Source organism: Macrotis lagotis, chromosome 5 (assembly GCF_037893015.1).
Source record: "Macrotis lagotis isolate mMagLag1 chromosome 5, bilby.v1.9.chrom.fasta, whole genome shotgun sequence".
Classification (NCBI taxonomy): Eukaryota; Metazoa; Chordata; class Mammalia; order Peramelemorphia; family Peramelidae; genus Macrotis; species Macrotis lagotis.
In genome coordinates, this window is record NC_133662.1 from 6,901,510 (window position 1) to 6,965,902 (window position 64,393).

Genomic DNA, 64,393 nt, shown 5'->3' on the forward strand with positions numbered 1-64,393 from the left:
ACTTACCTTTTGAAAGTAATATGACTTTAGGTAAAAGTCACAGACTTTCTCTTTCTCTTTCTCTTTTTCTTTTAATTAACTTTTCTTCCAGTTGCTCTTGCTTGTAAATGACCTCCTGAGAACAATGGTATTAAATTTAACAGGATTCTGAAGTACTTCTTTCCAATTTTTTAATTTGTTGTAAAATTGCTCTTAGGAAAAAAACTCTGTTGAAAAAGCATTTCTGGCACAGTACCCTACCTCCCCCTACTAGTGAGAGTCAGGGTCTTGGTATATTTGGTTAGACAATGGAGTTACATATGTTACAAGATTAGGCATAGGGTGAACAGTCACTTTAATCTCATTCCATTCACATCAGAATTTTTCTCCAAAAAATGTTGTCTGCTAATGGGCACATAGTTTCTCGGAGATAAAGAATATCTCCAGTACGTTTTGCAGGCTTACTGGGCAGACACTTCTTCTCACAAGGATGGAATGCTTGCAGCTGTATTAGCTTCAGATATCAGAATGGTATAAATCATAGGTGTCAAATATATTGTTTTGGGTAATACTTCTGTGTGCTACCCAGATTCAAATGAAATTGGGAAATATTTAACAAAATAAAAATAAAATAGATCAAGAAATTAATATGTAATTTTCTAAGTTAATATGCAGTTACATGGATCCTTATGTAAACATATGTTTCTGTCTGAGTTTGACACCATGGGTGTAAATGATCAATTCAACATAACCTAAGGGGTTAGAGTAATTTTATTTGGCTTGTAAGAATAAAATTCTGAAACACAGGGCAGGGATACATGAGAGTTCTGGTTCAATTGAAGTCAAAGGAATTGAGTTTTCCCTTGTGTTCTTTATTTCCTACCAAGACAATTCTTGGTTTGTAGCAAAATGTGGTCAGCATGAAGTAGGGTATCTACCAGGTTGGAGAAGATAGGATCTGCTGTGGTGGAGGATTTTTATTGTCAGTTGTATGACAAAACCCTTGTCACTAGTATAAAACTTTCTAATATTCATGAAACAAAGAAATCTTTTAACTTTAGCTGCAAACATATTTGACAGGAGCTACTGATTATTAGCAAACTGACACTTATCTCCATACCCACACTGCGTTCTCAGTGACTTGTAATCTCTTCTCTGTGGACTAGGGACTTTCCCACTGATTTTATCCAAACTTGAACATAAAGATTTATCTGCTTCCCAGAATCTTCTTCACGCTTTGGAATAAGTCTAGACCTGACCGTAACTTACCTCAGATTCCAACTCACTTGATTTAACTTTTTTTTTTTAGTTTTTGTAAGGCAATGGGGTTAAGTGGCTTGCCCAAGGCCACACAGCTAGGTAATTATTAAGTGTCTGGGGCTGAATTTGAACTCAGGTACTCCTGACTCTAGGGCCTGTGCTCTATCAAACTTTAGCTCTATGCACTCCCAGCCTGAAGCACAGAATTACTAATAATATCCTAAATCTTAATCTTTTCCCCAATATCTTCTCTCTCCCCTGCTGACCTTCCTAATCTTCAGCTCCACTTATTTTATCTTTTTCTCTACCTTGGCAGAGTTGAAAATGAATACTTCTATAGAGAATTGATAGTATCTGTTGAATGAAAGAATCCATAGACTAATTTTGAAAAAAAATGTGTTGCTACTTCCATTTAATGATATGTATCTTAGGCAAATTATGTGACCGTTCCAAGTGCAGTAATGGGTAGAAAATCAGACAAAGGCCCTCCAAATGAACAGAAAATCAGGGTCCAGTCACAGAAATTTGAATATAGAATAGAACACTTTGTCATAGGGTACAAAGCAAGAGCTTAATTACTACAATGAGATGGGTCAAGTAATTACTAAAATGTTGGGGTAGAGGAGGGATTATTAGTTCAAAATGTGTTTGATTCTGAACTGCCTGAAATATGAAGATAATAGCTATTCTTTCAGAAACTCATGAAAGAACATTTTCTTCACATCTCACCATAATATGAAACAAACTCCAAATTTTGAGAGAGAAATATCTAAAGTTAATGTTTATCTTATAGATTTGGAAATTGAGACTCAATAATGTTAGAGGACTTCTCCAAAATCATGCAAATAGTAAGGAGCAAAAATTAAGATTTGAACTAAGATCCTGTCATTCCAATTTCAGTCTTCTTTACACAATGCCATTACTGGTTGGATACACAGTCTTGAATAAGAAGCATCCTCTGGCAGAGGCTACATTCAAATTATGTTGAAGTCAGTGCTGCTTGGACAGGACATAGGCAATGCAAGCATCAAATAATTCAGTCTTATTTTCTACTATCAGACCATTCAGACTTAGCCCTATCCCATCTTTGGTCTTAGATTTCAATGGTACATGTATTTCAATGGTAGAAAATCTACTTCTTTGCAACATTCACTCACCAGTCCTAGGTGTGAACTCTAAGACTCACATCTAATTCTCTTTCTAAATAACAATATGGCAATACTTGTCAATAATCTAGATGTCTTCTTCTATTCCAATTCAGTACCCTCAATTGCTTCAGCCAGTCCTCTGTGGAGTGTTCTCTAGGCCCCTCACCAACCCAGTGCCAGTCTTCTGGACAGACTTGAACTTGTCCATGCATTCTCTATAATGTTTTCCTTCATGCTGGACATAATACTCTAGAAGTGGCCATTTCACCACTATGAGGTCAGGAAGTCTTGCTAAGGATTAGGTCTTAATAGAGTGTAATGGGCTGTGAGCTAAGAGTTTTTCCTTTCTAAGAGGTCCTCCAGTAGAGGATCTAGACTAGATGACCACATAGGTGAAATGTAGAAAGAATTGACATTTAGATATGATTTGGGCTAGGTTCTTAAAGTGCTTTCCAGAATTTAGTATCTGTTTTTGAATTATCAGTTCCAAGCAACCACATTCATATCTGCAAGTTAAAATGCCATTTTCCCTCCTCATTCATTCAAATGTGAGAGGGAAAGAGAAAGAGAAAATTTTCCAAAGCAAACATATTTCTCTTGCTTAATAAGAGTTGTAATTCAGGTTTAGTTTGCAGGTTTAAGAGTCAGAGATTCAGTGACCTTAGCTCTGTTAAGTGGAGGAATACACAGAACCAATTTGAGGCACTATGGACTCTGGGCCATCTGCAAACCCAAGAACTGCACTACTCAAAAGAAAAGATGAAGAAGCTGAGTACAGCTAAGAGATAGCCAGAGTGTACTTTCCTGGAGTGAGGAGCTGGAAAACAACTGGAAGAAAGTCTGAGATATTCACTGGTTTGGTTCACTAAAAAGAAGAAGAAAAACTGCAGGGATCAGAATAAAAATTGAACCTTTAGAAGCATCCGGAGATCCATTGAGTATATCAAGTATTGACAACAGATTGAATTTTAGCAGGAATGGCTATTCTCTGGAGCCCCTTCAAGGATTAGAAGAGTAATGAACAATGTTCATGAGTGTTATGAATAGGCTGTCTCAAAAAGAAAATGAGAGCATGTTGTGGAGCTGTAAGTAAATAGTCACATCGAGACACTATTGGAGTACTGTCATTTTGGAAAGCAGTTTGCAATTATGCCTTAAAAGTTATTAGTTTTCGTATTAATACCCAATAGTACCACTTCTAGGCTCATACCCAAATAAATCAAAGAAAAAGGAAAAGGTCAATAAATATATTTCAAAATTGAAGCCCTTTTTGTAGCAGCAAAGAATTGGAAACTCTTTAAGAGAGTATCTGTCCAGCATTTTAAGTTAAACAAATATTGGTATTTGGGTGATAAATGAAAGAAATGATTTCAGAGAAACCTTGAATGAATCAATGCAGAGCAAAATAAGAGAAAACATGAGAACAATTTATCCATAACAGCACTTAATAAACAATCGATTTTGAAATTCTTATGAACTCTGAGCAGCATAAGCATTGGATATGTTTCCAGAGGACTGATGATGGAGAATGCTATCCATGTCCTGAAAAAGAGATTGTGGATAAAATAAGTATAATAAGACACTTTTGGGGAACATAGCCAACATGGGATTTTGTTTTGCTTGATTATTCCTATTTCTTATTAGGGTTTGATTTTCTTTTGGTTTTTAGGAGGAGAAGAAGGGTGAGGGCAGGTGAGAGGACAAAAAATAAAATGTTTAATAACTGATGAAATTAAGACAGGTTATCACTAATTCAGAAAAAAAGTTTTCAGAGTGGTGCAATTTAACCTTTTGAGTCTCAGCAGTCTCTAAATATATAAAAGAGAAGCTCTGTGAAACACTGAATGGGTGAATGGGATTGATTTATGGAACTATCTATAAAGATACTTAAGAAGTATTAATAATCCAGGTTAATTTTTAAAAGTGTGTATAGGCATTTCTCCCCACAGAGATACCAGTTGTTGAACAATTACCAGCATACCCCAATTATAAGGCACAGGAATAGCTATTTAGTTCAGTTAAAATTCCAAAAGAAATCACCATTTCTTTTCTTTTCCTCAAATTCCAAAAATTTCTTCATCAATTTTCAGTGTGTTTCAAAAAATTTCTGACGTTTTGATTGTTGCTACTGTTTTAATTCCTCCTCCTCTATTTCTTTTTCTTTTCTTTAAAGATATATGAGACAGCTTTTTCCACACTGCCCAGAAGAGGGGTCCATACGGCGTTGTTCACGGTTTCCGTCGTAACTTTCAAGGGAAACTTTCACAATGTCCAGAGCCCTGGATGTCTTGCAGATGAAGGAGGAGAATGTCCTTAAATTCCTCGCTGCAGGCACCCATTTGGGTGGCACCAATTTGGACTTCCAGATGGAACAGTATATCTACAAAAGGAAGAGTGACGGCATCTATATCATTAATTTGAAGAGAACTTGGGAAAAGCTTCTGCTGGCAGCTCGTGCCATTGTTGCCATTGAAAATCCAGCTGATGTTAATGTCATCTCATCCAGGAACACTGGCCAGAGAGCTGTTCTGAAATTTGCTGCTGCCACTGGCGCCACACCTATTGCTGGATGCTTCACTCCGGGCACCTTCACTAACTAGATCCAGGCAACTTTCAGGGAGCCTCGCCTCTTGGTGGTCACTGATCCTTGTGCAGATCATCAGCCTTTGACTGAAGCATCATATGTTAACCTTCCAACCATTGTACTGTGCAACACAGACTCCCCACTTCGCTATGTGGACATTGCCATTCCATGTAACAACAAGGGAGCTCACTCAGTGGGTCTGACGTGGTGGATGCTGACCCAAGAAGTCCTGCAGATGTGTGGTACCATCTCCTGTGAGCACCCATGGGAGGTCATGCCTGATCTTTACTTCTACAGAGATCCAGAGGAGATTGAAAAGGAAGAGCAGGCTGCAGCTGAGAAAGCAGTGACAAAGGAGGAATTTCAGGGTGAATGGACTGCACCTGCTCCAGAATTCACTGCTGCTCAGCCAGAGGTGGCTGATTGGTCTGAGGGCGTCCAGGTGCCATCTGTGCCCATTCAGCAGTTCCCTACTGAAGATTGGAGTGCTCAGCCGGCTACTGAGGACTGGTCTGCAGCTCCTACTGCTCAGGCCACTGACTGGGTAGGAACTACCACAGAGTGGTCCTAAGTTTTACCCAGATGCTCTAATAGTGTTGGAAAAATGCAGATGGAAAATAAACATTGGTTTCTTAACAAAAAAAAAGATATATGAGACACATACTAAGATTTGTGGGAAGCAACGTAAGTAGTACCTAAGGGGAAAATATATATATAAACATGAACATCATTAAATAATAAACAAGTTGGGCATGTAGCTAAAAAATACCAGAAAAGCATCAAATTTAAAGCAATTAACGCAAAAATTGAATTTCTGAAAAAAATTGTGGAAAGATGAATCAAATCAAAAGGGAAAAAATAGAGCTAGTATCTAAAATAAAAAGTTGGGGTTATGAAAAAAGACAAACCTTATTGGCTAATTTGATTAAAAAATAAAGAAGAAAATCAAATTATCAGTATTAGATGATGATGATGATGATGATGATGATGATGATGTTTTTCTTTGGTTCTGGAAGAAGACCCTAACCTTAGGGGAGGTGATACCATGACAAGCACATGAACTGAAACTGAGTGAGGGGTTGCTATGCTAAGTCACCAGTTTCACTTTCTGCTCCAGAGCAATCTGAGTCCAGTGATCAGATATAGAGCAGGATGACTAGAGATAGCCCTGGATGAGAGACAATCAGGTTTAAGTGAGTTGTCCAAGTCACACAGTTAGTAAGTGTTAAATTCTGAGGTTGAATTCGAACTTCTGTCTTCCTGACTCGAAGACATGTGTTCTATTCACTGTGTCATCTAACTGCCTCACCAGTCAGCTGGGAGAATTCAAGTCAGTGGTCCCTGGTTGGCTGTAAGGATAGCTCTCACTCCTCTATCTTTCCTGATCCCTCCAGTATCAGATATGAAAAGAGTGGATATACTGCTAATGAAGGTGAAATAAAAATAATTATCAGAAACTATTTTCCCCAACTATTTGCTAAGAAAATTGACAATTTAAAAGGAATGGATAAATATTTTCACAAATATGAATTATCCAGATTAGCTGAAAAGGAAATAGAAGATTTAAATAACCCTATCTTAGAAAGAAATTGAAGATATAAATGCTTATCCCCAAACCACAGGACCAGATAGATGTTGTAACAATTCTACCAAATATTTTACAAAAATTTAATTCTAATATTATATGAATTTTTCAAAAAGTTAGACAAGGGAATCCTACCAGATTCCTTTGATGACACAAATATGACTTCAGTAACCAAAGCTGGGAGAGAGAAAAACAGAATAAAAACCTGTTGACTTATTCTTTATTTTTAAATTTAATACTTCCATGAAAATTTTAAAAAATCAAAAAGATCATACATTATGACCAGATTAGATTTATGCCAGGAATGCTAGATTTATTCAATATTAAGAAAACTAAGAATAATAGAACATTTTAACAAAGGCAACAAAATCATATAGGTATATCAATAGATTCCAAAAAAACTATGATAAAATACAATACCAGTCCTACTAAAAGTATTAGAAAACATAAGAATTAAATGAATCTTTTCTTAAAATGATAAGTAACATATATCTAAAACCAAGAGTAAATATTAACTGTAATGGGAATAAACTATAAACCTTTCCAATAAGATCAGGGGGAATTAAGGATGTCAGTTATCTCCATTATTATTTAAAAATGCACAAGAAATATTAGCTAAGGCAGTAAGACAAGCAAAAGAATCAAGGAATAAACATAGGTAATAAGGAAACAAAACTCACTTTTTGCAAAGAATATGATTGTTTAGAGAATTCTAGAAAGTTAATAAGAATCAAAAACTAGTTGAAATGATTAACAATTTCAACAAAGGTTTGGGTAAATATAAAAAAAGAGAAATTCCATTTAAACTACAGATAGTTTAACATACTTGATAGTCTACCCGTCAACAACCACACTTGAAAGATTTGAACACGATTATAAAACATTGTGCACAAAATTAAAGATACATCTAAATAATTGGAAATATATTAATTGTTCTTGAGTTGTTGAACCAAAACTTGTTTTTTTAAAAGAGAATTCTAGCCTTCTTTATTTTTAAAAGTAAATTGGGGACAGCCAGGTGGTACTGTGTTCCTGGAGTCAGGAGGACCTGAGTTCAATTCTGAATGTAACAAAAAAAAGTTCTATTTCTTCCAATTATATTGTTAAAGAATTCTAAGTGTGTCTAGGTGGGGCAGTGGACACTGGAGTCAGGAGTACCTGAGTTCAAATTTGACCTCAGACACTTAATTACCTAGCTGTGTGGCCTTGGGCAAGTCAAATGGGGTTCATTTGCCTTGCAAAAATAAAACCTAAAAACAAAAAGGATTTTAAACTTTTTTTGTTTTGAGTTCCAAATTCTATACTGCCCTTCTCTATACCTACCCTCACCATAGTAAGCAATCAGATATAGGTTATACGTGTGTGATTATGTAAAACATTTCCATATTAGTAATTTTGTGAAAAGAGTTTTCTGAAATCATCCTGCTTGTCATTTCTTATCTCACAATAACATTCAATTACTCTCAGCTTCTTTAACTATTTTCCAATTGTTAGGCATTCTTTTGACTTTCAATTCTTAACCATCACACAAGAACTGCTATAAATATTTTTGCACAAATAGTCCTTATCCTTTCTTTATGTCTTTGGTCTACCTAATATTGCTGGATCAAAGGATATGCACAGCTGTAAAGTCCTTTAGGTATAGTTTCAAATTGCTCCCCAGAATGGTTGAACCAGTTCCCAACTTCACCAAGAGTACATTAAGTGCCTAGTTTTCCCATATGGCCTCCAACATTTGTCATTCTCCTTTTTAGTCATACTCAGAATTGTTTTACAGTATATTTCTCTAGGAAATAGTGATTTACATCATTTTCCCCCCAAAGAACCACAGATAGCTTTGGTTTCCTCCCCTGCAAACTGTTCATACCTTTTTACCATTTGTTAATTGAGAAATGATTTGTCTTTTTATAAATTTGATTCACTTCTCTAAATAGTTGAGAAATGAGGCCTTTATCAGATAAACTTGTTGCAAAAATTTCCCCTGGTTTTTTGCTTTTTGTCTAATTTTGATTACATTTGTTTTGTTTGTGAAAAATCTTTTAAATTTTATATAACCAAAATTATCTACCTTATTTTTTGGAAAGTTCTATTTTTTAAATTCTAAATTCTTCCCTTTTCTATAGATCAACAGATAATTCCATGCTCTCCTAATTTGCTGATGAAATCACCCTTTATGTCTAAATCATTTACTCCTTTTGACTTTACCTTTGGTATACTGTGGGAAACACAGGTCTATATCTCCTTTCTGCCATACTCTTCTCTGGTTTCCCCAGAAATTTTGTCAAATAAGGAATCTTTGTTTATTCTATACTATAGAATAATGAGGGAGGGTTTTCTGAGGGGCTTAGAATTTACTATAATATAATTTGTGCCTCTCCTATTTCACTCATTCAGCACTTCATTTCTTAGTACCAAATTGTTTTGATAATTACTGCTTTATTATATATAGCATGAGATCTGATACAGCTAAGACCAATTTTCTTCATATATTTTCATTGATTCCCTTCATATCCTTGACATTTGATCTTCCAGATGAATTTTGCTATTATTTTTTCTAGCTCTATAAAATATTTTTTCATAGTTTGATTGGTATAGTTCTGAATAAAAAGATAAATTTAGATAGAATTGTCATTTTATTATACTGGACTTTGGCTTTTAAAATGATGTATTACTATCTAATTTTATTTACTTATTCATGCCATACCAGTTATTACTATTTATGTCAATATAATGCAAGACCAATTATATTATTATAGTACTATTAAAGAATTATATCGTAGAGCTAAAAATAATAACAAAGTTCATTTGGATGTATATAAAGTTCAAGAATATCAAAGTAATCACTTAAAAAAAAATTTGAAGAATGGGAACCTAGCCATCTCAGATCTCAAACTCTAGGAAAAAGATGTAATCATCAAAATAATTTGACACTGGATAAGAAATGGAGCGATTTATCAATGTATGTTTATCAATTTTGCAGTATACAATGTACAGAAAGAAACTAATATAGTAGCCTATATTGGATTGATATAGTGATTGATAAATCTAAAGATCCCAGCAACTATATCATTATTTGAGAAAAATTGATAGAAAAACTGGAAAGTAATCTAACAAAAACTAGGCACAGTTTCTCATACCATAGACCAACTTAAGCTCAAAATGGTTAAATAAATTAAATGGAAATGGTTATATTAATTTTAAAAATACCTTAATTGTTTTCAATTACATGTAAAGACCAATATTTTTAAAGAAAGATTTTATTTATTTTGAGTTTTACAATTTTTTCCCCATTCTTGTTTCCCTCCCCGCCATCCCCCACAGAAGGCATCCTGTTAAGTAAAGACAAATTTTAATATTCTTTTGTCATATAAAATTTGGGGTTCCAAATTTTCTCCCTCCTTTTATTTCCTTCCCTTTCCCTAAGACAGCAAAGAATTTGATATAGATAATATATGGGCAATTATGTACCACTATTTCCATATTAGTCATATTGTGAATAAAGAAACAAAAAACCAGGAAAAAATAAAGTGAAAATATTATGTTTCAATCTGCATTCAGACTCCATTAGTTCTTTTTCTGGATGTGGATAGCATTTTCCACCATGAGTCTTTTGGACTTGTCTTGCATCATTGTATTGCTGATCATAGTTGATCATTGCACAATGTTACTGTTACTGTTTACAGTGTTCTCCTGGTTCTACTCACTTACAACAACTTTAGTAAGGAGAATTCAATCCAGCGTCCCGTGACCCTTAGAGACCAGGAGAAGTGAGGCTAAAGTCAAGTTGTCAGAGTCATATTAGGGCACAGGTTTGAAAATAGGCGGGACTTCTAGTTTTCGAGAAGGAACCCGGAAGAGGTACAGCTCAGATCCTGGAAGCATGAAGAGAGAGTCTCCCCAACTGCTACTCAAGTGTCAAAGCGTCTCATAGGCAAGTCCTTGCAGGGGAACCGTGAAGCACCTCCTGGGGAGGTAACCTTGAACTTTTCTGATCCGAAGGCGCTAAATCCTTCTAAGCAGCTGGGGGTAGGTAGAGCAACGCGTTGTTGGAAGAAAAGTACAGAACGAGAGGAGTGGCAATCGGAGATTTTTAGAGAAAAGGTCCTGCCTCTCATTTTCTTTAGCGCCTTTTCATTCCCTCCATCACAAAATAAGGGATTTCTCTGCCTCTTTGTTTCCCCTATAAGAGTAAAAGTGAGAACAACCTGAAAGAAATAACTCCCAATCCTGAGTCTTAAGGGAAAGGCAGGGTGGGGAAATGGAAAGATTTCTGGACCTGGGAGGGGGGGGAGTGTCACTCTCAACTCCTGCCCTGATATTGGCTAAGTGGTTTGATTTTTCTGAGCCTCAATTTCCAAATGTGTGGAAAGAGGGCCCTTGTACCCCCTAACAGCTCTAATGCTTATGAGCTCATTCAAGTTATTCCTGGCTACTTGTGGAGCAAGCTGGGGGTGGGGATTGGGAGGGTCCTCTCATAGGGAGGGAGGTATCCAGAGATGGAGTGAATGTGGGGCTTGGTTGAAGGTGCTGCGTCTCAAAATTTCTCCTTATTCACAGGTTCCAAAATGCACTTCCTTGACTTGAGACCCTGGATTTCCCTCCTCCTGACTGATCTGACATTGCTGCATTTGTTGAAAGAACTGGAAGGAGTCATATTTCTTTCAGGGCTCTCTGGGCTCTGGTTGGAAGGCATTTTCCGGATGGGGTTACTGTGGGGAGTTCTGAGTATATTGGGAAGACTTGGGAAGGTAGGGATACTATTGCCTTCCTTGTGTCTGAACACCCCTCTTTTCTTGTCCTGGAAGGCCCTGATTTCAGGGTCTTGGAGTGCTCCCCCTGTGCTCCTAGCCTCAGCCCCAAGGATCTGGATTCTGGTGGCATATGGAGGGGTGGGAATGGGCTGGGCAGTGTGGAAGGTGCTAAGCCCCCCAGAAACCCCTCCCTCAGCACAGGAGAAAGAGCAAGGTCAAGATTACAAAGCCATGATGTGGAGGCTGCTGAGACTGTGTTGGCCTGATTTTCCCCTCCTTGTTGGTGCTTTCTTCTTCTTGGCTGCTGCAGTCATAGGTAAATGGACAAGGTAGGAGTTGGGGGTAGTGATAGAAAGTTCAAGTCTAGGTGAATATGGGAAAGGGTCCTCATCCCACATTGTTCATGTCCCCACCCCAGGTGAAATGTTCATTCCCCACTACACTGGTCATGTGATTGACATCCTGGGCCAAGACTTTGACCTAGATGCCTTTGTCACTGCTATCTGCTTCATGTGCCTTTACTCACTTGGAAGGTCAGTGATTTGGTGTTGGTGTTGATATTGGTGGGGAGATAAGGAAATCATATCCATATCCCTAGGTCTCTGTTACTCATCATCTGTATGACCCTGAGACAATCATTTTATATCACTGGGACTCAGTTTTTTTTTCCAGAAATGAGAGGAGTTGATAAAGATTCTAATATTTATTGATACTTTGAGGATGCTTCTCATAACCCAAACCCTTTATAATACTCGTTGACCTACTGCCTCCAAATTCAGAGTACTGCTCTCACCAAGGATAGAGAACTCTTGTCTCCTATAAGATATATGATATAGAAATAGAAGTTTGGTGAGATTTGAGATATGACACCAGCCTCAGGAAGAAACCAATCTCATTGAGAAATAGGGAATAGAGTTACCATCATTGGAGTGCCTTCATTTATTAAATAATTCATTTTTAATTACTTCCTGTTGCACAGCATAAATTCAGAAGCATGCAAGTGCAAATGAAGCTCCAACACATAAAGAATATTAATTTTAAAGGACACATTTCTTCTTCATCATGATGCCCTTTCAGCTTACTCTTCTTAGGAACCCTTTAAATTATCTTCTTCAAGAGTTTCCTTTGCTATTCCCTACTGCCCATTGCCTTACATATGCAAGCTTGTGCCCAAAATGCCAATTAATTTAAATTTAACTCCAGCTAAATACCTTTAACATAACTGTTCCTTTTCCCATTCCTTCCAGACTTCTGAAAGGACCTTCCTTTAAGATTATGGTCTCCTTCAGCATCTTTCATTTCTCCCTTTTACCTGGGTTTTTCCTCTTCTATCATTCTCTTTTATTTTTCCCTTTTTAAATTGAAATAACATTTCATTGATACTTTCTATCTTTATATTATAGTCATTTCAACTCTACTCCCCCCAACTCCAGGCTGAACCCTCTCTAAAACAGTCAATTAAAACAAACATCAGATTATACCTGTTGATGTAGACAAAGTTCTATCCCAGTACTTCCCAACTTTTCCCCATGATGAGAGAGGTATATTTTTGATTATTTGTTCTCAGGATCTTCAATTCTTTTATGGTTTCCTAGTATTTTCTTTTCTTTCAATTTAAATTACCATGGTTTTTTCCCTATGTATTGTTCTCTTAGCTCAGCTTATTCTACATCAGTTGTACTTATCTTCTCAGGTTTTTAGTTTCTCATATTTGATGTTTCTTGTTGCACAATGTTCTTTCACTTTCATGTATCTTACTTTAGACATTTCTCACTGTTTTCTCTCTCTCTCTCTCTCTCTCTCTCTCTCTCTGTCTCTCTTGCTATGAAAGAGTACTGTTTTAGATATTTTAGCATCTATTTAACTTTTGTTTCTATATCTAACTTCTTTGAGATATATGTTCAGTAGTGACATTTCTGGGTCAAAGGATATGAACTGTTGAGTCACTTTTCCTAAGTAATCCAGAGTGTCAGTCAATTCATAGCTCTATCAAAAATCAAGGTATTTGTTTGTACATCTTCCTGTAGCCCTTTCAACATCGACCTTTTTTGTTTTTGTCATTTTTTGATTATGATATTACACAAGTCCAGGTCTCATTTGAAAATAAAGTCTCCCCCCCTTCTATTGCCCCTTCTAGTTACTAACCTTTAATTCCAATATGTTAAAGATTTTTTATTTTTGTCTTTTTATACCTAGCACAGTTCCAGAAATGTAGTAGATGCTTAATAATTCTTGTTGACTTATTGAATTCTGGAATGATTCACTGACATTGCCTCCATTCTTCATTTTCCTTAACCTCTTTTCCATCTCTTGACGTAATAAATCTACTGAAAGATTATTCTCAAAGACTTCAGGGACTTCTTTGTTGCCAAATCTAAGGACACCTCTCTAAACTCTGTTACTCACCTTTATATTGCTTTTAATGTTGAATATCTCTTCCATGATGTTCTCTTCATTCTTAGTTTCTGTAACTGCAATACCCCCATGTCCTTCTTATCTTTCTGATTACTCTTCTATGCTTACGCATTTGTTATCCAACCAATCCTTGAGGCCCAATCTAGTCTAGAAACTTTCACTTTTCCCCAGTCTCTTCTTTCTGGAGCTGACTCATGGTCATCTCCTTTTTGATGATTCTTAAAATTATGTTTCTAATCCTGATATTGGTACCTGAGTTCCAGTGTTATTATCTTTAACTATCAGCTGGACATATCTTTATTGCATAACCTATTGTCTTTCATCAATTGAACTCATGTCACATCAGATTTATCACATGTCTTTCTAGGTCCTCTATAATGAACATCACTTCCACTCAGACTTGGTTTCCTGAATTAAGCCTAACTCTTATCTCTTCCTTCTGTTTTTTGACATTACTATACCCATAGTCATTCAGTCTCAGAACCTCAGGTCATCTTTGAACACTTTCTCTCCTCCCCTTCTTTCTATCAACCACTATGTTTTCTCAATACTTTCTTTAAAATGGCTCTCATTTCACCCAAAGGGCAACAAAAATGTGCATATCCTTTGATCCAGCAATGTAATTACTGGGTCTATACCCTGAAGAGATTATGTACAAAAATATTCATAGCAGCCTTATTTGTGGTGGCAGAGAATTGGAAATTAAGTGAATTGGGGAATGGCTTAACAAACTGGTATATGTATGTCATGAAACACTTTGTTCTATTAGAAACTAGGAGGGATGGGAATTCAGGGAATCACGGAAGGATTTGCATGAACTGATATTGAGTGAGATGAGCAGGACCAGAAAGACATTGTACACCCTGATAGCAACATAGGGAATGACAATCAACTTTGATAGACTTGCTCATTCAATCAGTGCAACAATCAGGGACAATTTGGGGCTATCTGTGATGGAGTATACCATCGGTATCCAGAGAAAGGAATGTGGAGTTTGAACAAAGACTATTACCTTCAATTTCAGAAAAAAAACCCATTATCTCATTATGTAATTTTTCTATTTCTTATACTTTACTTTTCTTCCTTAAGGACATGATTTCTCTCTCATCAAATTCAACTTAGATCAATGTAATAGCATGGAAAAAATGCAAAGACTAACAGACTACCTTCTGTGGGAGGTGGGGGGAGGGAAGCAAAGATGGGGAAAAATTGTGAAACTCAAAATAAAATCTTTCCAAAAATTGACTCTCATTTCCATATTTTCTTGCTTTCTTTATTACCAATGTTCTACTACAGTTCTTCACCATCTTATTCCTGAATTACTTTGTCTCCTATTTTTTAAATGTTAGTAACAATCTTCTTTTACAGATCTTACATACCATATACAGATTCACCTTTCCCATATCATTTTTATCATATCATGGTCAATAGTGGTCCCTATGATCCACAGGGTTAAAGGACATTCCAAAGTGTGATTCCATTCAACATATGCCTTCTAATTTCCCATTTCTACCCAATGTGAACTCCTTGTTCCATTTAGGTCAGTTTCTTTAAGATTTCCTAAATATTTTATGTTTCTTGTTCATCAGTCCCTCCATACTTTACTACATTTATCTTGGATGTCTTTTCTCATTTTCTCAGCCCATCCAATTGATTACTTTAGCCATTGGTTACCTTAGAGAACAGTGATGCTTCTTTTTTCAGAATTCCTGGCCCATATATTATATGTTCTGTTAATTTTCCTGATTTGCATTTTTCCTTTATGAATACCTCAGTACATTAAAAGTTCTTTAAAAGTTGATACAAACTCTTCCTTGTGAAAGAATAGTCACAATTACTTTTCAGAAGAAAGATGGAAGACCCTGTTTTGGTTGAGTATCATTTTTGAGAGTTGCCCATGATTATATGTAACTTACATATAGATTTCATGTGTACTATCATTTCTAAACTGGAGTGGGAGTTAACCCTCAGCCAAAATATAGTCTAATACCCTGATTGTTCCCATTAGTAAGACTGGGATTTTTCTACTATGTGAAAAAGGGGACTTTAGGATTGAGTTTTCATTAAAAAAATATTGAAATACTATAGTGGAGTGTCCTATTTGTGATATCATATGACCAATTTATTGCCAGAATTGAATAAGGACTGGTACAAAGAAGCTTCACTTCACAATACTCATTTATTTCCGTGTTTTTTTATAAAATAAAATTTTGTTTTTAATGAACAGAAATCTTCTCTTTCTTCCTTCTCCCATTGTAAAAAACAAAAAAAACCAAAATTATGTCATATCTGATATTTTTTAAGAAAGATTTTATTTATTTTGTTTTACAATTTTCCCCCTATTCTTGCTTCCTTCACCCCACCCCCTTCAGAAGACAGTCTGTTAGTCTTTACCTTGTTTCCATGGTATACATTGATCTCAGTTGAATGTGATGAGAGAAAAATCATATCCTTAAGGAAGAAAAATAAAGTATAAGAGATAGTAAAATTACATAATAAGATAATGGTTTTTTTTTCCTAAATTGAAGAAAATAGTCTTTGGTTTTTGTTCAAACTCCACAATTCTTTCCCTGGATACAGATGGTATTCTCCATTGTAGATAGCTTCAAATTGTCCATGATTGTTGCACTGATGGAATGAGCAAGTCCATCAAGGTTGATATCTAATATTTCTAATATTCTATTTACCCACTTAGTTTCTTTCTTATTTATTTCTTGATTGAATTTATTGAGCTTTGAATGGAGACACTTGAAGTCCCCCACTAGTGTAAAATTGCTGTCTATTGCTTGATGTAATGGACACTTAACATCTTTCAGAATTTGGATGCTAAACCACTTGATGCATATATGTTTAATACTGATATTGTTTCATTCTACTAATATTTTAAAGATAATTTTTCTATCTTTTGCTATTGAACTTTGTTCATAATATATAGAAGAGCAGATAATTTATTTTATGTCCTGCAACTATGTTACTAAATTTCAGCTTTTTAGCTTATTCCTTATGTTTTTTAAGAAAACTATCATATTGTCTGCAAAAAATGATAGTTTTAGTTTCTCATTGCTTATTCTAATTCCTAATTTCTTCTCTTATTGCTATAGCTAACATTTCTAATATCATAATCATAAAATGAGTATTGTTGCTTTACTCTTAACTTAGATAAGGATGTCTTCTAGCCCATCCTTATTGCAAATAATGTTTACTGAGAATTTTAGTTAGGTACTACTTATTCCATTTATTCCTCTACAAAGTATTTTTAATAAGAATATATATTTGGGTTTTTTCAAAATTTTTTTCCTAAGATATCTGTTAAGATAAACATGATTTCTGTTGGTTTTGTTTTGATGTGGTCATCATAATTTGTGGTCAATATGATTTGTTTAATATAATTTGTTATATATAAACTCCTTATCTTCTTGGAATTTATCTTGGCAAAAAATGCATGGTATAGTTTTTCCCTCATCCTGTTGTCCAACTTTCCCATCAGTTTGAAAGTTAACAAATAAAATACAAGTTCTTTGCTCAGTAGTGGGTCTTTGCATTTATTGAGCATTAGATTACTAGATTAATATACCTCATCTGTTTCATTGATCAATCTCTTTAATTTTTAACTAATATCAAATTTTTTAAGAATTATTACTTTGTATTATTTGAGATCAATCCCTTTTGGTTTTCATTTTTTTTCTTGATTCATACTCATGAGATTCTTAGCTTTTAAAAAATCTCTTTATGATTTTTTTTTTTAGATTTTTTGCAAGGCAAATGGGGTTAAGTGGCTTGCCCAAGGCCACACAGCTAGGTAATTATTAAGTGTCTGAGACCGGATTTGAACCCAGGTACCCTTGACTCCAGGGACAGTGCTTTATCCACTGCACCACCTAGCCGACCCTCTTTATGAATTTTGTAATTATTTTTCTTGTTCCATAATATAGTCCTTTAGAAGTTTGATTAGTGTGGCACTGAATAAGTACATTAATTTAAGTTACTTTAATTAAATTGATTCATCTTACTTATGAGCAATTGATAATTTACCAATTATTTTGGTCAGTATTTTTTAAAAAAAGTTGTATATTATTTCCTTCATGTTGTTCTTGTGTGAATATTGGTAAATAAATTTTCTTAGATTTTATTGATTCTTCAATTATTTTAAATGGAATTATTCTTTCTCTTACTGCTGAGTTTTATTGATATTATATAAAAATGATGATTTATAAAGTGACTGTTTTCCTGGTGGCATTTCCTCTGTTTCCCTCTCCAGTGTACTCTTCCTGTTTTTCCCTCACCTTTATCCATTTTCTATCATTGATTTCCTCCTCTTCATCATCCATTTTCCCCATGAGTCCTCATTCTATCTCTTTCCCATTTGTATTCTTCCTCATGGTTCTATCCTTAATTCCTACAGCTTGTTTTCTGCAGGCTGTAGAGGAGGACTCTTCACCATCATCCTCTCTCGAATCAACCTTCGCATTAGGCAGCTGCTCTTTTCATCCCTGTTGTGCAAGGATCTTAGCTTCTTCCAGAAAACCAAAGCAGGTGAGTAAAACACCTAGAGCTTTCATTCCTTTGGACCTTTCTAACCTCTCAGGATCCCTTTCTGGTTTATCTCCTTTTTTCTTCTGTAGCTATATAGTTATGTCAGAGTGTATTATGGAGATAGAAGATAGAGGAGGCAGGGGCATGAGGACAGATCTGAATTTTTTCAAGATCTTGATGATTAATTGCCTCAGCCCAAGCCAAGATACATAATTCTTTCTCTCCTTCTTCCCAGGGGAGTTAAACTCATGCCTGAATTCGGACACTATCCTGATGAGCCGCTGGCTTCCTGGAAATGCCAATGTGTTAATTCAAAACTTGATTAAGGTCACAGGGCTATACCACTTCATGTTCAAGCTCTCACCTTGGCTTACCCTCCTTTCCCTGCTTGAAATACCCCTCTTGTTGGCTACTGAGAAAGTCTACAATGTCCGACATCAGGTATATGTGGTTATGAACAGGGTTTAGGGAAGAATCATGGACTGGTGCTGGTGGATAAACTCAAGGAGTATCTTTGGGGGGAAAGATGGAAGCAGAATTGTGTGTGTGTGTGTGTGTGTGTGTGTGTGTGTGTGTGTGTGTGTGAGAGAGAGAGAGAGAGAGAGAGAGAGAGAGAGAGAGAGAGGGAGAGAGAGAGCCTGAGAGCGATTGACTTGAGGTAGAAATTATAGCTCCAAGTAGGAAATGGAATATTAGATTTCTCTTAATTTCCTTCCTCATTTACCTTCCCTCTGATACCTTATCCTCAGATGGTGCTATGTAGGATACAAGATGCAGTGGCAAGGGCTAGACAAGTGGTACAGGAGGCAGTGGGAAACTTGAGAACTGTGAGGAGTTTTGGAGCAGAAGAGGCTGAGGCCCAGCGCTATGAAGAGGCTCTGAAGCATAGACGGAAACTGCAGTGGCACCAAGACAGGGAATATGGAGTGTATCTGCTCTTCAAACGGGTGAGCCTGGAATAGGTTATGGCCAAGGGGACACAATAAGAGTGAATTCCTTCCGAGGAATTGTTGCTTTCAAACTCTGATCTCTTATGACATTCTCCCTTCTAGACCCAATACTTGCGTACCCATCTTTGGTCTCACAGTCACCACAGAAAATCAGTTTTGCTTGCAATCAGAAGGGCGGGAATAAAGTTTGGAGATAGGCCCTTTGGTAAGGTGACAAATCCTTTCTTTGTACTGCTTCCTCTTTCTGCTTTAGGGACTTCAGCTAGGGATGCAAATATTAATATTGAACTGTGGACTAAGGAAGATTTTGGCTGGAGAGCTCACTGAGGGGGGCCTCCTCTCCTTTCTGCTTTATCAGGAGAATGTTGGGAGATGTGTGAAGGTAAAGGAATATTATCATTGCTCTTGTTTATCTTTTACTCTATTTCAGTCTTTATTTCTAGTTGTTCAGATCTAATATAGTGAAGGCTACAGTGTAAGTGAGGCACAGTACTAGATGTTGGAAGCTTCATTTTATAGAAATCTGATTTCACATTTGTGGAGAAGAAAGAATAGTTAATATCTGTCCTGGTGAGTATTTAGGGCCCTTGGCTCTGGTATCTTGATTTTTTTCTCTTCATATTTTTTCAGACTTTGGTGTATGTTTGTGGAGACATGGTGAGCAAAGTTGGAGCTGCAAAGAAGGTGTTCCAATACTTGGACCATGAGCCACAGATAAACCCATCTGGAATGCTTGCTCCTTCTACTTTGAAGGGCCTTGTAGAATTCCAAGATGTTTCTTTTGCTTATCCTACCAACCCCCAAAATTTTGTTCTCAAGGTATCTGAAATCGGGATCTTTGCCTATGGGAACTTAAGCATTGAGTCCCATAGACTTCAACTTTATTTCATCTAAGAGGGGGTGGTAAGGCTAAACCTCTGACTTTTGTCATGCTTTTAACTAAACAGTAGGGGTGTTAAAGATATCTTGAAGAGAGGGGGAAGAAAAGAAAGAAGGAAAGTAATATATTGCTCTCACATTGACTCTTTCCCCTTCTTTCCCCCAACACACTGTATTCTTTCAGGGAGTAACATTTACCCTGCACCCTGGGAAGGTCACAGCCCTCGTAGGCCCCAATGGAGCTGGGAAGAGCTCAGTGGCTGCACTGCTGCAGAATCTATACCAGCCCACAGGGGGCAGACTGCTCCTGGATGGAGAACCCCTACCTCAGTATCAGCATCAGTATCTGCATTCACAGGTAACAAAAAGGAGAGTGACATGAAGTTGAGGAGAAAAGCACTGGGAAAAGGCAAGTAGGTATGGAGTCTATCTGGAGAAGAGAGAAATTTTTTCTCCCTGAAGAAATATGGAGAAGGGTATCCCTGTACCAGATTATCTCACTCAACTTCCTCTCCCCATATAGGTATCTATGGTTGGACAGGAACCTGTACTATTCTCAGGGTCTGTAAGAGACAATATTACCTATGGGTTAGAGAACTGTGGGGATGATGAAGTGAGGACTGCTGTCCAGGCAGCCCATGCTGATGGCTTCATTTCCAGTATGGAACATGGGCTGGACACAGGTACCTCATCAAGTTAATGAGTTTCAACATAATATTCAAAAGAGAACTGGTCCATTTCCTGATGTAGTCAACAGGACTCCATTGGATACATTAATGCTAAGTCTAGCATTTTCCCCTGCCTTTCTTTCTACCTTAGAGCTCATCATCAATATTAAAGAATATTTTGGACTTATTCCCTCAGCCTTTTAAAATAGGACACTGTTATTTGTGTGAAATGTAGGAGCGAAGTCACTTCTCCCTGGTTAGCATCCATTCACAAGACCCTTAATCTGATTGGAGGGAAAATGATAGAGGGTAAGATTGGAGGCAGAGTAGTTTCCTATACATGAAAAATTCACAGGGCTATCTCTCTGATGAAAGATATATTTTCTATTTCTTTAGCCATTGGGGAGAAGGGGAGTCTGTTGTCTGCCGGACAGAAACAGTGTCTGGCCATTGCTCGGGCTTTGGTGCGGAATCCCCGTGTGCTTATTCTGGATGAGGCCACCAGTACCTTGGACAAGGAGTGTGAGCAGGAGGTAAGGAAAAGGTGCCATGAAAGAGAAAGAACTCTACAGACATATGAGAATGATCCTTAGTCATATATAGCAGTACTGATAGAGATAAACATAGCTGACAGAGTCTGTGTGGGCCAAGGGAAATTGTGGGAAAACTTGCCTAGGATTTGGAATGAGCATGAACTCTGGGGATGGAAGAGATAGTGGGGAAATGATGTACTATTCTACTGCCTAGTTTATGGGACAGGGGAGTTTTCTAAATGGTGCTGGAGGTAGTCAATATCCCATGGAGATGTTCATATACCATCCTAGTCCACATTTCCCTCATTACATTATGTACACTAAGCAAAGATGATGTAGGCATGAAGGTTTCCATGTTTAAATCTCTAACACCATTTACCTTCCCCCACTCCAGCTTCAGAAGTGTTTGCTGCAGGGAGATCAGACAGTATTGGTGATTGCACACCGCCTGAAGACTGTACAGACTGCTGATCACATCCTAGTATTGGAACAGGGGAAACTGGTGGAACAGGGGACTCATGCTCAGCTCTTGTCCCAGAGAGGCCTTTATCACCACTTGGTGCATCAGTAGCTTGAAAACTCAATCCATGGAGGAAGGGGTACTGTTTTATATGAGTTTTGGTTTTGGTTAATGGTCTTGAGAATTCAGGGAAAACCTTGCTCTGAGTCCCCCCCTCTCCCAATCCCAAGACTGGGATTCTGTTGCTATATCTGCAGAGATGGGATTTTGTACAAGAGGTATCTACAAGAGTATCCTTTCATAGAGATTGCTTTTTCCCTATTTCTGTCCAGAATTCACAGCTGTGTGTGTGTGTGTGTGTGTGTGGTGTGTGTTGGCATGCCAGCCAATAAATCATTTTTTCTAAAGATGATCATGATTCTGTGAGTTCACTACAATGACAAATGACAGAAAAGTATATGGGGGTAAATTTCACATGATTGGAGCCTAATTCTGAGGTATGACCCTTTGATTCGGGCCAGTCAAGCACAGAACACAGTAGACCACTTTGAAACTCCAAAGTTTCAAAATACTTGTGGAAGGAAGAGAGAAGCTGAAGGAGAAGAAAGGAGATAGTGGTAATCAAAAGTAATGGTGTACTATGCTGTTTATCTTTCCTCTTCTTCCTCCTTCCTACATTTTCCTGAGTGTTTTTTAAAATTTATTTAACTTATGGAATAACTAATGAAATTTAGAGTATAATGAATTTCATCACTTCACAGTTTTTTCAAGATGCAGAATCAAATAGAACAAATATAAAAACAGTAGCTCATGAATTTAAGAAATGCCCTGGTCTAATCCTCATAATCATATGCTAATAATCTCCATATAAGGCCACAGCCAGAATCAGTTGGGGGGGGGTATAACCAGCATCTGTAGTTTGAAATGGTTGCAACAGAATTCTATTCTCTTTTTCTTTATTAATATAAATATTTTGCTTTCCAATTATATACAATAATAGTTTCTACCTATCATTTTTGTAATGTTTTGAATTTTACAATTTTCCCTTCTCTCCCCCACCCCCCACAAAAGGCAGTCTGATAGTCTTTACATTGTTTACATGTTATTCATTGATCAGAATTGAATGTGTTGAGAGAAAAATCCTATCCTTGAGGAAAAAATAAAAGAGATAGCAAAATTACATAGTACATAAGACAACTTTGTTTTTTAAATTGAAGGTAATAGTCTTTGGTCTTTGTTTAAACCCCATAATTCTTTCTTTGGATACAGATGGTATTTTCCATCTCAGATACCCTAAAATTGTCCCTGATTATTGCACTGATGAAATGAACAAGTCCAATAAAGTTGATCATCACCTTCTTGTTGTTATGGTGTATAATGATCTTCTGGTTCTGTTCATCTTGCTCAGCATCAGTTCATGCACATCTTTCCAGGCTTCTCTGAATCCCCATCTCTTCTGGTTTCTAATAGAACAACAGTGTTCTATAATGTACATATACCACACAATTTCCCAACTGGTGAACATTCACTTGATTTCCAATTCTTTGCTACCACGAACAGAGCTGCTACAAATATTTTGTTACAAGTGATGTTTTTACCCTTTTTCATGATTTCTTCAGGATACAGACTCAGTTGTGATATTGCTGGATCAAAGAGTATTCACATTTTTATTGCCCTTTGGGCATAATTCAAAATTGCTCTCCAGAAAGGGTGGATTAGCTCACAGCTCCAGCAACAATGTATTAGTGTCTCAGATTTCCCACATCCCTTCAGAATTCTATTCTCAATAAGAATTACATTCAAGAAAATCCAGAAGCAGAGAAAAAGGAATGACTTTGCTTATTTAGGAAGTTCCTGGGTTAGAATCCAAATGAATGCATGTGACATTCTAGTATCTGTGGAAATGGGAAGCAAAAGAAAGGCTCATTCTCATGTCTTTAGTCCCAGGAGGAACTGAAGGCAGCACAATTATAGATAAAGAAACTGATGAAGTCTGTAGTTGGAATGGGACAAAAGAAAGGGATTACCAAACAGCATTAAAACTGATAATACCCTTTGACCCCACAATATCAATTGGCCTATACCCATAAGAGATCATAAAAAAGGGGAAAGTCCAAAATATTCACTCTTTTTGTAGTGGCAAAGAATTAGAAATTGAGGGGATACTGATCAATTGGGGAATGGCTGAACAAGTTATGATATATGAATGTTAGAGAATACTATTGTTCTATAGGAAAACATGAATGGTTGGATTCTAGAGAAGTATGGAAAGAATTATAGGAAATGCTGCTGAACCATTAACAACATTTGTGTTGATCAACTTTGTTGGATACAGCTCATCTCAGCAATTCAGAGAACTAAAATAACCCTGAGAGACTTGTTATGGACAACATCATTCACATATAGATGAAGCAAAACAAAACAAAGCAACAAAAAGTACAGAATCTCAATGAACACTACGTTCACTTTTTAAAAATTTTTCTTTTCCTTTCTATCCCGTGCTTTCTTCACATGTGTCTCAAAATTATGTGGATATAAGTGTTCCTTTGTTTGACTGAAGAAGGAACAAATAATTATATTTGTGTTATGAATGTGTTAATATAGTTTTAGTAATTAATAAGAGCTTAGAATATAATTTTGAGAAAGGAACATAAAGATTATTGTATTCTAGCTCATTTACTCATCAGAGAACTACAGTCCAGTGAGGTATATATATATCTTTTTTCAAGGATATGTAGTGAGTTAATGACATGTCTATGACTAGATCAAGTTCAGTGCCCTTTATATTATCTTGACACTAAACCAGGATAAATGGAACTGAGACTGTGAAGTATGTGGAAGTGAACCATGTGCATGGTGTGTAAACTTTGGCCATTATACTAGGAAGATAATAATTGAATGAAAATGTGAAAATAGAAAAGAAGTTATTTAGAGAAATGAAGGACTTTGGGAAGAAAATCTGGCTTTGAGACACATATTACATATTAGTCAAATCATTTCTTTCTTTTTTTCCCCCCTGGAACTGAATTTCTTCCTCTCTGTGCAGTAGAGTTTATCCCATGAAGCAGACATTGGTGTATGCTCTCATCTCTTCCATAAGATCACATTTCAAGTCAAATCAAGTCCCTAAACTCTTTTTTAAAAAAAAATTTAGATTTTTTACAAGGTCACACAACTAGGTAATTATTAACTGTCTGAGGCCGGATTTGAACTCAGGTTCTCCTGATTCCAAGGCCTGTGCTCTATCCACTACACCACCTAGCTGCCCCCACTGTGCTACTTAGCCAACCCAAGTCCCTAAACTCTTAAAAAGCACTTATTATATGCCAGACATTGAGCTAAGTGATGAGATACAAAGAAAAGTTAAAAAAAAAAACCCCAACACAAAAACCCCCAACAATCTCAGTCCCTGCTTTCAAGACTACCACAGTTTAATAGGGGAGATAAAATATAAAAAAAACTATGTACAATAACATTATATAAAGGATCATTTGGGAAGGGATCTCAGAAGGAAGTAATCTATGATTATGGAGGATTGGGAAAGTCTTCATGTAGAGGGTGGGACTTTAACTGAGATTTGAAGGAAGCCAGAAGGCACAGATAAAGGAGAGTTGCTGGCATGGGGGATAGCCTGAAAAAATGCCTGGAGTGGAGAGATGGCATGTTTCTTTTGAGGAACAGCAAGGATTAGCATCATGGGATTATAGAATATGTGGAGGGGAGTAAGATAACAGAAGACTGAAAAGGAAGGTTATGACAGTTTAAAAAAATAAATAGAGGATTTTATACTTGATTTTGGAGCTATGAGGGAGTAGGATAAAGATTAGAAATGACATGTACCCAATGACATTCCATTAAAGATGAAAGATGAGAGAAGAATAAACTGATATGGAGGTAGGGAAAGTAACTAGAAGTTCATTGAAATAGTTTAGCCATGAAGTGATGAGTGCTACTAAAGTAGTAGCAATGTCAGAGGGATGAAGGAGGCATATATGAGAGATGTTACAAAGGTAGAAACATCAAAACTTGACAACTGATTGGTGATGAAAAATTAAGGGAGGAGTTGAGAATGACATCTAAGTAGTGAGCCTAGGTGGTGACTAGGAGGATATTGTACCCTCAGCAGTAGTAGGTAAACTTGGAGGAGGAGAATATTTAGAGAGAAAATTAAAGTATTTAATTTTGTATATGTTGACTTTAAAACATCTATAGGGCATCCAGTTTGAGGTGTCTAATAGACAGTTGGAGATGCAAAACTGAATTATCAAGAAAAAGATTAGAAATGGACAGATCAATCTGAAAATCATAAGTATAGAAATGAAAATTTAATCCATAGGGGATGATGAAATTGTCAAGTAAAATGGTAGAGAAGAAGAGAAGAGGGCCTAGGACAGTCTTGTGGAACAACCTAAATAATGGGCATTAACTTGATGAAGATTCAGCAAAGGAATATTTATCTATGCAAATATTAAGAAAATCAAAAGATAACAGGATCACAAAAAACAGAGAAAGGAGTGAATTGAGGAAAAAAACAAAGTAACTGACTGTGTCAAAGGCTTCAGAAAGGTCAAAAAGGATGAAGACTGTAAAAAATGTTAGATTTTAGTGTTAATAGATCATTGGTAATGTTGGAGAGAGCAATTTGAATTTTTGAGATTGGAAGCTAGAGAGAGAGAATAAAGAAGAAAACATTTTGGTTTAGAAATTAGTGTGCCTATCTTTGCATAATCCTCACTTTTGTAATTTTTCTTTTTTTAATTATCATTGCTAATATGATGGGTATGTGGTAGAATATCAGATTTGTTTTAATTGTATATTCATTTACTTATTACTGATGGGGAATATTTTTTCATTTGACTTTTGATACTTTATAGACTTTAATGACTATTTTTTCCACATTCTCTGAACATTTATCTAGTGGGTAAAGGCTCTGGTTCTTATATATTTTGGAGTCTGCATAATCTATTTAAGAGGAAGAATGATGGCAGCTTGTGGGGACCCAGACAAATGTAGAGCCACTGCTCTCCCCCTGTGCTCCCCTAATGATCCTGTGAACTTAAAAATGCACCAATAAAACAAGAAATAAGAATCATCTATGGTCTCCTTTGTCCTTCCATTGAGCCATAGGATCTTCAGAATAATACTTGAAATCTTGTGGAGACCCAGAAATAGACAAGCCTAAGTAGGTGAAAAACAGAGCTCAGAATGTGAAGTGTAGAGAATAATCTTCTGACATGAATTACTCCTTTCCCAGAGTCAGGTGAAATGCTCTAGATAAAGATCATCTCAGCTGTCCCTGAAATTTGTGGTGGCAGGAAGGAGTAGTCCTTGTGTAATCCAGGTGAGGAATGGAGTTCTAGGTTCTTTTGCCCAATCACAAGCAGGGAGAGTTGACATTAAGAAGAAATATTTTACACAAATACTGATTTTATGGCCCCTAAAGACCTTAGCAGCAAGAACCCAGAAGGTGGAAGCAGTCCCTGGGGAATGCCAGAGGAAATCTAAACAAATCCCAATTAGCAGTAGAAAGCTCCTAGTCAAAGATCACTTTAAGATGTCTTTGAAACCTTAGCAGGAGCCCAACCAGGGAGAAATCTTTAAATTCATGACCAGGGAAGAACCATAGGCATAGTCTAAGGCTACTATTCTGGGAGCTCATGACAATAGAGAACCCCCAGGACTACAAACACATCAAAAGTTTTTTTAAAGAATGGCTTATGGGGCAGCTAGGTGGCTCAGTGGATAAAGCACTGACCCTGGAGTCAGGAGTACCTGAGTTCAAATCCTACCTCAGACATTTAATAATTGCCTAGCTTTGTGGCCTTGGGCAAGCCACTTAACCCCATTGCCTTGCAAAAACTAAAAAAAAAAAAAAAAGAATGGCCTAGTGTTGGACACTATATTCAGGACCAGGCAGGTTCTGTCCGTACCATTTAGTTGTAGAGTTTAGCCTTCTTTTTCTCAGTCTTCTGCTACCATCCCCTTCAATATAGATACTGGGTGAAAATACCAAACATACCTAGATCCATTCCAACACATGTAGCACAGGGATGTTAATTGTGTGGTTCAAAGGAAAGTCAAAAATTATATCTAACTTATCTCCCTCCCCTTCTCCAAAGGAGTGTTTATTTCATTCCAAGAGGGAAACACAAAGTTAGGGCCAGAAGTTTGGTCACTTTACTCTCCTCAGAGAGAGATGTTGTACCAGGCTAGAATTATATGTCTTCTTTAAATATTAATATAGAAAATATGCTTTTTCAGATTGGAGCTAAATTTGTTTCTTTACTTGGGAAAAAAGATACAAGGTTTATATCCAAGGCTTGACTCCCTCCCTTCCTGTCAAATAACATGCCAAAATAACATATTAAAGAGCCAAGAAAGCCATTTATCCAAGTCAATAGCAAAAACAGAAATCAGAGAAAGTAAATATAAGAGAATATATATCATACAATAAACTATGAAGGAAATCTACCTTCAGAAGTGGGGTAACTCAACATAATCAAGAGAGAGAATCCTAGATGTCACCCAAGACGAAGTTCTCTGAAATCTCTAATGTAGCAGTCTGGGGATAGGGATATGATAGAGACTGTCAGTCCCTCTCATTTTGACTTCTTCCCAGAGTCTTTTCTTTCACCATCTGAAATATAGTAGGCATCTTCTACATTTTCTCTCAAAACAAGAAGTTAGAAGACTCAAGCAATTACAGAACCCAAAGAAACTTGAAAGCTTGGAAAAATCAGATTCAAGAACTGAAAAGACTGAAGGAGATAACCAAAGACTTTGAAACATGGTACTCCCCCCCCCCCCCTTGCCCCCCCCAACCTCCTCACATAGTAATGGGACATTACAATTCACTGTTGAGGCAAGAGTTGCATACTAATGGGCTTTGGGGCTCAGGTTACAAAAGGAAAACTTCATATATCAGAAGGATAAATATTGATTTGAGTGATGCCCAGGGGGCAAACTCCTGGGATGATACAACCCAATGAGAATCCTGGGTAAAAGCCTTAGGGGGAAAAACCTAGCCACAAGGATTTCAGGAGAACTTAGAAGGGCAAAAAAAAAAAGGAAAAAATGGAATAGCCAGAAACGAAGCAAAATTGATACTTTAAAGTAATGATGGAAAATTATTTCCTAAGGAGTAAATACTTTAAAAATTGAATGTGATGTACAAAACATAATTCAATAACAAAACAAGAAATGTTAAAATAAAATAATTTGATTAGAAAAGAAGATCCAAGAAATAGTAAATCAAAATCAATTGATCTGGAAAATAGGTCGAAGAGAGATAGTGAAAAACCAATAGGGTAAATAAGAGACAACTCAGATGAATTCTTTCAAGATTCCTCTCTAAAAAACTCTAAAATAACATCTCAAATCTAATTTTGGAATTTAAGAGGAAATAATAGATCAGAGTAAGATATTTTTCTCTCTTATAAAGACTTTAGAGGTCAATAGGAGAAGTTTGCAACACTGGGATAGAAGCCTCGCTGGAGCCTACACTCACAACAGCTTCTGGAGCACTCATTCCTGAGATGGTAAGGGAGTCAGATAACTGATCAGAAAGAGATTACAGGGGATCCTTTCCTGGGACTGATATGGCTGGCACTGACTGACAACTCTGTTGCACATACATAATTCTGGATCAAAATTTCAGAGCTGAGTGAATCAATGTTGGGGGTCTGACACAAGGGAAAGAGGTTCTGGTGGCAGTGGTCAAGGAAAAGAGAACGCTAGTCCTTGTAGATAGAGGGGATCATGGATCCTTCCTGGGTAAATAGATCAGAATGCAGACCAAGATACCTCTCACAGGATTACAACACCTAGGAAGCACCAAGAAGTGCAAATCTTCAGAATGAGTTTTAAAAACAGCAAAAAACAAAAACAAAAACCCCAACTCCAAAACTGAAGCTTAGTATAATGCCTCCCTACAAGTAGAGGCCAACTTTAACATAAAATCCAAAGTCAAGAAATAGGCTGGAAAAATGAACAACCTGCAAAAAAAAAGCATTTGACTATAAAAATCCACTATGGTACAAGAAAGACCAAGTCACAAACTCAGAAGAAGACAATGATAGAAAAACAATTGCTGAAAAAAATATTAATTGGACCCAACCACAACCAAAATTCCTGGAACAGTAAATAAAAGATATGCATGGCAGAGAAAAATTGGAGAAGGGGGACAGAGATGAGAGAGAAAATTAAGAAAAAAGAACTAAAAGTTTAGTAAATGAGGTAGAAAATTATACTAAAGAAAGCAATATCTTAAAAAAACATACCTATTGAGAAAAGGGGGTGCAAAAACTCACTGAAGAATAGAATTCATTTAAAAGCACAATAAGTCAAATGGAAAACAGATATAAAAGACTTACTGAAGAAAATGATTCCTTAAAAAATTTAGAATTTGACAATGAAAAGCTGAGAATTCCATGAGACATCAAGTAACAATGAAAAAAAAAAGTCAAATTAACCAAAAAACCCCCAATAGAAAATATGAACTATCTCATTGAGAAATAATGGAGCTGGGGTGGCTAGGTGGCACAGTGGATAGAGCACCAGTCCTGGAGTCAGGAGGATCTGAGTTCAATTCCAGCCTCAGACACTTAATAATTACCTAGCTGTGTGGCCTTGGGCAAGCCACTTAGCCCCACTGCCGTGCAAAAACCTAAAATAAAAAAAAAAGAAATAATGGAGCTGGAAAATAGATCAAGAAAAGATAATTTAATAATTATGAGACTACTTGAGAGCCATGCTCAAAGGAAGAGCCTAGACATACTTCGATGAAAAAGAATCATGAAAAACTGCCTTGACATCTTAGATCCAGAGGGTAAAATAGATGAAAGAATTCACTGATCACTTCCTGAAAGAGATCTTAAGATAAAACTCTCAAGATTATCATAGCAAAATTCAAGAGCTCCCAGGATCAAGGAAAAATATTGTAAGCATTCAGAAAGAAACAATTCAAGTATCATGGAACAAATATTTGAGAATGAGTTGATATCATACAAATTTTAACTTCCACATAAAATGAGCCAAGAACTTAGAATATGATATTCCGGAAGGTAAAGGGAACTAGGACTATAATGAAAATCAAGTTATCCAGTAAAACTGAGTAAATTGTTCTGGAAAAAAGGTGGATATTTAAGAAATATTTAAATTGATATTTAAGAATTTTCCAACATTCTTAATAAAAGCATCAGAACTAAACAGAAAATTTGACATTGAAATACAATACTCAAGAGAAACAGAAAAAGATAAAAAGGTAAGGAAAATCATAAAGAATTCAATAATGTTAACTGTTATTACACATAAAAGGGGCATGAAAGGAAAAACTTTTAAAATGGAACAAAAATTGGAGGTGGTCATGGTGGTAAGCAGTGCTTGAATCACACTCTCATAATTAGTCCAAAGACGGAAGAAAATATGTGTGTGTCTACATATATAAATATCTATGTGTATGTCCACATATGCATACATAAACACATTGAATTTTATATAGAAATCTAGTCTATCCAGTAGAGAAATATGAAGGAAAGAAGATAAGAGAAAAGGTAGGATGATAAAAAAAGACGTAGACTTTTGAGAGGAATGGGATAAAAAGAGAAAGAGAAGAAGAAGCTGAAGGAGACAGAATGGAGGGGGATCCAGAAATTATAAATATAAATATGACTGGGCAAAGTTTATCCAAAAATGGAAGCACATAGCAGAATGGTTCAGAAACCAAAGCCCAACAATAATTTGCTCACAAGAGACGTACTTGAAACAGAAACAGACACAAAAAATAAAGAACTGGAAAAGTATCCACATGCTTCAGTTGAATTTTTAAAAAGGCAAAGTTAGGAAAGGATAATCAGGGAAACTAAATTTTGCTAAAAGGTACCATAGACAATGAAGTAATGTCAAAAATTTTGTAGCAAGTTTCTCTAATAAAGGTCTCATTTCTCAAATATATACATAGAGTATAATATTGAGTCAAATTTATAAAAATAACAGTCATTCTCCAGTTGACAAATGGACAAAGAATATAAATAGGAAGTTTTCCGAAAAAGAAGTCAAAGCAAATTATAAGTATATGAAAAAGTGCTCTAAATTACTATTGATTAGAAAAAAAGGCAAATTAAAAGAACTCTCAGGTACTACCTGATAACTATTAGAAATGAAAAGTATTGGAGGCAATTAGGGAAATAAACTCATGAATGTAAGTGGATTAGCGAACTGGTTCAACCATTCTGTAAAGCAATTTTACAACTACATCCAAAGGGTTATAACAGCATACTCTTTGATCCAGTAATACTATTACTAGGTCTATATATCCCAAAGAGAACATAATAAAAGAGAAATGGACCCACATCTATAAAAATATTTAGAGCAATCTTTAATGTCAAAGATTTGGAAATTGAGAGAAAGCCATGATAGATGAATGACTATAAGAAATGAAGTGCAGGGAATGATGGCAGAGTAAAGACAAGGACTCACCCAAGCTACTTCCCCATCCCCCAACAACTCCAAATACTTTTAATGACCTTAAATAAATTCTAAAATGACAGAACTCACAAAAAAGCTAATGAAACAATTTCCATCCTAAAACATCTTGTAAGATTGGTGGGAATGATCTGTTGTGCTGGGGTGAGAGGAGCACAGTACAGTGCAAGCTGTGACAGAATGAACAGGCAGCAACAATCCAGTAACAGACAGAAGAGTGACTGGGGCAATAGCAGAAGTAGGGACTTCCAGACTTCTCAGCCCAGAGATTGCAAAGGACAATTTGGGAAGGTGAGCAGGACAAATCTGCTGGACTGTGGTCCACCACAAGCCTCACAGCAGAGACCCATCTCCAACTGACCAGGAGTCATCCTGGGGAGCCACTGAAACAGCAGAGGCAGTGGCTTCTGGAATTCTTGGTCCACAGATGGTAAGGGGATCAAAAGGAGATTAAAGGGTTTTTTGCTATTACTGAGGCAGAACTTTGTTGCTTTGCCCATACTCTGCTCTGATCCCAGGTCCCAGTCCCAGGAAGAAGATGAGCAGTCACCCTACAGAGATTGCTGCCTCAGGGGAGTGGGGTCCCTCAAAACAGCTACAGGATCAAAAGGAGTGCTTGTAGTCACCCACAGACAACACCACAAATCAGAAGAGTAGTACAAAAACCTCTCCTTAGATCATACTGCTTTGGATGAATTGAAAACTTGCAGGTCCCTAGAGGCATCTTTGAAAACCCAAAAAGCTTGAGAGAGAGCACCTTCTACCCTGGGAGCAGAGTCCTACCTTCACAAAGAATTAAAATCAAATCTTTGGGTAGGGAAATAAATAACAAAAGAAAATAGACAGTTGCTATGGGGATAAGGAAAATCAAAATACACACTCAGAAGATAATAATGCCAATGCTTCTACATCCAAAGCCTCCAAGAAAAATAAGAATTGGTTTCAGGCCATGGAAGAGCTCAAAAAAGATTTTGAAATCAGGTAAGGGAGGCAGAGGGAAAATTCAGAAGAGAAATTATTGATGCCAGAGAATCATGAAAAGGAAACACAAAGAATCCTGTAAAAAATAACATCTTAAAAATCAGACTGGACCAAATGGCAAAATAAGTCCAAAAAAGCCAGTGGGAGGAAGAATATAAAGAAGGAGATACATAAATTCACTAGAGAAATTAATTCCTTAAAATATAGAATTGAGCAAAAGGAAACTGATGATTTTGTGAGAAATTAATAAACAATTAAAAAACTAAAGAATGAACAACAGAAAGAAAATATAAAAAATCTCATCAGAAAAACAATTGACCTGCAAAACAGTTGAAAGAGAGATAATTTAAAAAATCATTGGACTTATCCAAAGCCATGATCAAAAAAAGAACCTAGATCCCATCTTCAAGAAATTGTCAAGTAAAATGGTCCCTGAGAGTTTAGGAGCAGAGGGTAAGATAGAAATTGAAAGAATCTACCAATATCCTCCTGAAAGAGATCGCAAAGTGAAAACTGCCAGGATTATTTCAGCCAAATCTCAGAACTTCCAGGTTAGAGAAAATACTGTAAATAGTCAGAAAGAAAAAAAAATCAATTATTGTGGATCCACAGTCAGGATAACACAAGATTTAGAGCTTCTGTATTAAGAAATGTTAGGGCTTGGAATATGATATTATGGAAGGACAAGGAACTTGAATTACAACCAAGAATCAACTACCCAGCAAAAGTGAATATACTCTTTCAGGAGTAAAGATGGATATTTGATGAAATAGGGGACTTTCAAACTTTCCTTGTTAAAAAGATCAGAGATGAACAGTAAATTTGATCACAAAATATGAATCTTAAGTGAAGATAAAAGATAAAAAGGAAAGACAAATTATAAAGAACTTGATGTTGAACTGCTTATATTTCTCCATGGGAAGAACTTTCTCATTTATTAGGGCAGTAAGAAGGAACAGATATAGACAAGTCACAAGGGGAAGTTGAATATGAGGGGATAATATATTAAAAAGGTGGAGTTTACAGGTGAGAGAAAAATATAATGGGAAAAAAGAAAAAGGGGAAATAGAATGTGTTAAGTTATTTTGCATAAAAAGACAGGGAAAACCTTTTGCAACTAAGTGGGAGAGGAGGAAGTTGAGGGGGAGTGAATGAGTCTTATTTTCATCAAAATTAGCTCAGAGAGGGAATAACATACACACTCAATTGAAAATAAGAATCTGTCTTATTATCCCACAGGAAAGTAGGAGGGGAAGGTGATGGGAGAAAGGGAGATGAAAGAAGGGAGAGATGATTGTGGGAGGAAGTAGCCAGATGCAAAACACTTTTGAGGAGGGACAGAGTGAAATAAAAGAGAGAAGTGGGGAAATAGGATGGAGGAAAATACAGATAGTAATAGTAACTATGGAAAAAATATTGAAACAAGTTTCTCTGATAAAGACCTCATTTTTTAAACATAGAGAACTGAATTAAATTTATAAAAAGTAAGTCATTCATCAATTGATAAATGATCAAAAGATAAGAAGTTTTCAAATGAAATTATCAATGTCATCTATGGCCATATTAAAAAACTTACTATTGACTGGAGAAATGCAAAATAGAACAACTCTGAGATACTACATTATCCCTGATAGACTGACTAATTAGACAGAAAAAAAATGGCAAATACTGGAGGGGATGTAGGGAAAGTGAGTCATTAGAGCCCTGTTTGACTTGTGAAATGATTCAACAGTTCTGTAGAGCAATTTGGAACTATGCTCAAAGCACTATAAATAAGCCTGCTCTTTAACCTTTAACCTGCTCTTTAAGCCACTACCAAACCTATATTTCAGAAAAAGGAAAAGGACCAATAAAAATAATAATATTTATAGCAACTCTTTTCTAGTGTCAAGGAACTTGAAATTTAGGGGATGCTCATTTGTTGGGGATTGACTGAACAAATTGTGCTATTTGATTATGATGGAATGTTCTTCTGCTATAAAAAATGTTGAGCAAGATACTCTTAGTAAAACCAGGAAAGATTTACATGAGCAAATACAATGGAATATATATACCATAGCTGTGAATTATTTACCTTTTCTTAGAAATGCTGTGACTCAAGACAAATCTTCTATCCATCCCCAAAGACAGAGCTGATGGTGTCTGAATACAGAGTAAAGAACACCTTTTTTTTACTTTATTTTTCTTGAGGTTCTTTTTTTTGGAAAGCGGATAGCCTATGTTTACTCTTACAACATGACTAATGTGGAAATTTTTGCATTATACCTTTTAAATTATTTGCATTATACCGTTATTAAATAACTTGCTTTCTCATTAAAGGGTAATGGGTGGGAAGAAGGGAGAATTTAGAATTCAAAGGTTTAAAAATCAGTGTCAAAACTTGTTTTTATATGTAACCAGGAAAATAAAATAAAGTAAAATCATGAGCAGGCAGATTTCAGACAAACCTGGAAAGACTTATAGGAACTGATGTTGGGTGACATAAGCAAAACTAGTAGAACAATGTAAACTATAATAGCTCCATTTTGTAATGATCACCTATCTTAGCTCTTATCACCTGTCTTAGCTCTTCTCAACTATACAGTGATCAAGTACAATTCTAAGACTTGTGATGAAAACTAGAGTCTGAATGGAAATCAAACCATGCTATTTTTTTCTTTTTATTTGCTTTTTTGTTTTTTCCTTTTTCATGAATTTTCTCTTCAATATGATTGAACATATATAACCTATATCAAATTTATTAGTGTCTTGGGGAGGTAAATGGGAAGGGAGGAAAGGAGGAAATTTTTTTAAAAAAATGAATGTTGAAAACTGTCTATGTGTACTTGGAAAAAAATTGTATTCATATAAAAGTGTTATGTTAATTTCTCAGAGGAATCTCACCCTCCAAGGTCAAAAGGATTATATGATTCAGATATAAAGAGATTTGCAAATTAAAATTATTCTACTCCTGCTGAGTTAAGGCATATTTCATATTTATGAATTGTAAAAGGTAGATAGGAAATACAATAAAGCACTCTTTTTTTGGCTTTTAAGTGGTGGTCAAGGAGTGAATGTGACTCCTAAGCCAGAGTCTACCTTTGAAAAAAACCTAGAAACAAAATTCTTTGTTAATTTATATATAATATTACATTTATCAGTATAAAAATCATAATTTTTGAAGGGGACTTCTGGGGAAAAGTCAAGATATGGATAAAATTAGCAAATAAAATCTACCAACTGGAAAAGGAATGTAACTCATCTAAAACTCAAATCAACCAATTGGAAAGGGAATGCAACTCAGAAAAAGGTAAAATTAACTAACTAGAAAAGGAAATAAAAATAGTAACTGAAGAAAATAAAACTCTAAAAATTAGAATTGAATAAATAGAAACCATTGAATCTATGAGACACTAAGATTTCATCAAGCAAATTAAAAAAGCTGAAAAAATTGAGGAAACCATAAAATATCTATTAGGAAAAACATTAGGAAAATAGATACAGGAGAGATAATTTATGAATTATTGGTCTACCAGAAAGCCTAGATCAAAAAAAGAGTTTGGAAATATATTTCAGAAAATTATCAGGAAAAACTTATCCAAATCTGCTAGATCAAGAAGACAAAAATAGCCATTGAAAGAATAAACATAACTCAAGAAAGAGACCCCAGGATAAAACTTCCAAGGACTATCATAGCTAAATTGCAGAATTTTCAAATAAAGTAGAAAGTATTGCAAGCAGCCAAATTGCAAGCAATTTAAATACAAAGGAAGTACAATCAGACTTACATAGGACTTATCAATTTCAACAATGAAGGATTGGCGGGCCTGGAATACAGTATTTCAGAGGGCAAAGGACCTTGGATGACAACCAAGAATTTACTACCATGCAAAATTCTGTCAGGGAAAAAGAAGCTTAACAAAATAGGGAACTTCCAAAATTTTCTGATAAAAAGACCAGAAGTGAACAGAGAATTTTATTTTCAAATATGAGACTCAATACATACCTAGAAAGGTGAACAGAAAGGGGAGAGAAAGCACAAAACAAGTTAATCAAGAACATTAAATTGTATACAACTCTATAAGGAAAGAGAACATTTGCAACCTGCTGGGGTCCAGCCTCCATGGGGTCCGGGGTCCTTGGAACCTGACAGGAGGGATAGAGTGGGCAAAATGAGTTGAGTCAACAAGTGGGTAAAGGCAGGAGCAGGTTGACTGTCAGCTGCTTGCATTTATTTTTATAGTCTCAGAATCATGTATGTTTCAAGCAAGCAAGCTAAGATAATTTCCTTGGTTACAAAAGTGTACAATTTTCCTCATCAATCATATAGTTCATATGGTTACAAGTTTTAATCATGTGATTACAAGTTTAAGTAATAATCATATAGTTAATTTATTTCTTATCCCTACTCAGACCATGATGACCTTAACCTGTCTGTTACCTTATTTATTACTACATTGTATAATTGTTAATTCATTTAGAGTTATTAATTAAACAATTCTTTTCATGGAAAGTTTTTTATATTTTTTGTGTAAGTAATGTTTTTTGATATACTTCCTTAACAATCTATAGTGAGGGTCTTTATGCTTGTCTACCCATCTATTAACTCTTAGAATAACCAATTTATCTTTCAGGCCTTGTTGGTAGAAGCCACAGTTTCTGTGACTGTTTTATTCTTTCCCATGAAACTAAGGCTGCTGGAGTTCACATATCGGTCACCTATACTATTTTCTCACCATCTTTTTCATATATTCCTGTGTGTGGTAAGGGGGGCAAAACTATTAATTTCCATGGAATTCTATCTGACCCATCTTCTATCTGTTTTCCCTGTATATATTCTTCTTTTTTTCTTTTTTTTTCTCTTTAAGGTTTTTTTTGCAAGGCAAATGGGGTTAAGTGGCTTGCCCAAGGCCACACAGCTAGGTAATTATTAAGTGTCTGAGACCGGATTTGAACCCAGGTACTCTTGACTCCAGGGCTGGTGCTTTATCCATTACAGGACCTAGCCACCCCCAGAGATTTTATAATGTTGAAGCCTTTTGTATGTCTCAGGGAGAGGCAGACCTGTTAAATTTGGACAGAGTTTATAATCTGTTTTATTCAAGAAATTTTTCTGAAATCCTTCCTTTATAGTCATTCCAGTATTAAGGTGAGTAAATATTGTAATCAATAATAAACCTATAAATATTGGTATGCATGTAATCCCTATATATATTGAAGAAGGAAATGTTGTTCCATCAGGCAGTGTGACTGCCTTGATTCTTGCTGCGACTGTGTCAAACAGCTTAGAGACCCTGGCTCCCAACAGCAACCCATTAGAACTGTATTGCTCTTAGGATAGTTAAAGGCTATAATTGAAGAGATTGTATTTAGAAGGTAAGGGTATGGTTGACTCTTGTCTTTCTGTCACAGACCAAAATGACTTCATTATGTTTGAGACAAATTATAAGGGGTTGGACTGATCAGACCAATATGAGCTAAGAATGCTCTTACAAGTTGTGCACAAATATTCAGGTAAAAAACTGGAGTGTTTACTCTAAATTTATGTGACTCATGTTTTCTTTGACCTATTTTAATTTTATCTTGCTCATGAAAGTCAGCACTTTCTCTGATGAGAGAATCCTATGCTGGATGGTCCTGTGACAGAGACTCCCATTCCTTACAATCATTTGTAAGGTTCTTATGAGAGACCTTTAGAATGTTTTAAGAGTATTTAGAGATTAAGATTTAGAGTCTTAAGAAATATTCAAGAGTACTTAGAGATTAAGATTTAGAGTCTTAAGAGATATTTAAGAGTATTTAGAGATTCTATACTTAATTAAATCAGAAGTCTCTTGAGGACCAGAGGTTTATAGTAACATAAGGGCAGAGGGTGGGAACCTACTTAGAAGGATTGGATATAAAGAGATCAGGAAGGGATTTTATCTTAATTCTTACTTTAATTGATGAGGGTTTAAGTACTGTGGTTGAAGAGCTAAAGGGGGGGTGCAGGAGAGATTATGCTTGGGAAAGTTCAAATGGTTCATTAAATAATTTGGTTTTGCATGATACTTGGCTCATGAGAATTGTGTGTATTTGAGCATTCTTGAAAATGGGATAAGGTATAAAGTGATTATAATTTGATGTGATTCTTGACTCTTGAGAAGTGCATTTCTAATGAGAATAGAGGAGGGTACTTAGTGACTATGAAGCTAATCTGATTTTAAAAAAGAAAGAAGAAAAGCATATTACCAGTATTAAAAATGAAAAGGATGAACCAATGAGGAAATGAGATAATTCAGAGCTAATTTGCCCAACTACATGAGAATAAATTTGATAACCTGAGTGAAATGGATGAATAGTTACAAAAAATGTAAACCACCCAGATAAACTGAAGAGAAAATAAAACATTTAAATGGCCCCATTTCAGAAAAAAGAAATTGAAGAAACCATCAATAAACTCTCTAAGAAAAAGTCTCCATGTCCAATTACAAGTGAATTCTGTCAAACATTTAAAGAGTAATTAATTCCAATTCTACATAAACTATTTTTTAAAATAAGAGAAGAATTCTACCAAATTCCTTTAAATGAAACCAACATGGTGTTGATAACTGTACCAGGAAGAATCAAGAGACAAAGAAAATTATAGACAAATCTCCCTAAGGAATATTGATGTAAAACTTTGAGTGGAATATTCCCTCTTAGGAGTTAACATTCCTAGTGAAGTCCTCTCAGGATTAAAAATCATTAAAACAAAGACAGACTATTCTTAGAAGAGGGAGAGAGGCCTTGCATTCTCAGTCAGACACCCCCATGATTCTGCTAGGGAGTGAAACAGTGGACTATTTCCAGAAAGACCTTGCCATCTTGGTTAGCTACCTATTTAATAATAGACTGTGAGAACAGTAGCCTGGCTTCTCTTGTTTGATAAGTACTAAACTAAGAAGATAGTAGAGTTCCTTAGAAGACCTTGCATACTCACATTAATTCATTTAAGAGAAGGTCATTAGAAATCTTCTTCTGATACCCTTGCCATCTGGATGGTGAGGTAATATTTTATGGAAACCTTTTATTCTTTTCTTTGATGTTGGGTAGATTTTTTTTTTACGATAAAGCAAATGATTTACTTCCAATTTAACATGAAAATACCTGGCAGTAACTTGCAGAAAGGAAATTAAAACTCAGTCCTGGAAATGCAGAATCTGACTGCATATAACAATTAGATATCTTGGTTGGAATTTAAACCACTTCAGTAACTTAAAAAAAATTATCTGCCAAGAGTGTGACTGATAAAGATTTTGCATCTATTATATTAATGTACACAGATCACCTAGCCCTTACAGAAGGGCATTGTGAATCTGCTCTGCACCATCCCCAGGGACATGTTCTTAATATTTGTAACACTTCATTAAATAACAAGCCTCCAGCTTGACCTCAAAAGTTTAACCCATATTTCCACAGAGTTCTATAAGCTCATAGCATCTATAGCCTGGCAGAATAATTATTTTACCCTTCCTGCCTTTGTTTTAAAGAAGGGAGAAGGGGGGGAAGGGGAAAGGAAAAGAGAAGGCTGGAAGGAGTGGTACATATAGAGGGTTGATATGAGCAATACTTCTAAACAACTTCCCAACATGGGAGGCAAAAACTTCATGAATCAATTTTGCTGTCATCTTCAGCATTTCGTTCAATATGTCCTGCTGCATTCTGCTTGGATCCTTTCCTAGCAGTAAAGAACGCATCACAATTCTTCCAATGACATTTCAAAGTCTGAAAGTTTGGGTTGGTGTGGTTGGTTAGCAAGTGTTGTTTGAGGTGATCCACAACCCCAAATATCAATGAGCAACCATGCCACCAACAGTGAAAATTCTGCATCAGATTGAGCTTTACAGCCTGGATGCTACCATCATAATAGCCAGTATAAATATGAATAATTTATAATAATAATAATAAATTATGAATAGTCATACACATTATCCTATCCTTGTGTCCTCCATAAACTTGCAAACAGTCAATTCATAGACACAAACAAACTTATCCAGTCAGGCAGTCACCATGACCTTCCCCAGAATGTTTACCACAGTCACTGTGTGGTTATGACCTTTATAGATTTGTACCAGTTCACCAGTGTGAATATTGTGGGCATGGACAGACTGAACACAAGGTCATTCACCACCTTCATGCAGAGAATGGTTTTGCTATGGCCCTCCAGTGTTTGAAGGAGCAGTCCATTTTGAGCATCTCAAACACTGATGGTGCAGTCATAGGAGCCCACCACCAACAGTCTTCATGCACCTTCCTGAGCTGTAGCCAAGCAGCTAACAGCTCGAGGACCATGGAACTCAAAGATATCAAGCTGCTTGTTGGTCTTTAAGCTGAAGGTGACTACAGTGCCATTCTCCAATCCTGCATAGAGAATTCTCCATCAATTATGAAGACAGAGTACTCGGTCTTCCAGTTGTAATGTCTCCAAACACATTCTAGTCTTGGTATTGCAGCAGTGGATGGTATGATCACTTGAACCAGTGTACAGGGCAGAGTTCTTTCCATTGGTCTGAGTAGTAGGTTTTTCACATAAAGATTGTAACTCTGAAAACCTTAACCAATCAGGTTGGAAGAGAGGGGGCTAGGGAGGTGGGAAACATCTTAAGTCATATAATCTTTCTTGACTGTCACCTTGGGGCAGCTACTATCTTTGTGAGACCTGGAGTATGTCCTTTTCTTGAGAAAGGCCAAAATAAACTTTCATTTTTGCTCAGAAGAGTCTCTCTCTCTATTTTTTTCAATTCTTGCATTTATTCCACAAGCAAAAATAAATTATACCATAAGGCTACAGCAATTTAACAAGAGTAAAGAAGAACCACAGGGAGGGAAATACTGTACAACAGTTCAGTCCAAAGTGCAAAACTTTCAATAAGAGCTGTTCTGTTCCCATGGTGGAATAAATACAGAATCTTCATTTCTGGAATATTAAAATATCAGGCATATAACCTCTTTGAAACTATATGACAAAGTTACAGGTATTATGGATAGTTAACAGAATATAATTTCTATTAATACCATGCTGCAAGATGAAAAAATTCCCCAAATTAACAACTAATTAAATTCCCAGTGAAACCTGTGGTGTCAAAAAGAACAGATTTTTGGCATCAGGATGTTAAAGGCCTTGCTATCACTGGTGCTGGCTTCAGTGAATCCCCTCCTCCCAGCACATCTGGTGACAGAAAAGCTTCCCTAACTTAGAATCTCTCTTGTGGGCTGGAAGGCACAACCAGAAATCTCTGGTGGCCTTATCAAAGTGAGTTGTGAATGAGCTAGCCTGCCAACCTCTGGAGAAATATGAGAGGTCAAATTAGAAGGGCATCATCACTTTTGCTTGAATAATAACTAACTTCAAAATGTTCTGATAATCCACTTCTTTTCAGAAAGCAACCAACCAAAATGTTTCCTCATTGATCAGCCCTCTAATTCATTCTGAACAATATAAACTTACACAGGTCAAAAAAATCACTATTAGGAAAATAGACAATTCAAAGGGTTTTATGCCAAAACTCTTGTTAATAAATCAGTATTATGAAATGCAGTTCATTTATTTTTGGGTTGTGAAGCCATGTAGAGAGCTATCAGGCAGTAGATGGTCCCTCCCAGAGTCAAAGCCATGGTGGTCCGATAGAGCATTTGGTCAGGTAGACCGTGTTTCAAGTGGACAGGTAGACCATCAGACTTCTGAAAAAATTTCTGCAGCTCTGGAACTTTGCTTTTCCCAGCATAATCATATGGAGCTATTTCTGAGGCAAATTTTGTTGGTGTGGCAAATATGATAGGTGGTGATTCTGAGGATGCCACAGGTTTTAAACCCTGAGGGCTGTAGGCGGACGAGGCCCAGGCCCCGGCCAGCTTCTGGGTGAAGCTGCTGAACTTGTAGTACATGTCTCCCGCATGCCTGACCTCCGGAGCCGGCGGAGCCGGCGGGGCAGGGGCGCCAGGACCGAGTCTCTATATTTTTAAAAGTGTTTTCTTATCCCACACAACTTTTAAATAGCATTTTAGCAAAGAGACTCCAAAAAGTAATTACTAGAATAATGCACAATAATCAAGTAGGATTCATAGCAAGTAGGCAAGGATGGTTCAATATTAGGAAAACAATCAGTATAATTGAACATATCAGTAACAAAATTTGCATAAATCATATGATACTTCAATAGATTCTGAAAAAATCTTTGGCAAAATATAGCACTGATTCCTATTAAAAATCCTCCAGAGCATAAGGATAAATGGATTTTTCCTTAAAATTATAAGTAGGATCTGTCTAAAACAATCAGCAAGCATTATATGTAATGGGGATTAAACTCATGGCATTTTCAATAAGATCAACAAGAATGCTCATTATCATCACTACTATTCAATACTGTATTAGAAATGTTAACTTTAATAAAAAGAGAATAAAAAGAAACTGAAGGAATTAGAATTGGCAATGGGAAACAAAGCTTTTACTCTTTTATAGATGATATGATGGCGTACTTAGAGTACCCTAGAAAAATAAACTAAAAAACAACTTGAAACAACAACCTTAGCAAAGTTGCAGGATATAAAATAAATGCACATAAATCATCAGCATTTCTATATATTATCAATAAGACATCATAGTAACAGATGGAAACATTCCATTTAAAGTAATTGTAGACAACATAAAATACCTAGGAATCTATCTGACAAGGAAAACCCAAAATATAGGAACAAAATTATAAAACTTTTCATACAAATAAAGTTTGACCTAAACAATTGGAAAAATGTCAATTGCTCTTGGTTAGACAGTGCTAAAATAATAAAAATAAAAATTCTACCCAAATTAAATTATTTATTCAGTTCCATACCAATCAAAATATCAAAAAAACTATTTTATAGAACTGGAAAAAAATGAGTAACAAAATTCATCTGGAGCAACCAAAGGTCAAGAATATCAAGGGATTTAATAAAAAATGGAAATGAATGAACTTGCTGTAGCAACAGTCATCAAAATTGTCTGGTAATAACTAAGAAATAGAGAAGTGAATCAGTGAATTAAATTAAGTACAAAAGAAGCAGTAGTAAATGACTATAGTTATCTAATGCTGATAAACTCAGACACTATCTTTTGGGATAAGAACTCACTATTTTGATAAAAACTGCTAGGAAAATATTATTGCAAAAAGTAGGCATCTCACATCCCATACCCAAATTAGGTTGAAATGGGAACAGAATTTAGTCATAAAGGGTGATACCATAGAACAAATAAGAGAATTAGAAGTTTTTGACAAAACAAGAGACAGAGAATATTATAAACTACCAAATGGATGATTTCAACTATTTTAAGTTAAAAATCTTTTGCACAAATAACATCAATGTAGCCAAGATAAGGAGGAATTCAAAAAACCGGGAAACAATTTCCAGAAGTAGTGTCCCTCATTAAGGACTCTTTTCTAAAATATATAGAGAACTAAATCAATTTTATAATATTAAATTTCATTCCCCAATTGACAAATGCTCAAAGGATATGAACAGGCAGTTTTCTGATGAAGACATTAAAGTTACTTATAGTCATATGCAAAAATGATCCCAATCATTATTGGTTAGAGAAATAGAAATTAAACTTAACTTTTTTTAGAAAGATTTTATTTATTTTGAGTTTTACAATTTTTCCCCCATTCTTGTTTCCCTTCCCCCACCCCCCACTCCCCACAGAAGGCATTCTGTTAGTGGTTTACATTGGTTTCATGTTATACACTGATCTCAGTTGAATGTGATAACAGAGAAATCATATCCTTAAGGAAGAAAAATGAAGTATGAGATAGAAAAATTACAAAATATAACTTATTTTTTCTAATTTGATGGTAATAGTCTTTGGTCTTTGTTCAAAGACGATAATTCTTTCTCTGGATACAGATGGTATTCTCCATTGCAGATAGCTAAAAATTGTCCCTGGTTGTTGTACTGAAGGGATAAGCAAGTCCATCAGGGTTGATCATCACCCCCCATGTTGCTGTTAGGGTGTACAATGTTTTTCTGGTTCTGCTCATTTTGCTCAGCATCAGTTCATGCAAATCCTTCCATGATTCCCTGAATTCCCATCCCTCCTGGTTTCTAATAGAACAATAGTGTTCCATGACAAACATATACCACAGTTTGTTAAGCCATTCCCCAATTGAAGGACATTCACTTAATTCCCAATTCTTTGCCAGGACAAACAGGGCTGCTATGGATATTTTTGTACAGGTGATGTTTTTACCCTTTTTCATCATCTCTTCAGGGTATAGACCTAGTAGTGGTATTGATGGATCAAAGGGTATGCACATTTTTATTGCCCCCTTTGGGCATAATTCCAAGTTGCTCTCCAGAAAGGTTGGATGCGTTCACAGCTCCACCAACAATGTAATAGTGTCCCAAATTTCCCACATCCCTTCCAACATTGACCATTGTCCTTTCTGGTCATATTGGCCAGTCTGAGAGGTGTGAGGTGTTATCTTAGAGATGTTTTAATTTGCATTTGTCTAATAAGTAATGATTCCCAAGACTATGGATTGCTTTAATTTCCACAGCTGTACATTGCCTTTGCATGTCTTTTGACTATCTGTCAATTGGAGAATGGCTTGTCTGTTTTTGAAAATTTGACTCATTTCTCTGTATATTTTAGAAATGAGTCTTTTGTCAGTAATACTAGTTGCAAAAATTATTTCCCAATTTACTACATTTCTTTTGCTCTTGGTTACAGTGGTTTTGTCTGTGCAAAAGCTTTTTAATTTAATGTAATCAAAATTATCTAGTTTGTTTTTAATCTCTTGAGGGAATGCCCAACAATTGGGGAATGGCTGAACAAGTTATGATTTATGAAAGCTATGGAGTACTATTTTGCTGTAGGAAATCATGAGTGTTGGATTTTAGAGAAGTATGCAAAAATCTGCATGAATTGATGCTGAGTGAAGAGAGCAGAATTAAGAGAACATTGTTGACATTAATAACAACATTGTGAGATGATAAACTATGATGAATGAATCTCATTTTAGTAGTCATCAAGGGCAATCCTGAGAGATCTGTTATGGAAAATGCCATCCAGATCAAGAGAAAAACATTATGGAGCACAGGGATAAATACATTTTTATCTAAAATCCTTTTATTGTGGTGGACAGCATTTTATGTTCACTTTAAAAAATTATGTTTTTTTCTTTATTACTCATTTTTATTGCTTTAGTTCTAATTTCTCCTTCACAACATGACTCATGACTAATATGGAAGTATCTTAAGTAAGATTATCCATATACAATTTTACTAGACTATTCACCATTATGGGGAGGTTGAGGGAAGGGAGAGTGGTAGAAAAATGTAGAACTCATTAACTTGAAAATGGATGAATGTTGAAACTTGTCCTTGCATGTAATTGAAAAAATAAAAGGAAAAAAAGGAATTATGACTATGAAGCTGATTGGGACTGGAAGGAATTATTGCCACTCCCAGGGTTTCTGTGTTCATATAGCTGATAGTAATTGGCCCTAAGTATTGATTGTGAGGAAGAAGGCAGGACCCTCTCTACAATTATTTTCACCTTCAATAATGGCTGAGACGGTTTGAAGCAGGTGTATTTCATGATTATTTCTAAGGTTCCTAGGCTCAGCATTCAGGGTTGTCTCAAATGAGAGATAGATGGTGTAACCCACCTGGCACATGGTCCTCTATCTCTCCCTCAGGGTGCTTTGTTTTATTGAAGTTTAGGAGCAAATGTTATATATAAAATGAAGAAAATTCAGAGCCCTTTCTAATAAGGTCAGGAGTAAAACAAGGTGGTCCATTATCACCATAACTAATGATAATGATGAAGATGATATCTAGAATTTGTATAATATTTTAAGGTTTGAAAATCACTTTGAAAATATTTTATTTAATCCTCACAACAACCCTTGAAAGTAGGTACTATTTTATAGAAGACACTGAGTTTGTGATGTTCTCAGAATCACAGCTAATTAATGTCTGAGATTCAATTTGAAGTAAGTTTTTTCTGACTCCAGGACTATATCCACTGTCTGATCTAACTACTTTTATTTAATATAGTATTAGAAAATGCTAGCTTTTGATAAAAGAAGAAAAAGGAAAATAAGTAAAAAATAAACAAGGATAAGAAACAGAAATTGAAGGATTAAGTGTCAGCAATGAGAAGCAATATTATCATTTTTTTCAAGGGTTGTTATGATTTACTTTGAAAACCCTGAAGAGTCTAGCACAATTTAGCATTTTTTTCTTGTGTCCTTTCTAAAAGAAAGAATTTCCTCATATAATTCTCTTTGGGGTAGAAAACCAAAAGCAAAATAAAATTCAAACAGCACTGTCTTCTTTCTTTCTTTCATTATTTCATCTCTACTGGAAAAGGGGGTCTTCTCCCTTACCCAATTTGACTTTTAAATATTCACATTTTGTGAGTTTTAGCTATTCTAGGCAATCTCAGCTAATTCTGAATTCAGCATTCCTGACACATTGTTGCAGAACAGTGCAATCCATTCCTGTTCATTCTCTGTTATCTTCCCTTAGTTTCATTTTCTACACATAATTTTTAAAAATTTAAGTTGATTATGGACAGTTTGTTGAATAATATTTCCACCCTGATCTCTTTAGATAACAGTCTCATTTCCTTTTTTTCTCTTTAGAGTTATTTCTCTTTATATCTTTAGAATTTCCAGTGTAAATGAGAAATGTTCAAAACTTTCTGTTGCACCTGTCCATCCTGACTTACATATAGCTACATCAGGTGGGCTGGGGTATAGGTGGGGGAGCTGGGGGGTGGGGTTTGGGGAGAAAGTCAGAGCTCTTAATCTTGAAATTATTATAGCCAGAGATTTTGCTTCTCCTTATTGCTTTGCAGAAGAAGTTGAGGATGGATCACAAAACACAACTTAGTTGTCATGTAAGAAAGCAAGAGGTAGTAAGAAGGAAAAAAAAAAAGATAGAGAAAGCAAGAATGATCCTCTGAACCCAAGACTCAGTTACTGACTGAACTAAGGACTAAGCATGCTTTGCTACAGAGCAAGATACTCACTTTTTGTGACATAGGAGGTTGTAGAAACTGAAACTGAAAATAATAGAAGATTTAAATAGATTAAAGACAATCAGAGGTTCTGGGCAGGAAGAAATTATAGCACTCTCAATTTAAGTTGTATAATTAAACTCTAGTTGTGTGTTGATTTCATATTTGAGCTGCTCAAGAGACAGAACTTATAAGTGACTAACAAAAACTGAGAATAAAAAATGGCATCAGTGACATAAAGTGCCCAATATACCTGCCAAAAGATGTCTGCCTGGAGAGAATTGCTGGAAAAAGGGCAAGATGGATGAGATAGGACCCCATAGTAAGGATTGGTTTTTATTTAACTGCAATAAAGTTGTTCTTCAGATTTAACTAACCTCTACTTCCTATGTTTTATTTTATTTTATTTTATTTTTAGTTTATGGAAAAATAATAGAGCATATATGAAACTGCAAATCTATTATGTACAAATTTCTGTTCTTTTCAATATATAATCAAGTTATCATATAAATTTCCTTTTTTTCTTTCTTCTTCCCTTACCTGCTCTGTAGATAATTATCATTAGACATAAATATATATGAATGTATGTATGTATATATGTATGTTCACACACATACAAAGATATGTATGAAATCATTCTATACATACTTCTTTCTCTGAATGCAAATATATCTTCCTACATATGTCCTTTGACATTAATTTGAATATTTATAATAATGAAAATGACTTATTTGCTCAAAGTTGTTCTTAAAACAATAATGCTCTTATTATATACAATCTTTTTTTGCTTCTGCTAATTTGGGTTTTCTTTATATCAAGCAAATCTATTCATGTTTTCATAGGATCATTGAATTCAGTAGTATTGAATCACCATTCAATCACAATCATACCACAACTTTTTCAGCCATTTCCCAGCTGATGGACTTCCTCAAAATTTCTATTCTTTGTTACCACAAAAAGGGCTACTATAAATATTTTTGAACCTATATTTTCTTTTCATTTTCTCTAATCATCTTTGGAAATACACCTAATGGTGGTATTTCCCTGCTTCCTTTGATACAGCTTCCTTGGTCACTGAAGGATATAAAAAGTTTCACTCATGTGGAGTTGGACTCTTGTGGACTTGATGGGTGGCTGGAGACCAATAAGAAATATGTTGTTCTTCTGACCAGATACATTTTCATATGGAGACAAAAGGCATGAGTTCAGAGAAGTTAAGTGTTTCTATATCTTTGTTACATAATGTTTCTGTGTTAGGGCAAAGTAAACCTCCTTTTTTTAACTGCACAATGTCTTTATTTATGCTTCATTGCATTCCAACATTGAATCTGTGCTAATAGGGTGAATGTTGTTGTTTAGGCCAGTCCCTGACAATGTTGAATAAAAAAAAGCATTGTAAAAGAAGTTGTTAGTAAAATTACAATGGAATACAGAGGGCTGACATGATGAAATCAAATCTGGCTTGTGTTGGAAACCTACTTAAGATATTTAAGAAAAAAAGTGTGTGTTATTGGGTTATATAGTTTCCTTGGAGAAGATTGAACCACTGGGAAGGTGTTGTCATTTGACTTTTTCAGTTCAGAGGTGAGTCTTTTTCTATGGATATTACATTATAAATAAAGTATTTCAGTGTTTTATAGCCTTGTGAGTGTGATTAGTTACAAGGTGATTTGTGGCTATCCTTAAGGAAGTGTCAGTACAGAAGTTCTCAAGTCCCAATCGAGTGGTGACAATGAGTAAAATAATCGAGGGGTCTCCAGAGTACATGTAGGGTTTCCAAAGTACATCACACAAAGTACATCTTTGCGTCAGAGAAGGTATCTCTACCTTAAAGTTTATATGAATATAGCAGTTCCTTACAGTTTCTGAATAATAAAACCTTTTTCTGTTATATTTACTTCAAATGATTTTTTCTCCCAATCTGCTTTTTTCCTCTTTTTTTTTTTAGTTTGTAGATTATTTTCCTAAACTGTCTAAGAAATCAACTATCCCCATGTCTCATCGTAGTTTGGGTCCTTGAAGTTTCTACCAATAGAGTGAAACCAGAATGAGAGAAAAAAATAAATAAAACATGATGATCACTCTGCACCAGTGATATAAGAATCTCTGCAGAGTGATTATTAACTTAAAGAAACGTTTTAGTACTATCTATATTCTGTTGTATTTTGTCAACTATTTTTAAACATTTTAATCTGATTTGGTCATCACTCAGAAGTGTTGCCAGTTGTAGGCCAAATGTTTCACTCCTGTCTTATACAAGAAGGGAGAACAGAAAACGGGGAGGTTATAGATCTCACTAGTACTCACTAGTACTACATTCTCCATTGTTTATGAAAATCCTCATGACTGAGAGATCCCTATCTAATCATAACTAGAGCTAGTTGAGAAAGTTTTCATAATAGTTTAGAAGGAAAGTGATGGAGACCTGACTTAAAGTGGAAACTATATGAATGGAATGGAAAAATCACGTGCAAGACATATGGAGAGAGAAATTAGTACAATTTAGCAACCTATTTTATGTTTTGAGTAAGTGACGAAGAGATAAGAATAATGCTGATATTTCAAAACTCAATGAGTAGAAAAATTATTGTGCCCTTGACATTAGTAGGGAAGTTTGGAATAGGGATGAATTTACCTCTGACAGAGAGCTTCAGAAGCTTTAGAAAACCTGGATCTCTACTGCAATTACCCCCTGTATCTAATGCAATGTAGAATAAGATCATGAGGCAGAAATTAGCCAGTACTGTAATCATGATCAGGGGTGAGTAGCTATGAAAAATGGGGAAATTGAACCATGGTATGTGAATAAGGACTCCTGGAGTTAAGATTGTGTCACATTTCTATAATCATAAAGTCCTAGAATTGAAAGGAATCTCAGAGATCTAGTTCAACTCTCCCATGAAGCATCACCTGCACAGTATCCCTGGCAAGTTATAGCCTTTGGAATGACCCACTTCCTTCTAATAGTAACTATACCTATTGAATTGTTCCAAACACTTAGAAAGTTGTATTTTTATTGAGTTGAAATCTATTTATACCATAATGGGAATAGGGAATAGGGAACAGGGAATAGGGAGAGATGAAAGGAAAATACCTTTAACTCTTTGGCAATATTGACTCTTCCCTCTAAATCTTTTCTGCTACAGAGAAATACTATTAGATCTTTCAAACAATACGCATTTGATGTAGCTTTAAGTCTTTTCAAGATCTAGGGACTCTCCTCAGGATGTGTTTTGTACAGAAGGGTGATAATACTTCCCCAAATGTGGTTTCTAGGAAATCTCAATGTGGTCAATCTGAGGCAGAGGACAGGGACCCTATTACTTCCTTCCCTCTTGTTAATGCTTGCATTAACAAGATTGAAGTTTACAGGCTAGCATAATGGATAGTCTCAAAAGTTAGGAATAACTGAGTTCAAGTTCTGCCTATAAAAATCCTGACTGGATAGCACTGGGCTAATAATTTAAATTCTCAGTATCCCCAGAGAACCAAAAAAAATGATGATGAGTTGTGGAAGAATTAATGATCTCTCCTGGTAGAGGGAATTTCCTCAAAGGGAATTCCCTGCTCCAGTGAAATCATAGGTTAAAGAAAAAAATGAATTGACCTTTTGTGCTGCCATTGACTATTATGCCAGTTATACCAATAACTTATATTGACTTTGAAGACCAGTAGAACCATAGACTCAAAGAGATCTCATGAGCTAACTCATCCAACTATATCAAGAATCCCTGTTATAATATACACATTCAATGGTTGTTTATCTAACTACTGTTAAAGACCTCACATGAAGAAGGATCACCTTTTCTTTTGAAGCAGCACAATTTTGTAACTTCTAAAACTTTTAAGAAATCTTTTTCCTCATATCAGGTCTAAATCTGCTCTCTGGTTCCCTCTTATTGTTCCTAATTTTTCCCTCTGGGACCAAGAACAAACATTTTCCACATAGTAGACTATTAAATAATTCAAGAAAGAATTCATGATCCCTGTAAGTTCTTTTTAAGATAGACTGAGCAGGTGGAATTTCATCAACTGATCTTCATATAAATGGTCATCAGTGGTTTCACAATTCTTGTCAAATTCCTCAATTAATTCCAATTTGTCTGTCTTTCCTAAAAGATTACAGATTGACCCACCATTTCAGAGTACAGAAGAATTTTAATGATTTTGGCAAATGGTATTCTCATTTAGTCTACTACAGTCTTGAGATGTGCTTTTAATGGTGATTATAAATGAGACACACATTTCCTATTTTGTTATTTATGAAGTTGGCTCTTTGAACACAAATATAGAATTTAAATTGATCTCAATTAAATTTCAGTTTAATTAACTTGACTCATTGTCCTCATGAGTTGATACTACTTCAGATTTAGATATTCTCATTCAATATGTTATCTAGCTCTTCAAGTATTGTGTTATTTTCAAATTTGATGGAATTTTTTTAAACTTAAATTCAAGTTATAAAAATGTTGACTAGCACAGGGCCCTGAACCATTCCTTGGAGTACTCTTGCAGATACCTCTCTCTAAATTGATATCTTCTTAGGAATGGCTGAATCTATTCCTTGGGTTCAGTCATTTAAACACTGTGAATACATTTAAGTGAACTATCCAATAAAATTATATGCAAATAATTTAAAAAATAAATTGATGATTATATAAAAGATGATACAAAAGACAAGTAAGGTGAAAGTAAGGAAATACCCAGCTTTCATCTCTTCTGACCCAGTTGGACTTTATCCTTGGGTACTGAAAAATAAAGTGATTCACTCAATGCAATGTCAAATAGGTAATAATGTGACATCTGGGATTTGAACATAAGCATTCTGACTACAAATTCAGTGCTCTTTTTGTTGCATGATACTATCTGGGTGACCAATGTTATATTAAAGAACCCATATTTTAGCAGTTCTTTTGTGGTAGCAAAGAATTGGAAATTGAGTGAATGTCCATCAATTGGGAAATGGCTGGAGAAATTATGGTATATGTACATTATGGAACACTATTGTTCTATTAGAAACCAGGAAAGATGGGATTTCAGAGAAGCGTGGAAGGATTTGCATGAACTGATGCTGAGCAAGATGAGCAGAACCAGAAAAACATTGTACACTATAACAGCAACATGGGGTTGATGATCAACCTTAATGGACTTGCTCATTCCATCAGTGCAATAACCAGGATAATTTTGGGGTATCTGCATAAGAGAATACCATCTATATCCAGAGAAAGAATTGAGGGATTAAAACAAAAATCAAAGACTACTATCTTCAATTATTTTTTTAAAAAATGTTGTCTTATATGCTACATAATTTTGCTATCTCTAATATTTTATTTTTTCTTCAAGGATGTTTTTTCTCTGTCAACACATTCAATTTTGATCAATGTATAGCACAGAAACAATGTAAAGATTATCAGACTATCCTCTGTGAAGGGGGGAGAGAAGGGAGAGTGGAGAAAATTGTAAAATTTAAAACCTTACAAAAAATTATAGGTAGAAACTACTCTTGTATATAATTGGAAAACAAAAAAATATTTTTTTAAAAAAGAGCTCATGTTTTACTTCTGCAAATACTAGTTTGCCGAGGTATGGTGGCACTTGCTCTTTTAACATGATACAATTTGAGGTCTTTATTATTTTGGAAGTAATCAAGATGACCAGATATCAGGAGATCTGTGCTTTATCCTTTACTGCCTATAATATTTTTAGTCATCTTAGATAAAAGCATAAATGGCATATTCATCAAATCTGCAGATGATAAAAAGCTGTGAGAGAATAACCAATGTGTTACATGCCAGAAATTTCCTTGAATATTTTGATAGCTTAAATCATGAATTCTTAATGTTTTGGGTCATGGACCCCCTTTAATAGCCTGATACTTATGGACCCCTTATAAAAATATTTGTTGCCTATATTTGTCATTGAAGGACATGCTAAATTTCAGTTCATGAAAATATAGATTTCTTTTTCCATTCAAGTACACAGTCCCATTGCTATCTATCCATAGATCTCTTGAGAATCTCTAGGCTAGGGGCCCCTGAGTCACACACACACACACACACACACACACACACACACACACACACACACACACAGTCAAATATATGTATATGTATATTTATATAATAAAAACAAGTTGATATGGATAAACACAAAGTCTTATTCTTCAGTTCAAAATAATAAATTTCATAAGTAGAGAACTGGGAAAATATGATTAGCCATCATTTTGTCTGAAAGAGATCTTGGAGACCTAGTGGATTGCAACTCAAAAATATGAAATATAATACATCAACCCTAAAAATGAATGTGATCTTGGATTTGAGAAGCACTGAGAGGCAAAGTTTCCAGAATTTAGAAAAGTATAGTCTCTTTATTCTTTACAGGATTCTGTTACATGTCTAGATAACAGAAGATGATATTATCCATGGGAAAGATGCTAGGGAATAGCTTTTAGGTTACTTGTGGTTTGGAGCAGGCATATCCATTTTGCTTTGCAAAAAAAATCACATGGTTGGATCTGTCAGAGGCTTTGAAATGGTCTGATTCTGCAAAAAAGTCCTCTCAAAGGTGTTTGTACTTGAATCCTAAAGGGAGCTAGAGGTACCAAGAGGCAAAAATGAAGAGAGTGAAGAGAGAATATTCCAGGTTTACTCCCATCAAACTTAATCTCCAAACCTGGGGCATTTTACTTGCTGCCATATATGCAGAAGGAGATAGATGAGTGCTAAGAAAACAAATACTGTTTGCTTACCTGAGAGGATACCAAAAGGTATCAAAAGAGAGGGAAGGAAGGAGGGGAGGGAGGGAGGGAGGGAGAGAGAGAGAGAGAGAGAGAGAGAGAGAGAGAGAGAGAGAGAGAGAGAGAGAGAGAGTGTCAATGTAGTGGGCCACTGACTCTCCAGGAGGAGAGAGTTTAGAAATTGCAGGGGTGTAGGGTAAGCCAGTTTCTCATTTCCAGTTTACCTCTTTAAAAGCTTTGGAGACTTTCTTCTTGTGTGGGATAAGGGCCTCTTTTTTGGTTTGATCTGAAATCTCAATTAGAGATCATTCACTTTGATGCAGCAAAGAAAAATGATTTTTATTTTGAACCAGATTTGTGCCCCTAGACCAGAAAAATACACACATACACATATACCTATATATATATATATATATATATATATATATATATATAACACACATAAAATATATATATAAATAAATAAAATTAAATTATAGCTATTCATACCACTATAATTATAGTTCTAGCTATCTCATGGAGTAGATGGAAAAAAAGCAGGCACTCAGCCATGGTCCTACTCTCCTCAAAGCAGTAATTTCACTCCCCCTTGGAGACTGGATCATAATCGAGAGGTAGTACCTCTCTTGTGATATACATGTACACACACATATGTAATGTGTAGCCTGTGCAAATGTACTGAAGCAGGAGATGGAATGTTAATGGAAAACAAGTAAGACAGTTTGTAATTAGTAAAGAGAAGATGGGCTTCAAAGAAAGGAATTTGTATTTTATCCTAGAAAGAAACCAGTAAGTATCTTGAGAAGGAAAAGACAAGGTCAAACCTGCACTTTGGGAACATCAGTTTTGTTGCTATTTGTCCTGTTTTCAAAGATGACCGATGACATCATGAGATGATGTCTTGAGACTCATACATGAATTGGATTTAAGTGAGGCAGGTGCTGTACAAAGTTGTCAGCTCCATTCTCTTTTCTGGTCATCAAAATCTAGGCAAAACAAATGACAAGAGGACTGACATTGGCCTTGATGTAGGAGAGGACTTTGGTATGTTTGCTGACTAAATTCTAAGTGCTCCATGGCACCTGCTTTAGTCATCTTCATGATCAGAAGAAGAAATTGTTCTCATTCATCCTTTTCATGGAGAAAAGTCTTCATATGCTTGGGGTAGACATCCCTCTACCTCATCAGGCTTGAGGTGAATTGGTTACCTGGTTTAACCCATCTACCTAGATAGTTTTACTAGGGTATGACCACTGCATATTCTAGAACTTCTTGGAGTCACAGGTGAGAGCTGGGTGACAGAACCTTGAAAGGAGTTGGCAAGCCCTCAGACAAGAGCGGCCAGTCTTCCTTGAATTCCCCATTAGTGAGGAATTAGACAAAAAACAAGGAGATTAATTAGGAGAAACCAGAGAGAAATAAAATCAAGAAATCTCAAGAGAAATCATAATCAGTGATGACTTTTTCTAACCTGAAACTGTTAGAGATCATTCACAAAGTTATGAGCTATTAGAAAAGAGTCTTTTCCTGGAAAATAGTCCAGACCAGTCCAGTCTAGTACAGAGGTAGTAAATGCAGAGAGGTCCCCTGAGAAAGCCCCAGAGGGTTTAGAAAATCCTAGGGTGGAGACATAGGAAGTCCTGGGGAACAGCACCAGGTAGCAATAAAACAACCAGTGCTCTTGGATTTATGGGGTCTGCCAGTGCTCAGACTGCAAAAGTACAAATCCAGAACTTTGAGAACTTTGTCCTTAGCTCTTTATCCTGAGATGTCATAGGAAGCCCTGAAGAACCATTATTCTGAACTTCAAAGATCCAGCAGGTATCTAACCTAGAATGGAGAAGATCAGAAGAATAATCCAACATAAAGATTAATGAGGATCAAACACCCCACCCAAAAAGATAGCACGAAGAGGAGACTGTTCTTGTTGAAAAGCCCCAATCTAGAAGTTAAATAAAGCTGGAGAGATGTAAATCAAAGCAAATGCTGAACAATATTTGAAATGGTTGCATATCTGCAGATCCCTATCAAATGATTCCTAACATTTACAGGCAGATATTCAAAGAAAAAATGGATTTTCCTCAAAGATTTTATGAATATCTAAAGGAAATTAAACGAGGGACAAAAAGTGAAATAACTCTCTTAAGGATATGGGAGGATCATTTCAAAATTTAAAAGAGAAAGTGGAAAATTTTACCTAAGAAATAGATTTTCTGAAAACTAGAAAAGACCACATTTCTGAATGGGGATAGATAAGCCTTGATCCTGGGCTTGCTCTACTCTAGATGCTATTTCTTTTTTTTCCTCTTTATTTTATTTCCCCCCTGGTTACATGCAAAAACAAATTTCAACATTCTCTTCCAAAACTTTGAGTTCTGAATTCTCTTACTTCTTCCCATTCCATTGCTTGTCATTATGAAAGCAAGTTACTTGATATAGGTTAAAATGTGTACTTATGAAAAACATTGCCACAATTGTCTTGTTGTTACAGTAAACATAACTGACCTCCCCCCACCCTAAAAAAGAGAGAACCTTAATAAAAATAAAAATAAAATAAAAAAAACCTTAATAAAAATAAAGTAAAAAAATATATTCTTCAGACTGTATTCAGACACCATCAACTGTCTTTAGGATGGATAAGAGCTCTCTTGGGTCACAGCATTGCTGAGAAAAGATGTCATTCACAACTGATCATCCAGCAATATTGTTAATTTGTATACAGAACATTTTCCATTGTCATCTGCTCATGTAATATTTTTACTGAGAGCAACCTTTTTACCTGCTATTTCTTAACTGGCTGGCAGTCCCCTTTTCTGCCCTTTTTCATAGTCTGGACCTCAGAGAGGAATTAGAACTCTGCCTCAAACCACATCTTCAGTCTCCATTTTCTGATTTCCCCTTGACTCTGATTTCTTTTCCTTCTTGTATAGAAGGGTACCAGGAACTAGTTTCCCTACCTTCTCCAACCTCCTCTTTCTCATTTACTAGATCTGGCAATATACAGAAGGGTATGTAAGCTTCAGGCCTCCTGGGTGTCTCAGTCTTTTTGTCTCTTTGTACCTTCTAGAAGAGGGTTTTGCTCCTGGTGTAACCTTGACATAAAGTCACACACCCCTTGACTTCTGTCTTCCTGAAGGGTACTTAGGAATAAGATATCAGTCCCTCTGACATTGTATACTTACTTAGCAGGAGCTGACTTTGTCCCCAGGACAAACCTGGTCATGATTTGGCTTCAGTTCTCCTCTACCACTAACCTCACTGACTTCAGACTACATTACATGGTCCATTTGAACACTGCTGCCCTAGTTTTGTCTCTATGAAGTCACCTATGAGGAGAAGGTCTCTCCTGCTTTGACTCTGATAACCTGAAACCTGGTTCATATCACTCCAGGTTTGCAGATTAATCTGGCTTTGGGACTTTCTGGTGTGATCCCAAATAAAATGTCTTGCAGGCTTCTGGTCATTTTCTCTTGCAGAGCTCAATTGGATTGAGAAACTTATTGGGACTTCTTTTTAATTTCTATTAATGTTTCATCTGGAGTTATTTTTTTCATCTATTCTGACATGTTTCTCAGAGCAATTAGGTTTGGATCAAACTTTTCACATCAGTATCTTTGATAGAAGTATGTAACTGGAATTTTAATGAGAGATTGGTTTATAACTTCATCAGGAAGAGATTAGATTAGATGATTTCCAAGGTCATTCAAAGTAAGAAGGAGGTAGGAGTGAGAGAGAGGAGGAGAAAGAGAGGGAGGACAAGAGAGAAGACAGGCGAGGGAGAGACAGAAAGGGAGGGAGGAAGAATGAGTATTTCCAGAGTCAGGGCTGAATTTTCATCTGACATATACATAAATAACATTTAGCTCTCATCATAATTCATCATCTTACCCACCAAATTGCAAATGAGCTGAGTAGAGTTATGGTGGGATATTGCTTTTCACCTCCCTTAATACTCCTCATGTTCTGTGAAAACCACCAAGGTTGGGTTGACTGGTAAAAGATCAAAAAGTATAGGTAAATTTTGATCCACTTTTCCAGTCATTTTCTGTTAATTTTTCTCCTTTTATTAGTTAGTACATTTTTACTACATTCTGGATCATTCAAAAGTATATCTGGACTCATATAAAAATTTGATTATTTCTACAAACACATTAATAAAATGTAATTCTATCCACATTTTAAGTAATTCTTTGTTTTTGTAGTTAGTATAATTACATTTCAAGGCTTTACATCACTGATGTGGAAACATATTTTCAACATCTCATGGGAGGTAAATGTTACCTTCTTGATTCTTACCTTGTTCTTTTTGTGCATAGGAATTTTCCAAAATATGCTTAGGGAAATTTCCAGAAACACGTTATCAGACATCTGATCATTGAAAGGAATCTGAATCTAGGTTTCAATTCCAGTTTGGTCTTGCCAACAAGGTTTAACCAGCTCTGACCACTTCCCTGATTCTCTTCCCCTTGACTAACAATTGAACATGTACCAGTTCTACTCTACAAGGTGCACAACACAAGGGACATTCTTTTGCCCCAAATTTGGGTCAAAGTGGAACAGATTGATGTTATTCATATGGGCAGGCAAGAAGTGAAATCCTAGACCATTCTAAGTATGAAAAATTTTTGTGGTTCTATTACAATAAATAAACATTTTACCTGATCTATGCTCTACACTCACATTGTAATCATTTCCCCTAGTTTTATAGAGAAAGAGACTTCTGGGCAGCAACCTACAGTTTGGACATTGTTCTCTCTTTTGGTTTTTATCACTCATTTGTAATTAAGATAAATAAAAGTGGAAATGAAAGGTAAGAAAAGTTGTCCTATTTTGCACAGTGAATAGAGTACAGGGTCTAGAGTCATGAAAACTTGAATACAAATTTGGCCAAATTATTAGCTTCATGACCCTGGACAAGTCATTTAATTTCTGCCCTGGTTTCCTCAATTGAAAAATTGAATAATAAAAATCCTGCCTGTTGTCAAGATCAAATGATATATTATTTGAAAAGCTCAGCACAATATTGGTGTATAGAAGGGACTAATACTTTTTCTCTTCCTTCCTAGACACAGCAAAGTTTTGTGCCTATTTATTCTTCCTTTCTCTTTAGTATCACCAGTTATGTTTGAGTTAAGGTCTTAATTGGACAACTACTTAGTCAGCAACTACTTAGCTTTCTATAGCAATTCAGATAAGGGAATAATGGACTAGGGGCAAAGTACAGCATTGACAATGACACAGCAAGCACTAGGACTTTGGGTGATTTAAGGAATAAGGTTGAGGTCCGTAGTTTTTATGATCACTAAAGTATTTTTCTATGGTTATTCTAGGTAATTCATACAGAGGGAATAGTAGAATAGTAGGACACAGTGAAGAAGAATCCCAGAACCCAGGGCTAAATTTGGCTAAATTTAGCTTTTCTACTTCTTATGTATGTAACCTTGAGGAAGTCACTTGTGAGACTCAGTTTTTCATGTGTACAGTTAGGGATTTGTACTAGATGATTTTTGTGATCTCTTCCCACTTTAAATTTATAATCCTATGAATAGTGAATGATGAGGTTAGAAAAGTTGATTGGGACTAAAACATAAAAGTCTTTGAAAAACTTTAAGTCTCCTTACTTTTGCATATGCTGTTTTTTGCATTCCTGAAAAAAACTTCCATCTTTGCATTCTGAAATCCCTTCATTCAAAGGTGCAGCTTATATCTAATCTTCCTCAGAATACTATCCATGACTCTCCTAATTGAAGCTAATCTTTCCTTCTTCCAATTTTCCTAGAATACTTTTCTTAGGAATTTCTTTTCCTCTATCTCCTTTTATTATATTATCATACCTGTTTTTGCACATGTTAAATAACCTTTTTGGGAATATAACCCAAAGAGGAAAGGAAATGTATAGGTTTTTTTTTTTTCATTTTTATATCCCCAGGGTCTAACTACTCAATGAAAAATAAAATGTTTTTATTTTGTTCTTAGTTCATGGAATAAAGCAAGCATTTCCATAACACATGTAATAAAAAAGATGATTGCACTTGAAATTATAAATTTACTATACACAACTTATTATTTCTTTGAAACATACAATAAAATTATCATGTAAATGTTTTCTTTTTTCTTTTCCCTCCTCCCACCCTAACCTCAAGGTGGCAACCATTAGGCATAAATATAAATATATATGCATATATACATATATATACATATGCATGTATTTATACAAATATATATTTATACACATATGTATATATATATGTAAAATTATTCTATATATGCTTCTATTAATTAGGTTTTTCTTTGGATACAGATAACATCTTTATATGTAATTAATTTGGACATTTTAAATAGTCAAAGTAACTTATTTACTTAACCTCATTCTTAAAACAATATTGCTGTTACTGCATACAGTATTCTTTAAAAAATAAATAAATTAGTCTACTTAAAATAAGGCAAAATTCTTGAAGAAAGAAAGAGCTGGAAAACATCTGTCTGGGAGAAAAGCCAGGGAAAACAAATGAATTGCCTTCCCATGGCAAAGGACCTCAGAGACCATAATAAAAATGAGACTTAAAAATAGACTACTTTTCTCAAAGTAGTTTCTTTTTTATTAGTTTTTTTTGTTTGTTAACAAGTATTGTTTTGCTTTCTTTCCTATACCTCCTATACCTTCCTTACCAAATGAAAGAAAAAGAAAGGGAAGGAAAAGAAAAAAAGTAAAGGAATTTTAACAAATAGCCAGTCAGACAAAACAAATTTTCTTATCAACCATGACCCAAAGTATATATTTCATTCTTCATCTAGTATTTGATGCCTCTTATTTCTATAAATATGACTCATATTTCTATATATATATATATTTGAGAAATTAGGTCTTTATCAAAGAAACTTGCTATTTTTCTCATTTATTCTTATCTCTTTTTTCACCTTGTCTATTCTCAAAAGTGTTTTACTTCTTACTACTGCCTCACTACTTCCAATCTAATTTCCCTTCTCTCAACCCCACTCTCTACCTACTTCTCTTATCCTTTCCCCCTCTGACTTTTCTATATAGTAATTTGGATTTCTATACCCAATTGAGTGTACATATTATTCCTTTGTTAAGCAATTTAGGGTCACATGCTTCTCCTATTTCTCCAATATTTTCCTTCAATGTAAAAGGTATTTTGTACTTCTTTTATGTGAAATAAGTTACCCCATTCTCCCTCTTTCTTTCATTTTCTTCCCGTGCATTCTCCAAATTTTATTTTTTTGAGATTTCATTTCATCTTTTCAACTAATACCTTTCTGTGATCTCTGTCTATGTATACCATTAACTGCCCTAATAATAAGAAAGTTTTTAAGACTTACAAATACCATTTTTCCATATAATATAAACAATTAAAATTTATTGAATCTCTTATGTTGAATCTCTTTGTTTTTTACTTTTTTCTGTTTCACTCAAATATTGTATTTGAAGGTCAAATTTTCTATTTAGCTATATTCCTTTCATCAGGGTTGTTGAAAGTCCTCCATTTCATTGGATAATTATTTTGTCTCTGAAGAATCAGGGGCAAAAAAAATCAGTTTTGTCAGGTATGTTATTTTTGGTTGCAGTCCTAGCTCCTTTGCCCTCTGGAATACCATATTCAAGTCCTCTGATTCTTTAATGGCAAAGTTCTCAGTCTTGTGTTATATTGACTGTGCCTCAGCATATTTGAGTTGTTTCTTTCTGGCTGCTTGCAATATTTTCTCTTTGACCAGGAGTCAAAGTATAGGGTTTTGTTTATAATATTCCTGGGAGTCTTATATTGGGATCTCCTTATTTAAAATGTTTATTTATTTAAGGCAATGGGGTTGAGTGACTTGTCCAAGGTCACACAGCTTGGCAATTATTAAATGTCTGAGGTCTGATTTGAACTCAGGTCCTCCTGACTCCTGGGCCAGTGCTCTATCCATTTCACCTCCTAACTGCCCCTTTGTGACCTCTTTCAGGAAATTATCAGTGTATTCTTTCTAGTTCTATTCTCTCCCTCTGGTTTAGAGTATCAGAAGGGCAGTTAGGTGGCGCAGTGGATAGAGCACTGGTTTTGAAGCCAGAAGGATGTGAGTTTGAATCCAGTATCAGATACTTGACACTTATTAGCTGTGTTACCTTAGTCAAGTAACTTAGCTCTGATTGCCTCAAATCCCAGTCATACTGATTCATATCTGGTTACTGGACCCAGATGGCTCTGGAGAAGAAAGTGAGACTGGTGGCTTAGCACAGCACCCCCTCATTCAAATGCAATTCATATGTTTGACATGGCATCATCTCTCTTATGTTATGGTTCTCTTTGAGAATGAAGGACAAATATCATCATCATCAGAGTATCAAGACAGTTTTCCTTCATAATTTCTTGAAAGAGAATGTCTAGGCTCCTTTTTAATCATGGTTTTTAGATAGTTCAAGAACTTTTAAATGATCTGTACTGTATCTATTTTTTAGGTCAGTTGTTTTTCCTAATGAGATATTTCATGTTTTCTTCTATTTTTTTTTCATCCATTTGATTTTGTTTTCTTGTTTCTTGATGTCTCAGGAAGTCATTAGCTTCCACTTACTCAGTTCTAGTTTTTAATGGAGATATTTACTTCAGGGAGTTTTTTTGTACCTCCTTTTCCATTTGTCTAATTCTTTAGGAAATTATTGCCTTCATTGGATTTTTGTGACTCTTTTTCCCCCCTTTTATCTATTCTGTCTTTTAAGATGTTATTTTCTTTTCTATTTTTTGTCCCTCCTTTAAGAAACTATTGATTCTTATTTCATGATTTTCTTACATTAAAATTATTCTTTCTCCATTTTTCCTCTTATTTGATTTTAAAAATACTCTTAGAATTTTTCCAGTTTGAGTCTGAGACCAATTCACATTTTTTTTTTTTTTTTTTTTAGGTTTTAGATGCAGCTGTTTTGTCTTTGTTATCTTCTTCTGAATTTGTGTTTTGATCTTCCCTGTCACTCTAGTAACTTTCTATGGTCAGGTTCTTTTTTTTTTTGTTGTTTATTTATTTATTTTTTGTAGCCTATTGACTGGGCTCTATTCCCAGGGTAGATGTAGTATTGCACCAAATTTCAGGTTTTTTATGTTGCTGTTTCAGTTAATTCTAGGAGTTTGTTCTCTTGTCTGTAAGTGACCACTAGCACTCTTTTTCAACACTGAAATTCTGACTAGGGTCCTCAATCTCCTGTTACTGCAAATTCTGAACTGCTAATTCTCCTCCTCACCCTGGGCCTGAGACTTAGATCCAAGTATGAAAAATACAACAGAAACCATTCTGAGGACCCTTGTAATCTTCTTTTTTTTCTGTAATCTTCTTCTGACCAGTTGTCTGATACCTGTGACTTGAGAGGTGTGGAAACCATGACTACTGCCACTGATTCAGCTGCTCCCAAGGTCAACTGTCAACTCTGGTTTACTAGGTTTTAGCTTGTGCTGGACTG

General features: G+C 35.5%; 1 protein-coding gene and 2 pseudogenes across 1 annotated transcript; 2 read left to right on the forward strand and 1 right to left on the reverse strand.

The window, feature by feature from the left end:
* Positions 1 to 4,590: 4,590 nt before the first annotated feature.
* LOC141489593 (small ribosomal subunit protein uS2 pseudogene) lies at positions 4,591 to 5,544 on the forward strand (annotated as a pseudogene).
* Positions 5,545 to 10,425: 4,881 nt separating this feature from the next.
* LOC141523430 (antigen peptide transporter 2-like) lies at positions 10,426 to 22,705 on the forward strand. The gene is made up of 12 exons (XM_074236610.1): positions 10,426 to 10,582; positions 11,114 to 11,623; positions 11,726 to 11,840; positions 18,125 to 18,255; positions 18,491 to 18,696; positions 19,005 to 19,202; positions 19,459 to 19,587; positions 19,836 to 20,024; positions 20,269 to 20,442; positions 20,608 to 20,767; positions 21,149 to 21,285; positions 21,680 to 22,705. The coding sequence occupies exons 2-12, from the start codon at positions 11,122 to 11,124 to the stop codon at positions 21,854 to 21,856; spliced, it is 2,118 nt and encodes a 705-aa protein (XP_074092711.1). The 5' UTR covers positions 10,426 to 10,582; positions 11,114 to 11,121; the 3' UTR covers positions 21,857 to 22,705.
* A 19,892-nt stretch (positions 22,706 to 42,597) lies between these two features.
* LOC141489594 (cytochrome c oxidase subunit 7A2-like, mitochondrial pseudogene) lies at positions 42,598 to 43,093 on the reverse strand (annotated as a pseudogene).
* Between the last annotated feature and the right edge of the window lie 21,300 nt (positions 43,094 to 64,393).

What these genes read in the sequence shown, in the direction of transcription:
- LOC141523430 (XM_074236610.1), top strand. Translation starts at nt 11,122, where the DNA reads ATGCACTTCCTTGACTTGAGACCCTGGATTTCCCTCCTCCTGACTGAT. An exon ending in TGTATCTGCTCTTCAAACGG is followed by an intron (nt 19,203 to 19,458) that starts GTGAGCCTGGAA and finishes TTTCTGCTTTAG; the next exon opens with GGACTTCAGCTAGGGATGCA. An exon ending in CCCAAAATTTTGTTCTCAAG is followed by an intron (nt 20,025 to 20,268) that starts GTATCTGAAATC and finishes GTATTCTTTCAG; the next exon opens with GGAGTAACATTTACCCTGCA.